We start from the raw sequence: 72,089 nt of genomic DNA on the forward strand, positions 1-72,089 counted from the left end.
CTTGTGTCTAACCGTAAATAAAAATATGCATGTAATCACATCCCAAAAAGTATACTTTGAAAAGTATATAAAAACGGGACTATAACTCACCTTAAATAGCAACTGAAGAAATCTCACAAACAAGCGAACATCAAGTAAGGTAAAGTGATCAAGAAAGATCACAACGCCGACCTATAAATAAAGCAGGTCGAAATAAATAACTAACTTAGGCCAAGTCTTAGTATGATAGCTATTGTACATGTTGCAACTAGGCATAGAACATTACTCAGCAAGCATCGGTTTGATTGGAACAGCATAAGGACCCACACTTACTATTTTTAGAAAGTTTCTATTTTTAGCAGGTTTCCATTTTTGGAAAGTTTTCTATTTTAGGAAAGTTTCTATTTTTGGAAAGTTTCTATTTTTGGAAAGTTTCCAAATTTAGAAAGTTCTATTTTTAGAAAGTTTTGAAGTTAGGAAAGTTTCCTTATTTAGAAAGTCAACAGAAGTCAACTGAAAGTCAAAGTCAACCGAAAGTCAACTCAAAAGTCAACTTTGGTCAAACATAGTCAACATTAATTTTAAAAGTGTAAGTTATAATAATAACATAGGTTATAATGTTATTTAAAGTCAAAAGTGTATAATAATGTCTTAACATAAGTTTAATTAAATAAAATGAATTATTAAAGTTAATATAAGTTGAAATGTTATAATTAGTATAACATAAGTATTTAATTAATTAATTAAATATTAATCATAATATAAATATTATTAATTTATAATAAATTTTAAATCATATCATAAATATTATTAATTAATAATGAATTATTAATCATATCATAAGTTTCTAATTAAAATTATTAAATCATAAGTATTTAATAATTAAATCATAATTAAATAATAATTAAGTCTTATAATAATTAAATAATTATTTAATATTTATTATAAGTCTTTTAATAATTTCTCAAAAAAAAATTTAATACTTATCATAAGTATTTTCCTTTAATAATAAAAGTATTATTAATCATAAGTTTAATTAAAATGTTAATTAAATCATAATTAATAATTAAATGATATAATAAATATTTATATCATAAGTTTTAAATAATAATAATTACTTCTTTTATCATAAGTAATTAATTAATAATGAAATCCATTAATTTTAACATAAGTTTAATCATTAACCATAAGTTTTAAGTTTAAAAGTTTATCGGGTCGTATCTTGAGCCCCGGATGTCGGTTTCGGGCAAGCCACATATGCAACTTCACCTACTCAAACCACCCGACACAATTATGAACTCAAGAACACTCCAAGAACAGTCCCTAGGTCGTGGATATCAGCCATGACAACATTTGGGAAATCAATTTTACTCAAAACAGTAATTCGGGCACAACGGGTGAACCGTGGCTCGGATTTAGGTGACCCGAACATGAAAATTCGTCTCACCATCAGTACTAACCAAATGACACACCCTAAAGACACCAAGGATGGTCAAAAAGTCGGACCTAACCTTGTTCATGCCAAGAACACCTTTCAATCTTTAACAAAAATCAAATTAAGCATATCTAGGGCTCCGGGAATCGAAACGACATGAATCCGGAGTCTAAAATTAATATCTTGATGAGAGGAACTCATTTATGTACTTTATATTAACATTCATATCAGTTACAAAGTCAGAAAACACGAATCAAGCTGCTGTCCAAAATTTACAAACCGAAATCATATGCAAACGAGTAATTCTACGCATCCAAACAACATTACAACAACTAATATACATCATACTAATAATATAAACTCAAAATACAGAAATATAAATAAAAATGAAAAGTTCTAGGGTTAGGGTTTATACCCTAATCGAGAATCAAAGAGTGTTATCGCGTAGAGAACGAAGAGAGGAACACGTTTATGTAAACCAATTCTTGATCCAAGCTCTAAAAATAATGAAGATGATGATGATGGTTGGTGTTGGCGACGGCTCAAAGGGAGAGGGGAGGGAGGAGTTGAGAGAAAATTAGGAGAATTAGGTTTTAGGGAATAAATCTAAAAATATGAAAAATAAAATGGAAAACAAAGTGTAAAGGGGATACCCCCCCCCCTTGGCTTCGGCCGAGTTTTGCATGGGGGTGGGCCCCATGAGTCCAATTTTGTTAAAAGTTAATTTCCTTGTGGCCCGAAATCCCGAACGAAGCCCGAAACGCGAAAACACGCTTACGCGATTAAAAATCCGGAAAGATAACAAACGCGCGACGAAAAATAAATATAAATACACCTATTAATAATATGATCATAAAATATCATATTTAAAATATTTAGGATTTAAAAATCCCGAAAGCTCGACCGTTGGTTTAAAAACCGAAAAGATTCGCCGGATAGAAATCCGCGAGACGTAGAAACGTATAAATTAAAATATGAATACATATATTCACATAACACATAATAATTATTATATATATATTATTACAAATAATAATATAGGTCATAGAAATGACGTGGCACACTAACAGTTAACGGTCGTTAACTAATTAACGGAAAAGATAACGGAAAAAGTAGGGTCGTGACACGTTCTCCAATGTTCTTAAGATTAGTGTGATGATTTCGGGTAACACTAGAGCTTCGACTATTTGTTTTACTCTTCGATGGCAAAGAAATTTGCGACTGATTGGTGGTACGAACCAAGTTTCTTCTCGAGTAGCCGCAGTTTATTTCTTACTCGTACAGTGGGAGCGTGCTTAGGATGAGAAGATGGGTTTACGAAATTCATAGCTATGAGGAGGTCAGTGTACCAGCGAGAAAGCGGAAAGTTGAAAGGGTAGTAGACTTTGAAGTTGTGACTGCGTTCTCACTGGAGCCTTGATGAAGAGTCTACGAGAGCGTTTGTTAGATTTTCAAATTGCTGGGAAGGAAAATAATAGATAGACGGTGAATCTGTACAAGGGTGATCATTGACAAAAGGGTTCAGGATTGGACATGTCTAGATTGATCAATGAGGCGGTGTTTGTCTCATGGAAATTCCTATAATTGAAGAGTCGCATACTTCAATTGGTCTTCTTATGTAAGTAGATGATCTTCGTGTTAGAAGGTGGTGGCGAAAGAAACCGAGATGGCCCAAGCTAGTAACTAAGAGATTGGATTATCACTCAGCGGTATTTTTTGGTGTCGAAATACTTTATTTGCTCGTGGGGTTAACGAGTGAAATGCGGCATGATTCGGGTGTCTCATCCGGCGGTATCAAAAGGAGTTATTAATCGGCTAATTTAGTGTTATTGTAGGTTTGTTTAAACATAGTTGACGGGTGCGATAGATTTTCTGTTGAAGATCGGTGTGGGGTTTGTTCAAAGTCTCAAAGTGGGAGATTGTTGAGTATGGAGACTTGAACAAGAATTAAACTCAAAGGAAAAGTGGGACAAGAGAATGTCACTCTTGGTGACATATTGTCACCATTGGTGAAGTGATATGGTGAAACGTGAGAATTAAAGTCGAGCATTTTTGAGCTGTTGGATTCTAGCATGTCACCAATGGTAACATTATGGTCACCAGATGTGAGATTTCAACTTTCCCAGCAAGTTAAGAACGTGTGATTCCTTATTTAAGTTTCACTATAAATATAACCCCCATGTAACCTGTACAATGTGCACGAAAATAATAAAGAAAAATCTCTAGTTTGCGCCTGTGGACCAAACCCTTCTCCGTGTTTAGAGTTGTGATATAACACGTTAAATCCTTGTCCTGTTTTATTCTTTTATTTATCTTTCTTATGCTTTAATTATTTGTTTATCGTTTGTGGGTTTGGTGATTGGTTTAAATCACTTGTCTTGTTGGGTCCATAATTCCTAACAATAAATTGTTTGTAGTGATTAACGAATACATCCGCAACCTCACCGCCTTCTACGAAAATTCCATCGCTATTCATGACTGCATTGATTCTTGCACGGTTTACCTTCGCCTTAATAGCATTATGGAAATATTTAGAATAATCATCACCAACCCTTAACCATTCAACCTTTGACTTCTGTTTCAACAATCTTTCCTCATCCCACAACGCATCATTATACTCCTTTAATAGTTTAATTTCGTACTCACGTACATCAAAAGATGAAGGGGTTATGTCCAGCTGCTTTTGAACCCTTTCAAGCTCATCTTTGAGATGCATAACATAGGAATGGAGGTTTCCCTTGTTCAACAACAATTTGCGAAGAGAGTTTTTAAGCAGTCTTAGTTTTTTGACTACTCGATACATAGTATGCCCACTGATCGGCACACTCCAACCATCAGCAAAACACTTTTGGAAGTGTTCATTATCGGTAATATAATGGATAAATCGAAACATTTTCGGTTTTGAACTAATCAAATCAGGCATCTTTATCACCACATAACTATGGTCGGATATTCGATAAGGCTGGAATATTGCATACGCATTCGCATACTCCATTAAAAATGCTTCATTCACCAAGACCCGGTCTATCTTCTTCAACATACCATTCATCTCAAGGGGACTTTGATTCCAAGTATAATTCAAACATGAGTAATCAAGGTCCACCACCTGAATATCATCAATACATCCCTTGAAATCTCTTATTGCAAACGTCATTCTTGATGACCCCGAAGTGGATTCATCAACAAAGAGCGACGCATTAAAATCCCTAAGAATCTACCATGGGTGGTTTCCACAAAACCCTTATGCATTTCAAGATCCTTTCAAAGCACACGACATTGAATGTATGAATTCGAAGCATAAATAAGTGACACAAACAACTGTTTATTATCCTGCACCGTGCGCACTGAACAATGAACAACCTGATCTGACAGGGCCACGACCATAAGATTAATAATGTTAGGATACCACCCAATGATAATTCGTGTACCTTTTTGGCACATATTGCTATTCGACGTCCAATTCCACCCTGAAAAAACTCTATCACACGTACGTTGCAACTTCCTCAAAGCTACACGTGACTCCAAAACTGCATATAAACATAGGTTATTACTCACAATTACATCGTGAACCTCATTATGTTTCGGGATGACGTTTAGACCCCGTATGTTCCATGTTGGAAAACTAATCATCGAAAACAGTTTTACTAGTTGTGCTTGCACCCTAAAAAGGTTATTCAAACCAATATAATCTTCCTCTTGGTCTATTTCAATGTCACTATCTTCATCGATCAAGTCCCTATCAATACTTTTATCTTTATCATTTAATTCATTTATATTTTTCAAAGAATCAAAAGGGATGCCAGTAGTTTGTATCCCACTCGTTTAAGCCCTCTGCACAATTGAATCAGCCTTTCCACTATTATCATTGCTCTCAGTCGGTTCCTTATTACTTTTATTTGTAGTCCTCTCTTTGTTTACTGCTCTATAAACAAATTTCTTCTTCTTTCCTACCTGAAACCCATCCCCTTTTTTGCTATTGTCTCCTTTAGAACCTCCTTTGTTTTATTTCCTGTTCACTTCTTTAAACCCATCATCCGTAGCAATAACTACATTTGTAATAGGGATAGTTTTAGGGCATTGTGCATCTTTATGTTCGAACACATTACACCCTTCACATCTAGGTGGTCGCTATTCATATTTTATTCTTACTTCATATTTTGTTGCCCCACTACCATCCATCGAAGGCGTAGCACCCACTAGAGACTCCTTTAACTCAACGTTAGCATACACTTCAATTTGTGCATGTGCGTAGTTTGGCCTACCCCATGACTCCATAAACATAGTGCTAGTGTATGAATCCAACATTAATGGCTTCCCAATCTTGGATGTTATTAAACTCAATCCATCATCCGTATATTCGGCTAACAAAACATCATGAATCTTAACGCATATAGGCACTTTGGTCAAATCTTCTTTGTTAGCGAGATACTAGAAGACCACTTATTAAAATTATTGGAACCGGATGAATAATCCATGGGACATTTTCTAACACACCATTCATACCTTGTTCTGAAGAAAATTTAAAGAAAAATAACCCTTTCGAGTTCATCATAATCTTTTCAATACCATATTTTCTTTAAACATTAAGCACGTAATTTTGAACGACGGGGTAAGCAATGCGTTTCCCAAGAAAATACCCGTATAAAGTGTGATTATACCTAGCTGATGCAGCTTCTACTAAAGCTACTAGAATGACCACATCAACCCTTTCTTCAACCTCGCTCTCTTGCTCTACAAATCTGAAATTCAGTTTTTGTTTAGATGACGCACCTCCGAACATCTCTTTAAAAGTTGGTTTAGGTACATCTTTCATAGTTTTAACCACAACAGGAGCCTTCTCCACATGCCCTTGATATTATGCGAGGTGTATATAAAATAGCTTTTAAATTTTAGCAGGAATACTATTAAATACAATACAATTTTATACAAGATATTTATTTATTTATAAAATGGATATACTTAAACTTTGCTACAACACTTATAGGCAGTGTACCTAATCGTACAGTAGTGTAGTTTTTAGTAAGTCCGGTTCGTTCCACAGGGAATCTTTTTCACAAAGCTTAACGCTATATTAGTTTAAATTTATAAAAATACAAATATATATATATATATATATATATATAAGTAATATTATTATTATAAAGGGGGTTTTTTACCGTTTAATGACCGGTTTGTCGATTTTAAAACTTTAGTCGCAGTTAAAACCAAATGTAAAATAATAAATAAATACAAGACTTAATTTAAAGCGTAAAGTAAATAACGATAATGAAATTACGAATAATAAAAGTGCGATAAAATAAACTTGCGATAATTAAAAAGTACGATAATTAAAAGTGCAATTAAATATAATAACAATAAATAAAAGTGCTATAATTAGAAGTGCAATTAAATATAAAATAAAGGAAATTAAATATGAAATAAAAGAATTATGCTTATTTAAACTTCCGTAATCATGATGTTTGACGTGTTGATTTTAGTTTTATGCCCATGGGCTAATTGTCCTTTGTCCTGGATTATTTAATATGTCCATACGGATTTTGTCCATAATAGTCCATCAGTCATAAATATAAAGAGCGAAAGCCTTCGTCAAATTATTCTTATTCCCGAAGTCAAATATTCCAACTAATTGGGGATTCGAATTGTAACAAGGTTTTAATACTTTGTTTAATGAATACACCAGGTTATCGACTGCGTGTAAACCAAGGTTTTACTACTTTGTTAACAATTACACCAATTACCCTTGAATGTAATTCACCCCTGTTTCAACAAGTCTATTAACTATTAATCCAGTTCCGTATCCGGTAAAATGAATAATTATTGGTATTTATAGATATCCCGTCCACCGTACCCAGTCAAGCGTATGTGGTTATATATAAATACGTCGAATTATAAGTTTGTATATTAAATTAACAAGGTATTGTTTAGTTAATATAAAACCCATTAATAGCTCATAGTCTAATTTCCATAAGTGTCGTTCTTTTATCCAAACCCCAATTATGGTACAAAGCTCAATTACCCAATTTTAGTAATTAGCCCAACATCATGATTACTTCGGTATTAAATAAGCATAATAATAACTTAGCTACGAGACATTAAATTAAAAAGGTTGAACATAACTTACAATGATTAAAAATAGCGTAGCGTTACACGGACAGAATTTCGACTTACACCCTTACAACATTCGCTAACATACCCTTATTATTAGGATTAAAATTAAAATTAAAATTAAAATATAAATTATAAATTATAAATATAAATATTACGTATATAGATAGAGAGATTGATGGATATTGGATGAAAAATTGATCAGAATTCGTTGGGCTTTATAGGGAGTTTCAGTTTTTGGGGCTCCGCGACACGCGGCCCATTCCTTCTTCAAACTCCGCGAGTCGCGGAGTTTGTAATTACAGCTCACTCCATTTTGGCTCTTTGTTTACCGACGGTTTATTATATAAATATAATATATATATAATTTATATAATTAATTATATATTATATTATATTTATATACATAGTTAACTTGTAATTTTTAGTCCGTTGCGTCGAGCGTTGAGAGTTGACTCTGGTCCCGGTTCCGGATTTTCGAACGTCCTTGCGTACAATTTAATATCTTGTACTTTGCGTTTTGAATCTTGTACTCTTGTAATTTCGAGACGTTTCTTATCAATAATTGGAACCTCTTTGATTGTCTTTTGTACTTTTGAGCTTTTTGGTCGTTTGCGTCTTCAATTCGTCGAATCTGTCTTTTGTCTTCACCTTTTATTATTTAAACGAATATCACTTGTAATAGAACAATTGCAACTAAAAGCTTGTCTTTCTTGAGGAATAATGCTATGAAATATATGTTCGTTTTTAGCATTATCAAATATTCCCACACTTGAGCTTGTCCTCAAGCAATATTGTCTTGAAATACTAGAATCACTTCTTTATTCTTCATACTTTGTACATCAGTGATTTCTATACGGCGGTATAAACAATGGTAGTAACGATATGGTTTACAGTCCCACATGACTATAAAAATTTAGATCCATTAAGGAAATTGGATCTTTATGAAAACATTTGATCTTTTGAAAATTAAATCTAGTTTTTACCCTAGATAAGTTTTCCGGAATAACCCTTCACCGGTGTTTGCAAAATATTTTTGTGTGTTTGGTGGGTTTCAGATTTGAAAATTTTAGCTCAAAACTTATGGTTTTGTGTCACCCACTTGCTAACCTTGTATTTGGAAAGCAACACGTCCAGTTTACTTGTCCCGTATATTACCTTTCGGTAAACTACCATCCGGTTGTAAAGGAAAGCGTTGAACAAGCAACTGTGAAGGCAATGTCCCCTGACATGCTTTTAATTATGGTCTATAACGTGTCAGACGCAATTACTATCCTTGGTAGGAGCAATAGTAAAGCTCACCCTTATAATTTGTAGGTTTGGCACAAGGTCCTGTCTTTGACCACTATGCAATCACCGTTCTTACGGTTGACACCCGATTTGGTTCAGGTGACCTAATGAATTCCAGGTGAATTCCTAGGATTTTACGTTCAATGGTAATGAATGCATTGAAAATGGGTTTTTAGAAAACAAATCGGTTTGTAATTTTGATCAAAATATTTTCTCGTTCAGGCTCGAGTTTAGATATCATTGAATTCCATGAGTTTGTAATTCTCAATCTTTAAGGTCAATCTCAAGGATTGAGTAATATCAGGCTTAAAAGCTGATTTTTGATCTTTTAAGGAGATTATCCTTTCTGGAGATCTGATTCATTAGTCTTATCCAGCTAATTTGCATGGTGCCCCCCCATTGTACGAGATAAATCCTTCTCATGGTTAGGATAAATCTGACCACTTGGCGACCCTGTTTAATGCTGAGGTCCGTGGATTTCCTGCTGATTTTAGTGATGACTTTTCTAGGTTTTTCGTCAACCTAGAGTTGGTCTGGACGACAACTTCCTGACCTAAATCAAGAAGCGCGTTTCTTTTTCGGAAGACTTTACTTCCTTTTAATGATGGAATTGATTCATCGTGTAGATCCATCTCTTCTTTTCTTTCATCAGGTAAAACAGTTTAGTTTAGTCCAAAGCAAAAATATTTTCAGTTATTTGTACAAAAATATGTGACATATGTTTTGAATAATTGAATAACTTGGAGAATTTTCCCACACATGGCTTTTATTTTCCTTTTTATTGTCCTCTATTCCATTTTAAATGAATTTTAACATTTTGGTTTGTTTATCAATTTATGTCCTTTCCGAGGTAACAATAATTTCGGTGTTAAAACCTAGTTTTATCATTCATAAATATGTATAAACATGATTTTGAGTTCAATTAATTAAAAATTTTGAAAATTTTTACTAGAATTGGGTAGTCAGTATATAAGACTAGGGCTGTTCTTTATTATCAGAGAGCACTAGATTCTAATACAACTACTACTTTACTAGTATTTCTAATGGTAACCAAGTGTATAAAGTAAAAATTTTAAAATCCGAAAGAATTTAACCCCTTCCCACACTTAAGATCTTGCAATGCCCTCATTTGCAAGAAATCAGTAACAATTTAAATTATTGAGGGTGATTTATGTGAAAATGATTAAATTTTACCAAAGTTTCCAAACATATTTGTGTTTGTTTGCTGAATGATAAATGGTGCACATCATTTGTTCATTCCGTCTTGTTGTTATTTCACATATATTTTGCATCTTGTCGTCAAAATTAGTTGCTTTTGCTGAGCTTAATTCCAGTCTTTGAAAATGCGTTGTTTTACCATGTTGTGTACATAAGATAAACTGCATACATATATACATATTTTTGAAGTTTGGTATATTACCCCACATTCAAAAATTATTAAAATCTAAGAATAAAAGTTAGAAAATTATAAAAACTATTACAATATTAAATAAGTATTAAACGTATCAACATTACAAATTACAAAATAAATAAAACTAAGTAGACTAGGGATGATACTGATACCAGTAGGGGTTCCATGCATAACCATAGGTGCTATAAAATGCTTCGGCTGGGTTATACGTAGGATACGGTGGTTGAATCTCTATAGACCAGGGAGGGAATATGGGCGATAGAGTAGGAATATAGTTTCTACCTATATGTTGGCAATAAGCTATGATTTGGTTTTGATGAACTTGCCAATCTTCAAATGCTCTATGTCTAGCATTTTCGTACTCCTGTGAAGCTATAAACCTTTGCATTTCTTGCATTTCATTTCCCCCTCCTACATTACCTTGCTGTTGGTTTCTCTTAACCTGTGGATGTCTACCATGGTATTGTACTGCGGCGTTATTTCGCCTCTTCAAAACTTTCGCACCATGGAATACATTTAAACCTATTGTATCGCGGGGTTCTGGTTCTTCGACTAATAATCCCCCCGACTTATATCCACACCGAGATATTCAGCAATCAAAGTAATAAATATACCACCTCTTATTATGCTATGCGGTCTCATCCCCCTAACCATAGCTGATAAATAATAACCCACACAATAAGGTATACTTACAGCGCTTTGTGGGTCTCGAATACACATATGGTAAAACAAATCCTGTTCATTTACCTTTTCCTTGTTCTTACCTCTTTGTGTAATCGAATTAGCTAAAAACCTATGAATTACTCTTAATTCAGCTCTATCTATATCCAAATAAGAGTAATTTCCCCCTTTGAATCGGTGATGACTTGTTATTTGACTCCATACACCATGTGTATCAAAATTTTCATCTATCTTTCTACCATTTAGTATCAACCCTCTACAATCGGCAGATGCTAACTCCTCAGGCGTATATATACGTAAAGCCTGAGCCATGTCTAGTAAAGACATGTGGCGCATCGAACCTCCTAACAAAAATCTAATAAAAGATCGATCGGTTAAACTAGCTACCCGATCATTTAATTCTATACTACACAACAATTCTTCACACCATACTTTATATACAGGTCTACGCATGGTGAATAAACGTACCCAGTCGTTAAAAGTAGAATTACCATACCTCTGTGCAAGTAATTCCCTAATTGGCCCGGCCAATTCTACAGCTTCTAATGGTCCCCATTCTATGACCCTAGGTACCTCAACAACTTTAGAATGAAGAGTATGCAAACCCCTTTGGTATTTTGGATAATCTATCCAAAGTCTGTCAAATCTCAGGTTCGGGTGCAAATCTTCCAAGTGCATATCAGAAAATGTCATGACTGGATGAGGTATATCTTGTTTGTAGTAGTTATCCACCTCCTGTTGTTCCGCATTCTCAGCAGGAGCATTGCGAGCTTGGGATGAAGATTCACCCCTTTCAGTCTGCAAAACACATCAAACACAATTTTTGTGCATCCAAATATGCATTAGTGTCAGCAAAATCATCAATCAAAATAATTACAATGACATGATCAATTTATATCAAACTTAAGCTCATTTTCATATTTTCATCAAATCTACACTTTTTCAATTAAGCATATACGAAAATGTTCGCCAAGTTCATAAGCATTCAACTCAAATAACATGTCAAAATAATCATTACTAGCAATTAAACAAGTTTCAAATGGCATTATCTCTCAAAAATCAAGTTCATGAATTTTAGACTTGAAAAAGTCCACTTTAATTCTCAAAATCATGTTTAGGCTCAAAGTTTGGATCATTTAACTACCTAAACATGTTACACTACTTAATTTAGCAACAATTCATGACAAAAATCGGCCATAACCTGTTTATATCAAAAAGCCCCAAATTGCTCAAGAACACAAACCCTAGATTACTCAAAATTTGAAGTTTAAGGCTTCTAATTATGTTAAATAGCATCAATCTAGGTTATACAAGCATAATACATAAACAATTTAAGCATAATTACATTAAAAAGCATCAAAATCAAATTGGGGAAAAAATTGCTCAAGAACACTAATTTTCGGATTAAATGGTGTTTAGGTGTAGAAATTTACCGGTTTTCTTGAGTAATTCCTTGATAGCATTCTTCTCAACATGATTTTAGTAAAAGATTTGATAATTAACGGTCAAAAATTGTGAATTTGGGGGTGTTTTTTCGGGTTTTTGCGGGTTTTATCGCAGTGTTTTCGTGGGTGTGGGTTGTGGACTGATCAGTTCTGCCCCTTTTATTTTTTTCGGTATTTTTGGAACTCCGCGAGTCGCGGTGTTTTTCCCTTTCAAACTCCGCGAGTCGCGGAGTTTGTAATTTTTTTTTTTTTTTTTTACACAAACCTTAACTTGTGAAACAAATATAAAATAAATTTAAAATTTTGTTTTCCTTTGTTTTAGGACGAGGTCGTTTCGGATCGATGTCCTAGTCCGTCCTTCGACAAAATTTTAAAATTTGTCTTTTTCAAGCGATTGTTTTAAAAGCTTAGATTTTTTTTTTTTTAGTTTTTTAATGTTTTTGGCATACTTTAATTCAATAAGATTAAAAATAATGATAATAAAAGTTCTCGTCCCTCCCTCGGGTAAAGCAATTTCGGTTCAACGACCTAGTCTTCAACTTACGACGAATTTTAAAAATCATATTTTTAACTTAATGAGATAAAGTAAATTTTTGTTTTTAAATTCACACAACGTAAATATAAAATTCAAAATTAATATTAAAAATTCACACCAAACTTAAAATTTGAAATGCATAAAATTAAAAATTCATATTTTAAAAATTAAATATTCACACCAAACTTAATTTAAAAATTCATATTATAAATTCACACCAAACTTATATTAATTTTTCAAATATTTACAATTTTAAATATATTGATTTTACAAAGTTTACAATATTAATTTAAGATTTATATATTAGTTTTAAAAACATGGTAAAAATAAAATTAAAAATATTTTTGGCTTTTTATCCCACTTTAATCAATCAAATATTATCAAAAATATGCGCCCCTCTTTTCGGTAAAGTAATTTCGGTTCCATGACCTAATTTAACTCATGACGAATTTTTGAAATTTTTTGGGTTGATTGATTAAAGATATTTATACCTTAAGAATAAACGTTAAATTTCGCAGTGATTTAATAAATTTTTGAATGATATCAATAATTTCGGTCGCCAAACCTAATTTTATTCAATACCAATTTAATACTTTATAGCGAACAAATTAGCGTTTATTATCAAAAGGTTAAAAATAAAAATAAAAAAATAAAAACTGTACAAAAATACCTGTGAAATAGATTTCTTAGTTATATGATCTATCCCATTCATAAGATAGTCGGTTTAATTGGTTTTCCATGGCTACATAGGCGTAACCTCGAGCATTCAGTGTTTTTTCTTCTAAACATATGAACGGTCCGTCTCTGCATAAAGTAACAAATTCGGTGTTTGAATAGGTTTGATTATTTGAACATTTACCTCCATGTGACTATTTTCCGCATTTGTGACATCTTTCTAGGTGTCGTGCTCTTCTTTTCGCTGCGGATTTTGATTTTCCTTTACCAAATTGTAACTTATTATCTTCGCATCTGGATTCTTTTCTAACTCCGTCCAATCTTTCTCTGATTACTGATACTATTTCACTCGGAAGTGTGTCATTATTACGTTTAGTGATCAAAGCGTGTAGCATTAGACCATGGTTTAGTTCACAGGCAGTCTTCATTTCCTAAAAAAATAAAAATTCAGAATGGGGGGAGAAGACTAGTTCTTTAGGGTCTGCTAGGGAAAGACCGTTCGGGTTCCATTTTCGAGAACTACACGAAAACAGACAATCTAACTCTAACAGAAATACATAAACCCCCTATACTTAGTTAGATGTGGTATCGAAATTGTGATTAACTTCATTGTCTTCTTCCATCGGACCATGTATGTAATGTTTAACTCTGTGACCATTAACTTTAAATTTAATCCCATTTGAATTTATTAATTCTATCGTTCCGTATGGGAAAACTCTTTTGACTATGAATGGTCCAGACCATCTTGATTTCAATTTTCCAGGAAATAGCTTGAATCGTGAATTGAAAAGAAGAACTATGTCTCCTTCTTTAAATTCTTTTGAACTTCTGATTCTTTTATCATGCCATTTCTTCGTTCTTTCTTTATAGATTAACGAATTTTCGTATGCTTCATGTCTTAATTCTTCTAATTCGTTTAGTTGACTTAATCGTAGACGTCCGGCTTCATGTAAATCAAGATTACATGTCTTCAAAGCCCAAAATGCTTTGTGTTCAATTTCTACTGGAAGATGACATGCTTTTCCATAAACAAGTCTAAAAGGTGTGGTTCCAATTGGAGTTTTGTAGGCTGTTCTAAAAGCCCAGAGTGCATCCTCCAATTTAATGGACCATTCCTTCAGATTTGATCCTACGGTTTTCTCTAGAATACGTTTTAAAGCTCGGTTGGTATTTTCAACTTGTCCAATTGTTTGTGGATGATATGCGGTGGAGATTTTATGAGTTACTCCATATCTTTTAAGAACTTTCTCAAGTTGATTATTACAGAAATGAGTACCCCGATCACTTATTAAAGCTTTCGGTGTTCCAAACCTTGCAAAAAGACGTTTTAAAAAGTTGACTACAACTCGTGCATCGTTAGTTGGGAGAGCTTGTGCTTCCGCCCATTTAGATACATAATCAATGGCTACGAGTATATATAGATTATTATGAGATTTTGGAAATGGACCCATAAAGTCAATACCCCAAATGTCAAATACTTCACATACTTGGATGACATTTTGTGGCATTTCATCACGTTGACTTATTTTTTCGGCCCTTTGACAGGCATCACAGGATTTGCAAAGAAGGTGAGCGTCTTTGTAAATTGTAGGCCAATAGAATCCAACATCATAAACTTTTCTTGCTGTTAGTTGAGGCCCATAATGCCCTCCTGTTGGTCCTGTGCGACAATGGTTTAAAATTTTACTAGCTTCATCTCCAAATACACATCGGCGTATTATTTCATCGGGACAACTTTTAAACAGATGTGGATCTTCCCAAAAATAGTGTTTTATATCACTGAAGAATTTCTTTCATTTTTGGTACGATAATCCTTTTTTCAAGGAATCCACAAACTAAGTAGTTTGCATAGTCTGCAGACCATGGAATTTCTTTATAATCTATCTTCAATAGATATTCATCAGGAAAGTTGTCTTGTATGGCCGATTCATTTAGAACTTCTAATTCGGGATTTTCAAGACGAGAAAGATGATCAGCGGCGAGATTTTCTGCTCCTCTTTTATCTCGGATTTCAATATCAAACTCTTGTAAGAGTAAGATCCAACAGATTAATCTTGGTTTAGCATCTTGTTTTGAAAATAGGTATCTAAGAGCAGAATGGTCGGTATAGACCACCGTTTTTGCTAGAACGAGATATGATCGAAATTTGTCAAAAGCAAAGACAATAGCAAGGAGTTCTTTTTCAGTAGTTGTATAGTTCGTTTGTGCTCCTTGTAACATCTTACTAGCATAATATATAGGTTGAAATCGTTTTTCAATCCTTTGTCCTAAAACGGATCCCATTGCAAAATCACTTGCATCGCACATTAGTTCAAATGGTAGATTCCAATTTGGTGTTATCATGATCGGCACATTAGTGAGTTTCTCTTTAAGAATATTAAAAGATTTGATACACTCATCTGAAAAGATGAATGGAGCATCATTTTCTAGGAGTTTATTCATAGGAGTGGCAATTTTAGAAAAATCTTTTATGAAACGTCGGTAAAAACCGGCATGCCCTAGAAAACTCCTAACTCCTCTAACATTGGTGGGATGTGAAAGTTTAGCAATTACATCTACTTTAGCTCTATCCACTTCAATTCCTTCTTTTGAAATTTTATGTCCAAGAACGATGCCCTCTTTAACCATGAAATGGCATTTCTCCCAATTAAGTACTAGATTTGATTGTTCGCATCTAATAAGCATTCGTTCAAGATTAGCTAGACATGTTTCAAATGTATCACCGAAGACTGAAAAGTCATCCATGAAAACTTCCATGCATTCTTCTATCATGTCATGAAAAATCGCCATCATACACCTTTGAAAGGTTGTAGGGGCGTTGCAAAGTCCAAATGGCATGCGTTTGTAAGCAAAAGTACAATAAGGGCACGTGAATGTGGTTTTCTCTTGGTCCTCGAGTGCTATTGGAATTTGAAAATATCCGGAAAATCCATCTAGAAAACAATAGTAACTATTTCCGGCTAATCTTTCCAACATTTGATCAATGAAAGGTAAGGGAAAGTGATCTTTTCTGGTGGCGTCATTTAATTTTCTATAATCAATACATACACGCCATCCTGTTACAGTCCTAGTAGGAATAAGCTCATTTTTCTCATTTGTAATGACAGTCATGCCAACCTTCTTAGGCACGCATTGAACTGGGCTTACCCATGGACTATCAGAAATTGGATAAATTAGACCTGCGTCTAGCAGTTTAATAATTTCTTTTTAACTACATCTTGCATATTAGGATTTAGTCTTCGTTGGCGTTGCACATACGTTTTATGACCTTCTTCCATAAGGATTTTATGTGTGCAATACGAAGGACTTATTCCTTTAATATCATGAATCTTCCATGCAAAGGCTGATTTATGAGCTTTCAACACAGAAATGAGTTGTGATTTCTCATTTTCAGTAAGAGAAGACGATATTATTACAGGTAATTCAGATTCACCATGTAAATAAGCGTATTCCAAATGGTTTGGAAGTGACTTTAACTCTAATTTCGGTGGTTCTTCTATCGATGATTTATATCGATATCTGTCTTCTTCTTTTAGCATTTGAATTTCTTCTGTTGTTGGTTCATATCCATTAGCTATAAGTGTAGCTAACATTTCAGCTTCATCAATTTGTTCTGTTCCTTCTCCTAAAGAACATTCTCCTGTTCCTTGTAATTCTGGAAATTCTTCTAATAATTCTGCATGTGCATCTATAGTTTGAATATAATAACATGTATCATCTGCAGATTGTGGTTGTTGCATTGCTCTATCAACTGAAAAGGTAACACTCTCATCCTCTATACTTAGGGTCAATTTCTTACCGAACACGTCTATCATTGCTTTAGCCGTGTTTAAGAATGGTCTTCCTAATATGAGAGGAACTTGAGAATCTTCTTCCATGTCCAGAACAACAAAATCTACTGGAAATACTAAAGTACCAACTTTAACTAGCATGTTCTCCATTATCCCTCTAGGATATTTTATTGATCTATCGGCTAGTTGTATGCTTATTCTGGTTGGTTTCAATTCTCCAAGGTCAAGTTTAGCGTATAGTGAATATGGCATTAGATTTATACTAGCACCTAAGTCTGCCAATGCTTCTTTTGAACTAAGACTACCCAGAAAACATGGAATTGTGAAACTTCCTGGATCAGATAGTTTTTCTGGTATCTTATTCAACAGCACTGCTGAACAATTAGCATTCATGGTAACAGCCGAGAGTTCTTCCATTTTCTTTCTATTTGAGATTAGATCTTTCAAGAATTTAGCATATCTAGGCATTCCTGAAATCACATCAATGAAAGGAAGATTTACATTTATCTGTTTAAACATATCCAAGAATTTGGATTGCTCGGCTTCAAGTTTCTCTTTCTTCATTTTACTCGGGTAAGGAAGTGGTGGTTGGTATGGTTTAACATAAGGTTTAGCCTTAACTGTGTTATCTTCATTAACCTTTTCAACTACCGGTTCTTTTTCCTTATCTTGATTAGGTTGTGGTTCTTGTGGAGTAGGAATAGCTTCATCAGAAGTTACAGGTATTTCAGGTGGTTTAAGTGTTGTACCACTTCTTGTGGTAATGGCTTTAGCAGTTTCATTCCGGGGGTTAGCATTTGTATCACTAGGTAGACTTTCCGGTTTTCTTTCACCTATTAACCTTGCTAGGTTACTTACTTCTTGTTCCAGATTTTGAATAGAAGCTTGTTGATTTCTAAATGCTTGAGCATTTTGTTCATTAGTTTGTTTCTGAGATGTGAAAAACTGCGTTTGAGTTTCAACTAGCTTCGTCATCATATCTTCTAAATTCGGCTTTTTATCATCGGTTTGTTGTGGTGGTTTGTTTTGAAAATTAGGTCTTTGCTGATTGTAATTATTATTGGATACTTGTTGATTGCTAGGACCTTGTTGGTTGTTGTATGAAATATTTCTGTTATAGTTCTGGTTTTGATTGTAAATAGGTCTTGGCGGTTGATAATTATTCTGATAATTATTTCCAGGCCTTTGGTTTATGTATGAAATGTTCTCTCTTTGTTCCATTGTTAGTTCAATACTGAGATAATCTTTTGTCAAATGTGGTCCTCCACACAACTCACAACTAATTCGTATTGAGTGAATATCTTTAGTCATCTTTTCCATTCGTCTCTCAACAGCATCTATCTTTGCGGAAATGGAATCTAAGTCATGGCTAGAATCGGCTCTAGCTGCTTTAGATGATCTAACGATATCTTTTTCTTGGTGCCACTCATGTGAGTGGGAAGCAGTGTTATCAATAATTTTGTAAGCATCAGTTTCGGTTTTCTTCATAATAGAACCACCAGCTGCTATATCTATGTCTTTCCTTGTAGTGATGTCGCATCCTTGGTAGAATATTTGTACTATTTGACAGGTGTCTAAACCATGTTGCGGACATCCTCTTAATAACTTTCCAAATCTTGTCCACGCCTCATATAGAGTTTCATTTGGCTTCTGTGTAAACGTAACAATTTCTGCTTGAAGTCTTACGGCTTTAGATGCCGGAAAGAATTGTTTAAGAAATTTTTCAACTAAAACATCCCATGTATCAATCGCCCTTTCAGGTAACGATTCCAACCAATCTTTGGCTTCTCCCTTTAAAGTCCAGGGAAATAACATGAGATATATCTGTTCATCCTCCACTTCTCGGATTTTAAATAGTGTGCAGATCCTATTAAAGGTACGAAGATGTTCATTTGGATCTTCCTTCGGCGCACCACTAAATTGGCATTGATTAGCCACCATGTGTAGAATTTGTCCTTTGATTTCATAATCTGGCGCATTAATGTCTGGATGAGTAATTGCGTGACCTTGGCCAGTGCGTTTAGCTCTCATTCGGTCTTTCATACTTAAAGGTTCCAGATTCTCCATAATTGAATTTGTTGAATCGGAATCACTAGAGGATTCTGATTTAATGGTTCGTTCCTCAACAATCTCTGTTTGAATGATTGGTGGTTCCGGAGGAAAATTTAATGGTTCAGGATCTACGAATCGTCCCTGAATATTCTCCGGATTCTCAATTGTGAGGTCGGGTTCAAAAAATGGATTATCGGAAATTTGAACTGGAGTACTTGGTCGACTGGATGACGATTCTAAAGAAAAATCAACGGCGGTAATATTTGCTAAATGTCTTGATCTAGTTACAGGTGGTGAACGTACAAAAGGTGGTGAACGTCTTGCTCGGTGCATTCACTGAATATCCTATTAGTTTTTTTTAAAAAGGAAAGAAAAATTATATAAGTTATCCAATTAATAGACTTTTCTGATTTTGCCCACGTTTCGAATAGCCAAAAGATGCAGCAGAGGGGCATGATTCGTTTGGTCTCAATATAATTGAGGACTGTTTGGCTCCAATAACCCGGTCCACGTACAAATCCAACTATTACTACGAACCAGAAAATTTTGATGTCTATCAATTTAACCACTTAAAATAAATTTTCGTAATTTTAAGAAATTTAGATAAGAAGTAGAATAAAAATCTATGTCCTAAAAACTAGAATAGCGAGAAATAAGAAAGAAAAAGAGCGCGTCGAAAAAGATCGAAAAAGAGAAGGGGTGAAAAATAAAAGGCGTCGAAAAATAAGAAAAAGAAAAAAAAATGACTTGTAAAACTTAAAAACACTCGACTAACCTAACCTTATTACCACAACTAACTTAAAATTATAATCGCAAATTGAGATTATTAATTGGAATGATAATTGATACATAGGTAAAAGTTGTCTAAAAATATTAAAGCTTACAGGAAAAACTAAATCCCAAATGGCAATAACTTAAAAAGAAACTAAAACTTAAAAAGGCGTCGCAAAATTCTAAAGTACCTAAATCTTAGTCTAAAGAAAAAGCACTTAAGAGATTTTACGGCAAAGCCTAAAAATCTAGAAGTAAAAATAACTATGGCAAAAACTAAGTTTAAAACTAAATACTAGCGAAGAATACAAATATTACGCTAAAACAATTAAAAAGAGACAAAATATAAACATATACTTAAAAACACTCGACTAACCTAACCTTATGTTCCATGTTGGAAAACTAATCATCGAAAACAGTTTTACTAGTTGTGCTTGCACCCTAAAAAGGTTATTCAAACCAATATAATCTTCCTCTTGGTCTATTTCAATGTCACTATCTTCATCGATCAAGTCCCTATCAATACTTTTATCTTTATCATTTAATTCATTTATATTTTTCAAAGAATCAAAAGGGATGCCAGTAGTTTGTATCCCACTCGTTTAAGCCCTCTGCACAATTGAATCAGCCTTTCCACTATTATCATTGCTCTCAGTCGGTTCCTTATTACTTTTATTTGTAGTCCTCTCTTTGTTTACTGCTCTATAAACAAATTTCTTCTTCTTTCCTACCTGAAACCCATCCCCTTTTTTGCTATTGTCTCCTTTAGAACCTCCTTTGTTTTATTTCCTGTTCACTTCTTTAAACCCATCATCCGTAGCAATAACTACATTTGTAATAGGGATAGTTTTAGGGCATTGTGCATCTTTATGTTCGAACACATTACACCCTTCACATCTAGGTGGTCGCTATTCATATTTTATTCTTACTTCATCTTTTGTTGCCCCACTACCATCCATCGAAGGCGTAGCACCCACTAGAGACTCCTTTAACTCAACGTTAGCATACACTTCAATTTGTGCATGTGCGTAGTTTGGCCTACCCCATGACTCCATAAACATAGTGCTAGTGTATGAATCCAACATTAATGGCTTCCCAATCTTGGATGTTATTAAACTCAATCCATCATCCGTATATTCGGCTAACAAAACATCATGAATCTTAACGCATATAGGCACTTTGGTCAAATCTTCTTTGTTAGCGAGATACTAGAAGACCACTTATTAAAATTATTGGAACCGGATGAATAATCCATGGGACATTTTCTAACACACCATTCATACCTTGTTCTAAAGAAAATTTAAAGAAAAATAACCCTTTCGAGTTCATCATAATCTTTTCAATACCATATTTTCTTTAAACATTAAGCACGTAATTTTGAACGACGGGGTAAGCAATGCGTTTCCCGAGAAAATACCCGTATAAAGTGTGATTATACCTAGCTGATGCAGCTTCTACTAAAGCTACTAGAATGACCACATCAACCCTTTCTTCAACCTCGCCCTCTTGCTCTACAAATCTGAAATTCAGTTTTTGTTTAGATGACGCACCTACGAACATCTCTTTAAAAGTTGGTTTAGGTACATCTTTCATAGTTTTAACCACAACAGGAGCCTTCTCCACATGCCCTTGATATTATGCGAGGTGTATATAAAATAGCTTTTAAATTTTAGCAGGAATACTATTAAATACAATACAATTTTATACAAGATATTTATTTATTTATAGAATGGATATACTTAAACCTTGCTACAACACTTATAGGCAGTGTACCTAATCGTACAGTAGTGTAGTTTTTAGTAAGTCCGGTTCGTTCCACAGGGAATCTTTTTCACAAAGCTTAACTTATAGGCAGTGTAGTTTTTAGTTTAAATTTATAAAAATACAAATATTTATATAAGTAATATTATTATTATAAAGGGGGGTTTTTACCGTTTAATGACCGGTTTGTCGATTTTAAAACTTTAGTCGCAGTTAAAACCAAATGTAAAATAATAAATAAATACAAGACTTAATTTAAAGCGTAAAGTAAATAACGATAATGAAATTGCGAATAATAAAAGTGCGATAAAATAAACTTGCGATAATTAAAAAGTACGATAATTAAAAGTGCAATTAAATATAATAACAATAAATAAAAGTGCTATAATTAGAAGTGCAATTAAATATAAAATAAAGGAAATTAAATATGAAATAAAAGAATTATGCTTATTTAAACTTCCGTAATCATGATGTTTGACGTGTTGATTTTAGTTTTATGCCCATGGGTTAATTGTCCTTTGTCCTGGATTATTTAATATGTCCATACGGATTTTGTCCATAATAGTCCATCAGTCATAAATATAAAGAGCGAAAGCCTTCGTCAAATTATTCTTATTCCCGAAGTCAAATATTCCAACTAATTGGGGATTCGAATTGTAACAAGGTTTTAATACTTTGTTTAATGAATACACCAGGTTATCGACTGCGTGTAAACCAAGATTTTACTACTTTGTTAACAATTACACCAATTACCCTTGAATGTAATTCACCCCTGTTTCAACAAGTCTATTAACTATTAATCCAGTTCCGTATCCGGTAAAATGAATAATTATTGGTATTTATAGATATCCCGCCCACCGTACCCAGTCAAGCGTATGTGGTTATATATAAATACGTCGAATTATAAGTTTGTATATTAAATTAACAAGGTATTGTTTAGTTAATATAAAACCCATTAATAGCCCATAGTCTAATTTCCATAAGTGTCGTTCTTTTATCCAAACCCCAATTATGGTACAAAGCTCAATTACCCAATTTTAGTAATTAGCCCAACATCATGATTACTTCGGTATTAAATAAGCATAATAATAACTTAGCTACGAGACATTAAATTAAAAAGGTTGAACATAACTTACAATGATTAAAAATAGCGTAGCGTTACACGGACAGAATTTCGACTTACACCCTTACAACATTCGCTAACATACCCTTATTATTAGGATTAAAATTAAAATTAAAATTAAAATATAAATTATAAATATAAATATTACGTATATAGATAGAGAGATTGATGGATATTGGATGAAAAATTGATCAGAATTCGTTGGGCTTTATAGGGAGTTTCAGTTTTTGGGGCTCCGCGACACGCGGCCCATTCCTTCTTCAAACTCCGCGAGTCGCGGAGTTTGTAATTACAGCTCACTCCATTTTGGCTCTTTGTTTACCGACGGTTTATTATATAAATATAATATATATATAATTTATATAATTAATTATATATTATATTATATTTATATACATAGTTAACTTGTAATTTTTAGTCCGTTGCGTCGAGCGTTGAGAGTTGACTCTGGTCCCGGTTCCGGATTTTCGAACGTCCTTGCGTACAATTTAATATCTTGTACTTTGCGTTTTGAATCTTGTACTCTTGTAATTTCGAGACGTTTCTTATCAATAATTGGAACCTCTTTGATTGTCTTTTGTACTTTTGAGCTTTTTGGTCGTTTGCGTCTTCAATTCGTCGAATCTGTCTTTTATCTTCACCTTTTATTATTTAAACGAATATCACTTGTAATAGAACAATTGCAACTAAAAGCTTGTCTTTCTTGAGGAATAATGCTATGAAATATATGTTCGTTTTTAGCATTATCAGCCCTCTTACATGTTTAGAAGATAAAGAAGGAAACTCTTCACGATCAAATTGATTCGTGTTTGCATTAAGATTAGGTTTACCTCGATCATCCGATGAGTCCTCTCTAGATGAATCGTCATGAACACTGATCTTATTGGACTCGTTCTCCCCACTTTGTTTACTCACATCTTCACCTATATTGGTAGCTGATACGTTATTGCTACCCTCATCTTGACCGCTATCATCTTCAAACCCTATTTTCTGATTACGCAACACATGTGGTACCGTCTGAACTTCTTTTTTCTTGTTTCCACCCAAATTCTTACCTATGAAATCTTTTTCGTTGTTTACGAGCTTTTGTTTCTAATTAATCGACGTTACGTTGCAGGAAAACTGTTAATAATCAACGAAAAATGAAGGAGAAATACGATACAACATGCGCCATTTATATCCAGAGTTACAGAGAGTTTTAGGGTTTTTAAACTTGTAGCTGTAATTAGGTAAAAAGATCAAAACAGTAGAAAACTTGGTTAACACGTTGAAACTACAATGCTTGTTTTCTCTCGATACAGAATCTTGTTATCGTACAAAAGGTAGACACCTTCTTCCGATAGATTCTTTAGCCACATTGGATTCAAAACTCTGATTGTCTCATGATCATTCTTGTCATCCTTTCCTAATACTATGACCGCTTCTTCAGATCGTTCATTGTAGTATCACCACTTACACCTCTTATGAAAATCCCGTGACATTGCAACTTTCTTCATAGTACTCAAAGGTTCATATTTGACGATCTTCAAAGGTTTTTGGGTGATAGGATTCTTCTTCTTCTTGTGGTAATACACCTCTGGATATTGCAGTGTAAAGAGATCCCGTTTGGTTCAGAGCTCTTATGCAGTCTCTTTTTAGAAGAATCTAGATAATCCTCAATTTATGATAGTATAACATCTTGAGTGTGGCAATTTGCATCAGCTCATAGTGCAGTGTCTTGAATACAAGAGGATGCTTGAAATGATCAACACCTCTTTCTTTCTTAACTGCATAGATGCTGAATTCGTAGATGTATGCCCAGGCCATAATCTCCCTTGTGAAGTTCTCGAATCCTTTATCTCGTAGTAACTCTTGAACTTTGGATCGACTTTCGACTTCTCAAAATTCTTTCTTATAGATATCGATCCATTTATATATGTTTTATTTTGAGATATCTACCTCACTTTGCTCGGTTTATGATTATCTTGGAGCTTATTTTATGTGCTATTGAGCTAAATGGTGAATTAAGGGCTAAGGAGTAGATTTGGTGTAAAATTGATCAAATCTTGGGCAAAATTGGCTAAGGAAATGGAAAAGTACAGAATCAGCATCAAAAGCGTCGCTCCTCATTCAAGAGCGCCACTCCTGTGAACCAAAAGCGCCGCACCAACTGAAAAAGCGACATTCTCATGCACATTTCAGCTCCATTTTCCTCCAGTGAGCAGAAGCGCCGTTCCTACAGTGAAAAGTGTCGCTCCTATTCAGCCAAAAGCGTCGTCCCTGTTTAGAGCTAAAAGCGGCATTCCTGATCAAAAGTGCCGCTCCTCATTAAAGCCAAAAGTGCCACTCCTGTCCAAAAGCGGCGCTCCTGTCGCTGTTTCAGCCCAGATTTTCAGCACTATAAAAGGAACAAGATTAGGTCATTTTTCATATGCATCTTTAGAGAGCAGCTGCTTAAGGTCCGAATATCACGTACAAAACCCTAATTTCATCATCCATTGGTGTTTAAGGGTGGATTCAAGGAAGCTAGCTCAAGATTCATCATTGTTTAGCTTTGTTCTTCATCTTCTTTACATTTTGGGTTGTAATCTTCATTTTACTTTTCATATTTTGCATTGATTACTTGTAATAACTTGAAGATGATGATGATTTACATTTCTATGCTTATTATTAGTTTAATTTAGCTATGATTGGCTAAATCTCTTGTGTTTGCTTATCTATGAATCTCTAATGCTAGTGTTTTCCCCAATTGAGTATTGTTGTTTGAATGAATTACATGATCATGTGTTGTTAAGTTAGCTAAAGATCCATTGCTATGAGTTTGTTTTAGGCTTGACTTTGATTACATATGTTGTATAGCTCTCTTAGTGATTTGAGAAGTGAATCAATATGTGCTTCAACACATTGGGTGATCTAGACAACTAGCTTAGGAATTGCAAGTGATTGTGTTCTTGATCTAGATTGGTTTTCAATTGGCCTGTAGTCAACATAGTAATGCCGATTATCTTAAGTGATTTTGATAGTTGGTGGTTTTAAGTGATTTCAACCCAAGCTCAATCTCAATGACCAAATCATGCTTAACTCGATCTTAGGATATAAAGCTTATGTGAATTCATGGAGTATCATTTGATTTTATGTTTAGTAGTGATGCTAAATATTTAATAGTTCAACAACTAATGAGATAGAAAAATAGGAAAAATGGGGCAAGCCAAGCATAGAGAGGATTAAATAAGTGAACACGTCTTAGTTAATTTGTTTTAAGTCTTAATACTTCACTACTTGTTTCTTGTTGCTAGTTAATTGATAAATTTAGGTTTGTTTAATTGTGCAAGTTTTAGTTGTTAGTTGATATCAAACAAATCCTAGGACAATTGATAGTTTCAAATATCCGACTTACACCGTTTCCCTTGGGACGAACTTGATAAGAATACTTACATTAAAGTGCTATAATAACCGGGTTCTAAGTGCTCGTTAGTTGTGTGTGCTTGATTGTAGTGTTTGAATCAAATATAAATTTAGAGGGTAAAAGATGTATATCACACGAACGCATCACACTTTCTTGGCGCCGCTGCCGGGGATGCGGTTAGCCTAGTTGGTTATTTGGTTTAAACTTTTAATTGTTCGATCCTTTCGTAGGGAAGTTACTTTTCGCTTTTTATATTATTATTTTCGTTTGGAAAACCGCTTATGTTTGTGTTGTGATTGAAGGATAGGTACCTTTGGTGTATGAAAATAAGGTCTCACAAGGATCAAGAGTTCACACATCCATTCTCCGATTCGGAAAGACACGTGCATGGGGTTTATAATCGTAGAGAAGAAAGGGTATCAAGAAAGAATTTTGAAGCTTTGCCATTTTGTTTAAAAGAGATGGATCCAAACGGTAATCCGATTCACGATGAAGAGGGTAATCCTAATGGTCCTCCGGTTAATCAAGAATTATTGAATGATCCAAACGACACACCAATGTGGAACGCTAGATTAGTTGCACCAACAATGATAGCACCGGCTATTACAAAACCACCAATTGAAGTGGAGAATTGGAAGTTCAAGGGTAATTTTTTCACGTTGATCAAGGATACATACTTTCATGGGTTGATAGATGAGAATCCGTTCATACATATTCAACACTTTAATGATCTTTGTGATATTTACAAAACCAAAAACGTCACCGATGACGCTTTTAAGCTAAGGGCATTCCCCTTCACACTTCAAGGAGACGCAAAAGCTTGGATGCGAAGTTTACCATCCGATTCCATAAGGTCTTTTCAAGAATTAACAAACGAGTTTATCAATCATTTCTTTCCACTGTCAAAAGTAGAGTGACTTAGAATGAAGATTAATGGGTTCACACAACGGGGTGATGAGAGTTTGTATGATGCATGGGTTTGATTCAAGAAGCTACTAAGAGCTTGCCCACCGCATGGTTTGACGAAGAAGGAGTATATCAACACATTCTATCGGGGTTGTAATACTTTTACGAAGCAATATCTTGATTCTTCATCCGGTGGGGTATTTATGTACAAATCACCAAATGCGGCCGAAATTATGTTAGAAGACATCTCGGTCAACACGTATGAACGGGCGCCTTCACCGCGAGATTTGACAAGGAAAAGTGTAGTACAAGTCGAGAGTGATAATGGGCAAGTGACGCTTGCAAGCTTGAACAATCAATTTCAAACATTTGGGAAAGAATTGAAGAAGATTCAACAAACGGTAGTTGCAATGCAAGTAGGTTGTCAACGATGCGAGGGTCCACATCTCACGAAGAATTGTCCTCAAATTACTCAATGCAATCATGTTGATCTAGATGATATTCCCATGAATTCAGATGCTCATGTGAACTACGTGAGTAATCAAAACTACCAACGGGGAGGAACATCTAACCAAAGCTACTACAATCCTAATAAAAAACAAGTATCATTCAACAATCAAACCAATACACCACCTGGATTCACAAACTAAAATCGAAATCAAGGCTACAACAACTATAACCAAAATCGAAACATAATTTCCTATACCAAAACCAACAACCTTATAACAACCAACCATACAACAATAAGCCAATTCAAATTATCAAAACAACCAAGGTTATAGTCAATCACAAAATAACCAAGGTTACAATCAGCAGCCTCAACAAAACAATCAACAATCCTAACCTTCGAAGATCTTAGAAGAAATCATGCAAAACTACATCAAGAAGGTAGAATTAACCGAAGCTTTTCTAATGAAAGAGAATGAATTCATAAAGCAACAAATCCAAAATCAACAAGCCTCATTCCAAAACCTTGAGAGTGTCGTTGGACGACTTTCAAATCAAGTTGCCGAAAGACCACAAGGAACTATACCTTCAAACACTCAAGTTAACCCGATTAACAATTACAACAATAATCAACACAATCAAAACCAACAACACAACAACTCAAGAGTGATTCATATCGAAAGTACCAACCAAAACCCTAATAACCCAAACCAAAATGAAAATGTCAATGCCATAACCACTCGAAGCGGTTTAACCACTCAAGGTATCGAAGATCCTCAACCACAACTCTTTATAACCCATGAACCACTACCAAGTTTATTGAAGAGGATACCGGGGTTAGTAAGGAAAAGGGTAAAGAAAAGGTCAACTCAATCGAGGGTACGGGTAATGATGAATCGGGTAAGAAAAAGGGTGATGACTCTTCAAAGATTACGAGACCGGTGCCATATCAAAAAGCTTTAAAGAAGGAAAAGTTGGCGGCTCAGTACAAAAAGTTTCAAGAAATGATGAAAAACGTCTCGGTTAACTTACCTATCACCGATGTGCTTAAAGGAATGTCGAATTACAGTCGGTTCATCAAGGAGCTAATATCTCAAAGGGGTAAATACCATGACGAAACATCTTTCTTTATCGAAGAGGAGTGCAACAAGATTCTTGCATCAAGCCCAAGGATTCCTAAGAAGTTAGGAGATCCGGGAAAATTTGTTTTCCCTTGTAAGTTTTGGTGAATCGGAAGTCTTCAATGCACTAGCCGACTTGGATGCAAGCATTAACCTAATGCCCCATTTAATTTACGAGAGGCTTGGTCTTGGACCTCTTAAACCAACTTGAATTAGGATAAGATTGGCCAACCATTCATTTGATACCGCTATTGGCATCGCCGATGACATCTTGGTTAGCATTGACACCTTGGTATTCCCGGTCGATTTTGTTATCATAGAGATGAAGTAGGATCTTCAAGTCCCCCTCATCTTAGGTAGACCATATTTGGCGACCGCCGACACCATCATCTTAGTACAACGTAACCAACTTAATATTGGAGTTGGTGAAGAGCTTATGGCCATCAATATTCGGGAAGCTATGAAGCAACCGAGTAACACTGATGATGATGAGTGCTATGCCTTTGACCATATTGACCTTTATGTGCATGATGAACTTGAAAAACTTTTAAAGGTTGATACTTCGGAGTTCGACCAAACTTGTGATAATGAGATTGTGGATTTAGAGGCTGATTTTAAGGAATTAATGAATGTTAATGTTAATGATTTTGAATGTAAAGATGAGACCATTCGGGAAGAGTCATTTGAGTCTATCCCTCATGAAGATAGATTCTGAATCAAGTCTTCATGGGAGGAGCCTCCAACTCTAGAGCTTAAAGAACTCCCCGAACATCTTGAATATGTATATCTTAAGGAAGAAAACCAACTTCCGGTGATTATTTCTTCGAAACTCACCCAAGACTAAAAGACCTGACTTGTCTCATTACTTAAGTCTCACCATAAGGCCATAGCATGGAAGACCACGGATATCCTGGGGATCAATCCATCATATTGCACGTACAAAATCCTCATGGAGGAGAACTACAAACCGGTTGTCCAACGGCAACGAAGACTTAACCCAAACATGAAAGAGGTTGTCAAAAAGGAAGTGATCAAACTTTTGGACGCAGGGCTTATTTATCCAATATCCGACTCGCCATGGGTGAGTCCCGTCCAAGTGGTGCCCAAAAAGGGTGGGACCACGGTGATCTTAAACGACCAAAATGAGCTTGTCCCAACCCGAACCATCACGGGATGGTGCGTATGCATTGACTATAGACATTTAAATGACACAACACGAAAAAACCATTTTCCACTCCCTTACATCGATCAAATGATCGAACGTTTGAGCGGGAGAGAATTCTATTGCTTTCTTGACGGGTTTTCGGGATACTTTCAAATCCCAATAGACCCCGAGGATCAATAAAAGAAGACCTTTACATGTCCCTATGGTACATTTGCGTATCGAAGGATGCCTTTTGGGCTATGCAATGCCCCGGGGACATTCCAACGATGTATGCTTGCTATTTTCTCAGACATGGTTGAGGATACTATGGAGGTTTTCATGGATGATTTTTCGGTATTCGGAGATTCATTCGACCATTGTCTTAAAAATCTTGATAAAATGTTAATACGTTGTGAAAATGCAAATTTGGTTCTTAATTGGGAAAAATGTCACTTAATGGTTAACGAGGTGATAGTTTTGGGACATAAAATTTCTAAGGCGGGAATTGAGGTTGACAAGGCTAAAATTAGTGTGATAAATGACTTACCTAGACCATCGGATGTAAAAGCAATCCGAAGTTTTCTTAGGCATGCAGGGTTTTATAGACGATTCATAAAAGATTTTTCAAAAATCGCCCGCTCTATGACCAAATTGTTAGAAAAGGACCAACCTTTCTTGTTTGATGATGAATGCATCGAGGCATTCAATTTGTTGAAGGAAAAGTTAGTTAACCCACTATTCTTATCTCTCCTGATTGGGACAAAGACTTTGAGTTGATGTGGGATGCGAGCGATTACGCACTAGGTGCGGTTCTTGGTCAAAGAGTTGACCAACACTTTAGGCCGATTTACTATGCAAGAAAAACCCTAAATGGGGACCAACTGAACTACACCACTACCGAGAAAGAGCTTCTTGCAGTAGTATTCGCTTTTGATAAGTTTCTATCTTATCTTGTACTTTCAAAGACAACCATCTACACGGATCACACCGCGCTAAAGTACCTTTTTCAAAAGCAAGATGCAAAGCATCGTTTGATTCGTTGAGTGCTACTTTTTCAAGAGTTTGATATAGAAATAAAGGATAAAAAGGGAGCCAAAAATGTGGCGACCGATCATTTGTCAAGGTTAGACAATCCGGCACTCCAACCTTTAGATGAGACCAAAATTCGGGACACATTACCGGATGAACATTTAATGAGAATTGACCTAGTTGATGAAATCCCATGGTTTGCCGACTATGCAAACTACTTAGCGTCAAATGTTTTACGAAAAGGTTTGTCCTACCAACAAAAGAAAAAGTTTTTCAACGATTTACGATATTATTTTTGGGATGACCCACACTTGTTCCGCATTGGGACGGATCAAGTGATTAGGAGATGAGTTTATGGGCAAGAGGCCTGCGATATTTTAAGACGTTGTCATAGTGGGCCAACGAGAGGCCACTTTGGTCTGAATCACACCGCGAAAAAGGTGTTCGATTCGGGGTTTTATTGGCCCACTATCTTCAAGGATGCACACGATTTAGTTTAGCGATGTGATTCATGCCAAAGGTCAGGATCCATCTCCAAGAGGGATGAGATGCCTCAAACCGGCATTCAAATATGCGAGGTGTTTGCCGTATGGGGTTTAGATTTCATGGGACCATTCCCGAACTCGAATAAGTGTGTTTATATTTTGGTGGCGGTAGATTATGTCTTGAAATGGGCCGAGGCTAAAGCCTTGCCAACAAATGATGCGAGAGAAGTTGTTAAGTTTTTAAAAGGGTTGTTTGCTAGGTTTGGTGTGCCAAAAGCATTGATTTCGGATCGAGGGACACATTTTGCTAATAGTCTTATGGAGGGAGTCATAGAAAAATATGGTGTAAACCATTGTTTTTTGACCCCTTACCATCCCCAAACTAGCGGTCAAGTTGAGAATACTAATCGGGCCTTAAAAAGGATTTTGGAGAAGACAGTTAGTAATAACCGTAAGATTTGTTCAACCAAACTAGATGAAGCATTGTGGGCATTTTGAACCACTTACAAGACACCCATAGGAACTACACCTTTTCGTCTAGTGTATGAGAAGGCACGTCATATTCCGGTTGAGGTTGAACACAAGGCATTTTGGGCAATTAAGGAGATAAACCTAGACCTAGAAAGAGCTAAGGAAAAACGGGTGACACAATTGCATGAATTAGAGGAGCTTAGGTTAGAGGCATATGATAACTCTTTAGTATACAAAGAGAAAACTAAGCGTTGGCACGATGCCCGGCTCAAAGGTCCCAAAGAATTTAATCCCAACGATAAGGTCTTAGTTTATAACTCCCGCTTTAAGTTCTCACCCGGTAAGTTGAAATCTAGATGGACGGGTCCGTACATTGTTAAGAAAGCTTATCCTACAGGTTATGTGGAGTTATATGGGAATGGGAACACTTTCAAGGTTAATGGTCATATATTGAAGTTTTATAGAGATGACATCAATGCTATTGAGCTTGATGACATCAAGCTCTACCCGAAATGACACCTTTGCGCTAAAACGGGTCAAGTGATAGACCCGTGATCAAAACAATCACGCTTGTGTATATTTGTTCATTTAGGATTGTATTTCATATAGACTTGTATGACATTATGTTTCTATAGGTTGCATTCGCATATATTTGCATTTCATGCATTTGGGTAAACTGGAAAACGTCAAAAATAGCTTTTGAATGAGTTGAAATGAATTTTGAAACTGCAAAACTGCTTCAGGTGCAAAAGCGGCGCTTTTGTCCTTGGACGGCGCTTCTGGTCTTCTAAGAGCGACGCTTCTACTTCAATAGCGACGCTTTAACCAGTGATTTAGGATCAAAATGGACAGTAGCCAAAAGTGGTGCTTTTGTTTTCTCAAAAGCGGCGCTTTGATTCGAAAGCGGCGCTTTTGATGCTGCAGGAACGATGCTCCTAGTTCAGGTGCGGCGCTCCTGTACTTGAGCTGTCAACTTTTAAATACGACTCAAACACTTCATTTTCTCCACCCACTTCATTTATTCTCTCATATTGCTACCAAATCACAGCTACTTTGGCCCCCTGCATCAAATTGACATCTTTTGTGGAGATTTCTTGAATTTTTAATCATCATCTAACATGAGTAAAGTAAGATTCATGCTTCATCATCACTTTTCTTCAATTAATTGCATGTTTCTTGCTATGTTCTTGTTTCTTCTTATTTCTAGATCTATAAGAAATTGATGATGAATCCTTGTTATTATCATGATTCCTAACATGATTTGCTTGCTTGATTTTGAAAATTTACACTTTGAATTTTTAGGGTTCTTCCTAATTTGGGGGTTTTTTCAAAGATGATATTTAATTGAGAATGTAATGATGCAATTGGTCTTTTATGCTTCTATGTTATGTCTAGATAAAAAAGAAACCAACTTTCATGATTGTATGTGATTAACTTGAATTTAAGATTCTTAATTCTTTGACTTTTGACTAAGTTTGACCAATTGGGGTGTATTTGCAATTGAACCTTACTTGTTAATTATTATGCTTGTTGATTTGGCTAATTGCTATACTAAAATACATGCTCCTAGTTTTAAGCTTGATTTGACTTTTGACATTGACTAGAGTTAACTTTTTGCAATTAGGCCATGTTACTTATGATTGAATGTTGTGAAGCCTTATCCTGAATTTAAATGTAGGGGGCACATTCCCCCACCATTGTTTGTATGCGATATATTTGATGGTTGCTAATGTCATGAAAACATTTTTGGCACGTATTGTTTGTTGAGTCTATTGCAGGGAACTACTTCAAAAGGAGAGGTAAGTTTTACATCCACCGATGTTCATGAGTGGTTGTAAGTGATTTTAATGGATGAAACAACTCAAGATTAAGTGATTAGTAGGCTTCACATACCAGTGTGCCTAGCAAGGTACATCTATTGGACTGAGATCGAATTGGCGGGGTTAGGTCATCAAATTCGGGAAACATTCACGGTTGAGCAGGATAATCAAGTTATGCGCCCATGAGAGATGCTCCTTTACATGAAGGAGAGTGTTTATCCATTGCTAACCCATGAGTTCTTAGCAATTCTTAGGGTTGATTTCAAGGTCGCCTCTCCATGGATCCGCAACTACCTCAGGTTCAGGCTAGGGGGTGCAAAATGGCAAATGAGCATGGCCCAATTCATAGCATGCCTAGGTCTCTACACATATTCTGATCCAGATTCAACCTTTTCATACTTGGCAAAATTTGAAACCTACAACCCAAATGAGTTTGATCCCAAGCAATCATGGAGTGAATTTAGTCATGTCAAACCAATCCCCGATAATCTGGTCCCAAGTGTGCTAAAAAGCCCCATACTTAGGTGCATCCAAAGGTTCATCGCTCACTCGGTCTTCCACCGAACGGTGGATGTTGATAAGATGACAATGTTTGATATTTGGTTGATTCATGCTATCCACAAGAAGAAGCACATTCACATTCCCAACCTTATCGCAAGTTATCTAATTGACGCAAGTGGTGAGAAGTCGGGATTCCCAAGTGTTGGTGGCCATTACGTGACCCGCATCGCAAAGTTCTTAAAGGTGAATTTCAATTAATCGGAGGAGGTACCCATGCTGTGGTTGGGCTATCATGAGTGCATTGGGAGGGGCGTGTAGATGTCAAGCTGACACTCAACGGGAATTTGGTAATAAATTTTCATCATGGTTTGTGAACAATTTATCTTTTGAATTGGCATGTAACTTAACTAAAATTTGGTGCTTGTGTGTGTGAAACTTTGAATGGTCGATTCGGTGTGAGGTAGTAGACTTATATTGCTACTCTCACACATGAACATCTTTATGATTGTAATAATTTGACATGGGCGTGTGTTGGATATTCTTGTGGTTGTTTGTATGTTCGTGCTTGTTGTGGTTCTTAGTGACAGGATACACTTTATTGATGATTGATCCAAGCCTGGCATTAAGTTCAGGCGTCAAGCTCATCGACTTGCATTCCATTGGTGATTAAGTTTCTCGAATGGTAACAACAAAGATCGTTTGATCTTCGCCGGTTTTTACTTTCTTCCCTCTCATCTTTTCTATTTCAAAATGTCCCTCATTTTCACTTATTCTACCGCTTTAATGCAATGAGGGCATTTCATACGCTAAATGTAGGGGGGAGAGTTAAAATTTCGGGCCATTTTGAAGCTATTTCGAGTAAACGTATCACATGCATTATAAAGTTCAAAGCTCGCGTTGTCGAACAATTTTTGGAACAAGTTTTTAACCATTACATTAATTCATATCATAAACACCTAAAATGGTTAAAACTTGTAAAAAATTTCAAATTTTTTGGGGGAAAAGTAAAGTCTTTTCCAAGTTTTTCAAACTTAAGGAAGTAAAGTCTTCCCGGTTTCAAAAAATTCGGTGGTTAAAGTCCACCCTCTTATGTTTCAAAATAAACTTGAATGATTAATTCACTTGGTGTAGGAGACTTTCTAATCTACACTATTTTACATTTAGCTATGCTAAGTGCCGTGGGAAGAGGAGCCTTGAGCTTCACAAAGTGATATCCTTTTTAGGATCATTGGCTTCATGCTAGTGTTGCTAGACAACACAACCCATAGCTAAAAGCTATGGCACCCTTGCGCATGCAATTAACAGAAAGGTAGTAACTACTTCATACCTTTTCTTAAAATAAGCATAAAAGCTTGTTATGTGGGAAGTAGATAAGCATCATCTCATTTAGGAAGTAAAGTCTTCCAAAATTGGAAGTAAAGTCTTTCAAGTTATGTTTGTTCCAAGCTTGGGAGTAAAGCCTCCCAAGTCAAGCTCGATTATTTGAAATGAAGTTAACGTCTTCCTAGTGCTTCAAAAATTTGGAATTGGCGGACTCTCTTATTTAGCCACGTGGGGACCTAATTCCACGAACTTTCGTCAATGCTTTCGCCCTACTATGAGAGAAACCATAGAGTTGTGATAGAAAGCTTGATGAGTGCCGATTACCCCGTGCTCGGGTAACCAAATAAAGGTGGGATACCTAGTCCCTTACCTTTGGCACACCCACCTTAACCCTATACTTGGAATTGACGGTTATCAATTGGAATTAACGACATATATTTGGAATTGACGATCATTCTTGGAATTGATGAAAATAGGTGTTTTGGGCGCATGGAGGTGGAAGAGGGATAGCCATTGCGGGTTGATGAGGTGAGCATTCTTTTTGGAAGCGTATTCTTTACATGATGCATTTCATGATTAGTGGTGATGTGTGCAATTTTCATGGCCCTTATTCATTTCGGGGTGCATTTTACATATTTTGAGTACACTTTGAGTTTGTTCTAGTAGGCTTATATTTGATATGATCAATTTGTTTGATGAGTTTATGGCTATCCCGTGAATCCTGCATATTTGGTCAAGGTTAATGAGCTCAAGTTCGAGTTTATAATGATTTGATACTTTATGATTGGTGTTTGATGACCTTCTCGTAGATGAATTTGACTTTAACCGGGGGCATGATTGGTTCGTGTAGACTTAGGCTTGAATTATGTTTATGTTAGTGTTTGAGGATTGAAGATTTGAAGATATTATTTGGAGCTTGAGTTAAGCTTGTGTTAGTAGAAGAAGAGGATGATTGTGCTTAGTCCTAGCAAGTGCAAGTTTTTGAAGAACACTATAGCCACCTAGTGCATATTCATGAAAGGTATCATTTTGAGCTTAACCTACTTGTGCTTTGACATTGTTCACTTATTTGTTCTCTATCTTCAAAGCTTGTTTCGTCAATTGTTTGTTTGAGGACAAGCAAAGATTCAAATGTAGGGGGTTTGATATCGCTCCATTTATATATTGTTTATCTCGCGATATCCACCTCACTTTGCTTGTTTATAACTATCTTGGAGCCTATTTTATGTGCTATTGAGCTAAATGGTAAATTAAGGGCTAAGGAGTGGATTTGGTGTAAAATTGACCAAATCTTGGGCAAAATTGGCTAAGGAATGGAAAAGTGCAGAATCAACATCAAAAGCGTCGCTCCTCATTCAAGAGCGCCGCTCCTGTGAATCAAAAGCGCCGCACCAACTGAAAAAGCGACGTTCTCATGCACATTTCAGCTCCATTTTCCTCCAGTGAGTAGAAGTGTCGTTCCTACAGTGAAAAGCGTCGCTCCTATTCAGCCAAAAGCGTCGCTCCTCAACAAAAGCGTCGTCCCTGTTTAGAGCTAAAAGCGGCATTCCTGATTAAAAGCGTCGCTCCTCATTAAAGCCAAAAGCACCGCTCCTGTCCAAAAGCGGCGCTCATGTCGCTGTTTCAGCCCATATTTTCAGCACTATAAAAGGAACGAGATTAGGTCATTTTTCATATGCATCTTTAGAGAGCAGCTGCTTAAGGTCCGAATTTCACATACAAAACCCTAATTTCATCATCCATTGGTGTTTAAGGGTGGATTCAAGGAAGCTAGCTCAAGATTCATCATTGTTTAGCTTAGATCTTCATCTTCTTTACATTTTGGGTTGTAATCTTCACTTTACTTTTCATATTTTGCATTGATTACTTGTAATAACTTGAAGATGATGATGATTTACATTTCTATGCTTATTATTAGTTTAATTTAGCTATGATTGGCTAAATCTCTTGTGTTTTCTTATCTATGAATCTCTAATGCTAGTGTTTGCCCCAAATCAATTGATTATTGTTGTTTTAATGAATTACATGATCATGTGTTGTTAAGTTAGCTAAAGATCCATTGCTATGAGTTTGTTTTAGGCTTGACTTTGATTACATATGTTGTGTAGCTCTCTTAGTGATTTGAGAAGTGAATCAATATGTGCTTCAACACCTTGGGTGATCTAGACAACTAGCTTAGGAATTACAAGTGATTGTGTTCTTGATCTAGATTGGTTTTCAATTGGCCTCTAGTCAACATAGTAATGCCGATTATCTTAAGTGATTTCGATATTTGGGGGTTTTAAGTGATTTTAACCCAAGCTCAATCTCAATGACCAAATCATGCTTAACTCGATCTTAGGATATAAAGCTTATGTGAATTCGTGGAGTATCATTTGATTTGAGGTTTAGTATTGATGCTAAATATTTAATAGTTCAACAACTAATGAGATAGCAAAATAGGCGAAATGGGGCAAGCCAAGCATAGAGAGGATTAGATAAGTGAACACGTCTTAGTTAATTTGTTTTAAGTTTAATAATTCACTACTTGTTTCTTGTTGCTAGTTAATTGATAAATTTAGGTTTGTTTAATTGTGCAAGTTTTAGTTGTTAGTTGATATCAATCGAAACCCCCCCCCCCCCACACACACACACACACAAATCAAACAAATCCTAGGACAATTGATAGTTTCAAATATCCGACTTACTCCGTTTTCCTTGGGAAGAACTTGATAAGAATACTTACATTAAAGTGCTATAATAACCGAGTTCTAAGTGCTCGTTAGTTGTGTGTGCTTGATTGTAGTGTTTGAATCAAATATAAATTTAGAGGGTAAAAGATGTATATCACACGAACGCATCACTTATCCTAACATGCGCCAACAATTCCTGGCATATTTCCTCAAGGTCTTCCTCATTCACAGTTGAGCTTTCACCTTTTTCAGCTCGAGCTAAATCCTTTTCGAAAACCTTATATTTATAAGTTCGAAAACCTTCAATTATATTATTTTTAGCTATTCTTCCATAGTTTTAAAACATCACATCTTATAGTAGAATGACTTACACTGTAATATCGTGGTTGTAGTTGATTCCAAATTACAAACCTTGTAAAATCTTCCCGAATGGCTTCAGGATTATATATAAAAACCAAACCATCCCGAACAAGTGTAGGTTGTGTCGGGTCTTGTTCGGTTCTTTACTACTCCGACCAAGATGTTTTCTTAACGAAATGTTACTCGAAATACCTAGGAACTTACCATATTGTGTACAACGAGCTCTTTCTTGATAATCAATCATTATACACAATTCGAATTTAGACCAAACGTCTCCTCATCGGCTCGTATTCTTAATGTGGTGAACATCGTTGTTGGTGTAATGTCGTGAAGATGTTCCAACGGAAGCGAAAGCTTGTAAATTATCCATTAGGATTAGTAAGTAGAGTTTATAGAGTAATTATAGTGTAACTAGAGAGTAATTAGAGAGTTTAGAGAGATATCTGAGAGTGTTTGTTGGTGTGTTTTCAACCAAACTAGTACCATCTATTTATACTACACTTGCGGGGGGTAAAATGGTCGAAACACACTAAAATCAAATAAAAAACGTTCAAAAACATGAAAAACAACTATTTTTTGTATATTCGAACATATCCAAAAATCCGGATCGGATTTGGTTTTTTTATCCGGATAAAATACGATTGTTCTATTTTTATCCAGGAAAATATTCGGTCTCTAACGGTCATGCCTATCTCTATATGTAACTAAATTGTATATACCTAGTAACGAATCATGTTTATGATTAAATCATGACTAATATGTAAAAAGAAGTTGTATTTTTCGGATGTCAGTGTTATGGCCGTTCAATACTCGCAACGCATCACGGGCCACCAAACTAGTTCTTTAATAAATTACGTAAAATTTTGAGTTAAGAACTTGTACAAAAAAATTTTGGACGACGCTATTAAATTCACTGAAGGGGGCCATTAGCCACCTACCCAATCATATTCAAGAAGACACATGTATTACTCACTTTCTACACCCATTTCGAGAAAACCTCAGGATATTGTATTTAAGAAAAATCTCAGAGGGAACCTTGCTAAATATGGACATAACCCACCATTTGCAAGAAACCCCTAGAGAATTGATGGGCATCGAAGTACAAATAAAAAATGACTTAATTACCTTAAAGTAGTTAGGGTAAAAAATGTTCGTTCCACGAGAGGTTGTTAAAAGCAAGCAATTCTTAGAGTGGTTTGATGATTGTAAGCTAAATTAAAACTAATTAAAAGATGTTCAATTAAAAAGACTTTAACTTTGAAAGGTTTAAGCAAAAACTAAAACAAGTAATTAAACGTGATTGATTATGATCAATAAGTAAATCGTTTTATTCCTTTCAAATCTCAATTGGTACAATTCATTTAAACAAGTATTAAGCTTTATCAAGTTTTCATCTAACTCGTATAGACATGAGTTCTTCAATTTATCATAAACATCTTCTTGGGCACTATCATGTAAATTTTATAACTTGTCTTTATCCCTAACTAAATTAATACTCGTACCAATTTGATTTAGATCAAATTATCAACTTACAATAATAAGTCTTACGATAATTACATTGATAAATTTGCATTAAAAGATAACTTGAATAATTCAATTATTCAATATTCATAAATTCAAAGACTTTATCAATACAAATCATGAATCACAATAATACTTGAATAAAATCTTAAATATACAATTTTTCAATGGAAATAATAAATAAAAAACTTGGCCGAGCATGTTAGTGATGATGAACATGATGAATGAATGATGATGCATGAAGAACAAGCCTTGAATACTTGAAAAGAGGTGTGTTTTGATGTTGGAGTTAATGTTTGTAGCTCAAAAACTGAAAAATTGTGTATTTAGGAGTTAATGTTTGTAAATTATAGTTGTATGGCCGTAATCTACTGCCCATGCTGTTTTCTGCCATTTTTCTTCGTTTTAACTATTTTTCTTGCATTCGTCTTCAAACTTCAACTTTAACAAAATCTCTAAAATAATATCATTTTCTTCTCAAATCTCTTACAATAAACATCACTTCGCCACAAAAGATCATGTAAAATATGAACGGATCAAGAATTTAAGCAATTGCACAGCAAATTACATTATGAAATCTCCAATTTGAAGCTCGAATTCAAGACATCTTAAACACCAAAAAAAAAAAAAACAAAAAAAGGATATAACCACTATTAAATATAACCACTCAATTAATTGGTGATCGTTAGAACTTCTACAATATTAATTTTTAATATTTAATTTTTTTTTTTTTTTGAAAGCAAGATAAATTATTATTAATTAAAATGGAGTTACAAGGCCCTATACATATCTATACACTGATGATACGGAATTACAAAAAGGAGGCTATAAGTCGCGGGTAACCAACAAATACCATTAAAACTAAAGAGGGAATAAGAACTTGAAAAGAGACAAGCCGGACTAGAGAGGGCAACAGTGACGATCTAGCGCCAACAAAGCTACACAAACTAGCCCGATTAATCAGACCCTCAATAGAAGAAAAGGAATCCGTGGATTACCCGAAGTGTTAGTAGAAAATTAGCCAATCCCAACACGGTGGGGAGAACCTGCAACGAAGAAGGAAGGATTTATATTTAAATATATGATTTTTAATATTTAATTTATATTAATTAATTAAAAGGTTTTGTGGATATATGTGAGTAGCCATATAATAAAGCTAGTTAGATACTATTTGAAATCATATATTTATCAAACTTTCTACAAGAATCATTAAAAACTTTATATATTATATTTTGTTTATTTTATTTGCAACATTTTCCACTTTTGATCCAACTTTCTTTATATTGCCTTCTCAGTCGCTTCGACGAGGACAAGTTCATATTTGAGTTGGCAACATTTGCTTTAGTAATCCACTAATAAAGTGCCATTTTATAGTGAACAAACATTAGTTTTATTGATCTGTCTACTTACTTTAATGTTGATATTTTTTACAGTGAACAAACATTAGTTAACTAGAATATCGAACCAAGTTTTGTAGCAGGGCCGGTCTCGAGAATTTAAGGGCCCAAAACGAGGTGAAAAAAGGCCCCTAAACCATAACGAATAATATAAACTATTTAAAAAAAAGACCCTTTCGGTCTTGCTAGAATGCTAGTAGACTTTAATTTCTTTTTATTCAGAGCCATTGATTGTTGTTTTTGAGACAATTGTACTTTGTTTTCGTTGCTTTAGTTGTGTTTCTCTAATTCCTTTGTTTATTAAATCAACAATTATGTCCGTATACACAAAATTTGGGCTCCTGAAAATCATGGGCCCTAAACGGTTGATCACCTTGCTCCCCCTCCGTGCCTCCCTTTTTTGTAGTATGTACTTTGATCATGGAGCTTGGGCACTTTAAAATTGTCATATTCTTTTGCAAGAGACATGGTCAACTAAGAACTTCAAACCAAGGGGCTTATGACCTAGCGGGGTCAAGAAAACCAATTAACCTTGATATTGTGAGTTCGAGTCTCGTCAACAACAAAAAGATTATGTGTTTGCTGTTTAAAAAAACTAAGAACTTCAAAGTTGAAGACTATAAGTGGGAAATTAATATATTTTAACCAAATTAAACCACCTCTAGATGAAAAAAAAAAAAAAAAAAAAAAAAAACTCGTAGCCGATGGAGAAATCTGAAATCCGATATTTTTTAGTCTGGTTCGGGCTGGGTAACTGGGTCTAAGGCTAGGTATGGGGATGATTTTTAATTATTCGCGGGTTCGGGGATGGTTTTAGACACAACCCGATTACCCGACCCATAGACTCGAAAAAGGCTTGAGTCCATATATACTCGACCCGAAACCTGATAACTCGATCCGTAAACCCAATTACTCGGCTCATATACCCGATTATAATGTATACCCAAAAAAAGTCGAATACCCGTTACAAAACCTGTTAACCCGATAGTTTGTAAGTAAATAGGAATCCAAAAACCCGTGGAGAAACTCGTTTACCCGCTAGTTAGTAACTAAATGGTGACCCGACTAGTCCAAATTTGAGAATGATTAGTCTAATCGGATTCAGATCTAAAATTAACTAAACATGGATCTTCCTTACAATTAAGCAAAGAAAACACGAAACGAAAGCAATGGGAGATGATCATACGCGAATTGGTGATCAGATCTTGCTTAAACTTGCAAGATGATGAAAAAAATTGATGAATATGATTATGGTGATGATTTACAGCCATGTGACACCAAATGGATGAAGAAGAGAGATTAAAACAACAATAGAGGCTAGGTTTAGGTTTAAATGTGGGGTAACTAAATCACAAAGGGCCTAAGGGGGAGGTGATGGAGATGACCGGCCAAAGGGGAAGCCCAAGGGGGTTTTAAAAGTGAAAATGTTGCAACCCATTTAAATATGGACGTCTGGACTTTTGAATCACTTGATTTCGAGTCTGTATGAGCGAGATATGCTAAAAACAATGAAACTGATAATAAACATATTGTGTATGAACGAATATTTATTCGTGAATTTTTTTCTTTTTTGAAAAGCAAGAAAATATTATTATTAATAATGAATAACCGGAATTACATTGACCTATACACAACTATACAATTGATACTCGGAGATAAAAAAATATAAGTAATGGATTTAAATCGAAGATAAGCCTATAAAGACCATTTATCAGTATGAGGATACAGAACTTGAGAAAAACTCAAGCCAGAGGGATGATGAAAAACAATGCCGATCAAGCGGTAACAAAGTTAACAAACAAACCCTCGCTTAATCAAACCCACATAAGAATAAATAGAATTCACAGGATATCTAGTTGTCAAGGAGTTGAGGATTAGCCGACTCCGACGCGCCGATGAGGGGCCTCGACATAAGAAGATGGATTGACCAACCATTGATGCCAATCAATTTGTTTCTTTTTCCTACATCTTTTGGAAATCCAACTAAAACTTTGGGCTTGAATTTCAGAGATGATTGTAGCGGGAGACCATTCTTTTTTGGAGAAGACTTTCAAGAATCTATGTTTCCATATTGTATAGCTTACGATCCACTTGGTTGCTTGCCATGTAGAAGATCCAAAATTATTGCAAGTGAAGTTTTGATTGTTGATGATGGCATCATCGATATTGGAGATTGATGTATTGTTTTGGTTCCACCATTTTAATACAAGTTTCCATTTAAGAGCTGTTTTGGGGCAAAGAACGAGTGCATGATCTGTGGTTTCATATCTAACTCGTAAAGTGGGCATAGCGTGGTGTCCAGATCGATGCCTCTTTTATCAAGTTCAACCCTAACCGGAATCTTTTTTTGAATGACCCACCATGCGAAAATGTGAACCTTTTGTGGTGTAAATTTGTTGCGGGGGATCGACAGATTAGTTGCGTGAGCTCCTAGTTTAAGATTATTTATTAATTGAGCAAGTGATTTGGAGGTAAAACATCCGAAAGAGTCGAGATTGCATTTCCAAGAATCGGGTTGATCGGTAAGTGAAACTGGTGAAATTATGCTGTTAAGCTCCCGGAGTTCGTTTTGGGCTCTTCCTCTAGGTGGTCTAGCCCAACACCAATTACCAACTGACGATGAATTAACATGTGTGATTCTGTCCGCAACAAGAGCATCTTTATTGGACTCAAGCATATAAAGTCTATGAAATGTAGTGCTGAGACGATCGGAACCACACCACATATCTTCCCAAAACCTAATAGTGTCACCTTTTCCAAAATTTTTGGATATAGATGTGGAGAAAGACGTGCATGTGCTATCCGCGATTTTACCTGCTTTTATAATTTCTTTCCAAATCGTGCGTCCTGAAATGTTCTTGCAAGAAATGTTAGTATCACACCCCCAGTTAGGGCCTGGGCGAAATGTGACTTAATACCAAACAAACCAACATATTATAATAAACGAGAACAATACTAAATCATAAAATCAAACTTTATTGAGAGTACGCAGCGGAAAATGAAATGTCGTTACAAAGGAATAAAGTAAATGTTTAAATGCAATAGTAATAAATGCGATATCTCTTGATCATATGTCCAAGTAGCATCACATAAGCAGTAGATAAATAACTTGATCAAACAGCACCTGAGACAAAACATGCTAAAGTGTCAACCAAAAAGGCTGAGTGAAGTTCATAGGTTTAACAAATACGTTTGACCGTTGTTTTAGACCACAAGATTTAGTTTGTAAAGTTGATCTCCCGCAGGATCAAAAAGTTATGCCAAGGCGTGATATTTAGACTAAACGTTCAAGTTTGCCCCAATGACAAGTTGTGTATGTCCTTGTCGGTTTAATTTCATTATTAAGTAATACAAAGACTTAGTCAAATGTATCGAGGATTACTCCCGATAGGCCTACCCCCAATAATTAAGCATGCAATCAACGAGCAATTAAAAATATCACTGTAGGGACTTAGTCGGACATAGCCGGGTATAGCATAGTTTTAGCAGTTGGTACTTGTGTCTAAAGTGTAAAATGTAAAAACAGCATGTGTCTCACCCCAATAAAAGTAAGTAAGTTTGCTAGCAATAAAGAGTGGGGCTATGAGTTCACCTTAGTAAGTAGAGAGAGATGACGATTATTCCTTAGAATAGAAAGTTGGAACGAACAGAAAGTCAACCTATTAACATTCAAGAGTAGTAAGTGTTTTTGCCCATGTTTAAGTATGACAGTGTTTTAAGTATAGTTCGTTTTCCTTTTCTAGTAAATTTCTATTTTTAGAAAGTTTCCACTTTTAGTAGGTTCCTTATTTTAGTAAGTTTCTATAACTAGAAAGTTTCTACTTTTAAGAGTGTTTTCCATTTTAGGATACTTGCCATATTAGATAAGCTTCCAATCACCCCTTTCCCTTCGAATGGCCATTTCAGGTCTAGGGGATTGAGCTATAGGACCCTTTAAATCGGAAAATCCAAACCCTTCCGCCTAGAGTTTCGTAGAAACCATTCGTCAAGAAAGTTCAAAGATCTATACATCTCTAATACATATCCCAAAATGTTTTTATGTGTTATAATATAAGTGGTAGGTTATAGGTGTTAGTAATTGTAATAGTGTATACATGTTAATTAATAGTATAAGTAGTATTAGGGTTTCATTAATTAGGGTTAGTTAATTAAAGTAGTATTTAATAACTAGGGTTTAGTAATTAATGTCCTAGGGTTTAATAAATTAGGGTTTAGTAAATTAGAGTTTTATTTAATGTAGTAATGATTAGGTAATGATTAAGGTTTTAATAATTAAAGTGGTATTAAATAATTAGGGTTAGGTTTAATGAATTAGGGTTTTAAGTAATTAGGGTTATATATATATATATATATATATATATATATATATATATATATATATATATATATATATATATATATATATATATATATATATATATATATATATATATATATATATATATATATATGTAATTCGTATATATGTATATATATATATATATATATATATATATATATATATATATAAAATATTTTTTACATGTATATATATGTATATGTCGATATATATGTATATGTATATATATTTATTTTGTTTCCTAAATTAACCATAAACAGATCTTTCATGTAATAACCTAGGGTTTAAAGATCAAAGTTTCCTTTTTCCTTTTTTTTCTTATTGGTCGACATACATACATACAAATATATATTATTATTATTTTCATGTATATATAGATCTAGGTGTGTTTATGTATATATTTATGAATAAACAAGTTTATAACATGAATTAAAGATCAAAGATTATGTAAACAAGTTAGGGTTTATGTTATACCTTTGAAGATTTAAGATGATTAACAAAGAAGTGATGAACACGATGAAGATTGAAGATCAAAGCCTTGAAAAACTTGAAGAACTCCTTGAAGATTCTTGAAGAACACGAAGAACACGAAGAACACTTGAAGATCACCTTGAAGATTGATGATGATTTCGATGGGTGGTGGTGGTGATTTCAGTTTTGAGAGCCGAAATAGGGAGAGAGGGAGAGAGATTTAGAAGAGAGAATTGTTGTTGTGATTTGGTACATTGAAAAGGTTTAGGTTAGGCCTCTATTTATAGGAGTATTAGGATTATTCTAGAGTTAGGGTTTAATAAGGAATTACTTAGGGAACAAGTTAGCTTGAAGAGGGGGGTTAGGGTTGTTGGTTTGGGCCGAAAATTAGAGGGGTAGAAGGGTAATTTTGCCCTTCCAAAATCGGCTAGGGTTTTATTAGGGTTAGGGTTTAACTTTTTCACTTAAGTCCTTGTATTTTAGATTAGTTCAAATGATTCCTTAATTATCCAAGTTTAATTATTTTAAGTACACAAGTTTTAAAGTTATTTATTTATTCACAAAAGTTAATAAGTCCTTTATTATTTTTTTTTATCTTTTATTAACTTGTCGTTTACAAAGTTAATCATTATATTTTATAATTCTTAATGCTTAATAATTATGGATTAAATTTTAATTATTAAGTTTAATTATATTATTGGGCATTTAATAAGGAAAAGTATAGAATGGAAAAATGAGAAATATAGAATGGAAAAATGAGGGTCGTTATAGTACCTCCCCGTTATTGAAAACTTCGTCCCGAAGTTTTTAGGTAGATTCCTCGTTTGCATCAGCAGTTGAGAAGAGATGGGGATATTTTCGTTTCATGTGGTCTTTGCATTCCCAGGTATATTCGGGGCCTTTACGGGAATTCCAATGGACTTTAACGATAGGTATGTTGCTTTTACGCGTTTGCTTGACCTCTCCTTCCATAATTTCTATATGTTCTTCAACGAAGTGCATTTGTTCATCAATGCGAACATCATCCAGAGTAATAACAAGTGTGTCATCAGCAAGACACCGTTTAAGATTTGAGACATGAAACACATCATGTACTTGACTGAGTTCGGTTGGTAGTTTTAATCGGTACGCCACGGGACCGACTCTTTGAGTGACTGTGAAAGGCCCAACATATCGTGGACTGAGTTTGCTTCATTTACCAAAACGGACAACACCTTTCCAAGGGGATACTTTCAACATGACTTTATCTCCAACTTGGAATTCTATATCCTTTTGTTTCTTGTCGGCATAGCTCTTTTGTCAGCTACGAGCAGTTTCTAATCGTTGCCTAATCTGAACGATCTTTTTGGTAGTTTTGTGAATGATTTCAGGACCAGTTAAATGTCTATCCTCGAGTTTGTCCCAACACAAAGGAGATCTACACTTCCGTCCATATAAAGCTTCAAAAGGTGCAGCTTTAATGCTGGAGTGATAACTGTTATTGTAAGAAAATTCAACCAAAGGTAGATGTCTATCCCATCCTTTGCCGAAATCGATTGCACAAGCACGTAGCATATCTTCCATGGTTTGGATAGTTCGTTCACTTTGACCATCAGTTTGCGGATGATATGCTGTACTCATGTCGAGTTGAGTTCCAAGAGCAGATTGTAAAGTTTTCCAGAATCTAGAAACAAATCGACTGTCGTGATCAGAAATAATCGAGATAGGAACACCATGACATGAGACAATTTCTTTAATATAAAGTTGTGATAATCGCTCCATCTTGTCGATTTCCTTGATCGGTATGAAATGCACAGATTTATTAAGGCGATCAACTACGGCCAACATAGTATCGTTACCGTTTGCAGTCTTAGGTAACTTAGTAACGAAGTCCATAGTGATACATTCCCACTTCCACTGCGGAATATCGGGTTGTGTCAACAGACCAGAAGGCTTTTGATGTTCGGCCTTGACCTTCAAACAAGTGAGACACTTACTAACATAAGTAGCAATGTCGGCTTTCATGTTAGGCCACCAGTAGAATTCCTTCACACCGTGATACATCTTACTGGAACCGGGATGAATAAAATACCTAGTCTTACGAGCTTCATCCAAGACTAGTTCACGGAGATTACCAAAACGAGGAACCCAAATTCTGTTGCCAAAGTACCATGTACCATTAGCTTTCACTTGAAGTTGGTTCTCAAAACCGATAGGTCCTTCACCTTCGATAAGTGTCGGTTTAATAGCTTCCAATTGAGCTTCACAGATTCGTGATATAAGATTTGATTTGATCTTCAGGTTTAGAGCACGAACACGTTTAACATCGTCTTTCCGACTAAGGGCATCGGCAACTACATTTGCCTTGCCGGGATGATATTTCAGCTCACAGTGATAATCGTTCAATAACTCGAGCCATCGTATTTGCCTCATGTTCAGCTGTTTTTGATCAAAGATGTGTCGAAGACTTTTATGATCAGTGTACACCGTAAACTTAGTACCATATAGATAATGTCTCCATATCTTTAATGCAAATACCACGGTACCTAACTCAAGGTCATGTGTGGTATAGTTCTCTTCATGTTTCTTTAACTGCCTAGATGCGTAGGTAATAACCTTTTCTCGTTACATTAAAACACAACCAAAGCGTTGCTTCGAAGCATCGCAGTAAACAACAAAGTCATCAGTACCTTCGGGTAAAGATAGAATCGGGGCTGTGGTCAATTTCTCCTTTAGAATCTTGAAAGCAGATTCCTGTTCTTCGGACCACTCAAACTTCTTTCCTTTTTGAGTTAGCTTTGTAAGAGGTTTAGCAAGTAGGGAAAAATCTTTTATAAACCTTCGATAGTAACCGGCAAGTCCTAAAAATTGACAAATATGCTTCGCAGTCTTTGGTATCTCCCAGTTCTGAATAGCAGTAATCTTAGCTGGATTGACATGTATTCCGTCTCTATCGACAACATGTCCAAGGAATTGTACGGTTTTGAGCCAAAACTCGCAATTAAAAAATTTAGCATAGAGTTGTTCCTTTCTTAAGAGTTCAAGAATCATGCGCAAATGTTGCTCATGTTCTTCCTCACTCTCGGAGTAGATCAAGATGTCATCAATGAAAACAATGAGGAATTTATCGAGATAGGGTTTGCAAACACAGTTCATAAGATCCATGAACATAGGAGGTGCGTTGGTCAAACCAAAAGGCATGACACAAAACTCATAGTGTCCATAGCGAGTACGAAAAGCAGTCTTAGGAATATCGGATTCCTTGACTTGGAGTTGGTGATAACCAGATCTCAAATCAATCTTTGAATAGACGCTTGACCCTTGGAGTTGGTCGAATAAATCATTAATACGCGGCAACGGATAACGGTTCTTGATAGTAAGCTTGTTAAGTTCGCGATAATCAATGCACATCCTTAACGTACCATCCTTCTTCTTAACAAAAAAAATAGGAGCTCCCCATGGGGACGAGCTTGGACGAATAAAACCTTTATCCAATAGCCCTTGGAGCTAGTTGGATAATTCCTTCATCTTGGAGGGTGCTAAACGATACGGAGCTTTAGCAATAGGAGCAGCACCGGAAGTTAAATCAATTTGAAATTCAACTTGTCGAGGAGGTGGAAGACTAGGAAGATCTTCGGGAAACACATCGAAAAAGTCTTTAACCACTGGTACATCTTCAATACGCTTCTCTTTCGATTCAATCATCTTAACGTGGGCTAGAATAGCGGGATAACCTTTCATAAGGTATTTGCGGGTTTTAATACAGGAGATAATGTTGAGATTAGAACCACTCTTTTCACCTTGGATGATAAGAGTCTCTCCATTTCCCAATGGAATTTGGACAGTTTTATCGTAACACATGATAGCAGCATGTAATGGACGTAACCAATCCATTCCAACTACGACGTCAAAACTTCCGAGCTCGAGCGGCAAAAGGTCTATCTTAAATTTTTTATCGGCTAAGATTAGGTTGCAGTTTTTATAGATTTTATCGACTTGCATGACCTTTCCATTGGCTACTTCTACTAATCGTTTAGTTTCTAAGGGTTGAGGCTTTTCAGTAAATAGGGTACAAAAATCACTAGACACATAACTTCGGTCGGCATCAGTATCGAATAAAATAGTTGCATAACAATTATTGACAAGATACGTACCCGTGATGACCTCATCCTCATCTCGGGCTTCAGCAACAGTGATAACAAACGCACGACCCTTTGCATCAGTAGCATTAGCTCTAGTAGCGGGATTATCCTTTTTCTTAGGACAATTTGGACTAATGTGTCCCTTCTCTCCACAAGTATAGCAAGTTGGAGGAGCTTTAGCAGGAACAATAGCCTTATCCTTTGGAGGAGTCTTACATGTCTTAGCAACATGTCCCACTTTCTTACACAATGCACAAACAGCAGTACACTGCCTCGGGTGATGCCTCTCACAACGAATACAGAAAGGATAGGAACCCTTATAATTCAACTTTGTACCATCCATAGGCTTCTTACTAACATTCTGAGTCGAACCTTGAGATGGCTCAAACTTCCTCTTACCATCATTACCCTTAGTTTCATCCTGCTTATTAGCTGACGCTCTCCTTCTCTTGGCTAACATCAGATTTTGTGCCATGAGAATCACAGCATCAAGAGTAACCTTCTCGGCAGCAATAACATTCCCTTGAACATCCTCGGGAAGTCCTTCAACATACCTTTCAATTCTTATAGCTTCGGTAGGAAACATTTCTGGACATAGAGTAGAAAGCTCAAGATAACTGTTGGTGTAGCTTTCAATATCCGTACCCGTCACCTTGAGTTCCCAGAACTCAGCTTCAAGTTTCTGAACTTGACTTCGAGGGCAGAATTTGTTAACCATCATGCTTTTGAGTTCGTCCCATGGAATTGCATTAGCATTATCAATTCCTACGGACTTGGCATGAGCAGACCACCAAGTTAAAGCATTGCCACCCAATGAGCTAGTGGCATACTTTACTCGATCGTTATCACAACAGTTGCAAATACGGAAAATGGACTCCATCTTCTTGAACCAATGAACTAGTTCGATAGCTTCTTCATTTCCCTTAAATGCGGGAGGATGACAGTTTGAAAAATACTTGTAGGAACAAGGTTTCGGTTGAGGATTAACTTTATTAGCTTGATTGTTGCCTTGTGCGGCAGTGAGTAGTTGTTGGAATTTCTCGGTAGTCAATACGATATTGTTAACAGTAGGTGCAGCTGGACGAACCATGATGTCGCTACATAAGTGAACATAAGTCGGATAAGTTAACAAATTATAGGGTTGAGCAATTACAAGTAGGAATAAGATAAAGTATTGATATCACATGATATATATAAAACACTTTATATTATTAAGGAACGAGGCATTAAATAAGCCTTTTTAATACACGATTCGGAAATAGCAATAGTTTAAGGCATAGCCTTTACATAGATGGAAAAATAGGAAAGATAACTAAAGAATATTAAGATTGAAATAGTCTTCATATTTCTTCTTCTCGTCCTCAAACTGCTTCATCACTTTCTCCATGTTATCCTTCACAAGTTTTTCTAGCATTTCGGTTTGAGAATCGAGGGATTCTTTAATAATTTCCTTCAAGATTTTGTTTTCTTTTTCTAGGTTGTTTAGACGCACTTCTATTCGAGCAACATGACGTCTACTAAACTCCCTATTCTTTTCACAACTACTCTGAAGGTTGATGATATCAGACTTCACCCTTACGTGTTCCATGTAATTACAAAATAATGGACTGGTAGCGGGTTCCGGTTGCTTCCTCTTTATAGTTGAGTTTTCAGATGATTCTTCAATAGGCTCTTCTTCAGGTTCGTAATTTGAGAAGTCACTGTCGTAGTTAGGGATGTTTTGAAGAGCATCCCATTCAGGAGTACTCATCGGTTTATGTTCCAATGAGTGAAAAGAGCTAGAGTCAGCAGAATCAGCAGGGCTGTCTCCTTCACTTTCAGATCCTTGAGTTGGGTGAAATTTAGGAGAAGCAGGTAGAGTATCCGAACTATAGTTTGGTGAGCAAGGACTACCAAAGCCATAAGGTGGACTTTGGACTGATTTTTCAGTGGAAGACCTTTTAGTATCTTCTTCGGTTGGCTTAATGAGAGTTGGTTTATTAATGCTTGAGCTTGACATCCTATCATTAGGAAAGAGACTTTGATTAGAATCTTTGAGTCAAGTGTAGTAAAGCATAAGTGTTAAGATTATAAGGCAATCCTAAGTGCTTTAAAGTCTAAGGCAGGAAAGGTTATAGTTTCCTAGATTGCTAAGGCACCCAAGCTAACAAGTAAGGCACACATAAAGATGCAATCCTGGTTCTCTATAACAGCCTGGTTTGCTCTGATACCAATCTATCACACCTCCAGTTAGGGCCTGGGCGAAATGTGACTTAATACCAAACAAATCAACATATTATAATAAACGAGAACAATACTAAATGATAAAATCAAACTTTATTGAGAGTACGCAGCGGAAAATGAAATGTCGTTACAAAGGAATAAAGTAAATGTTTAAATGCAATAGTAATAAATGTGATATCTCTTGATCCTATGTCCAAATAGCATCACATAAGCAGTAGATAAATAACTTGATCAAACAGCACCTGAGACAAAACATTCTAAAGTGTCAACCAAAAAGGTTGAGTGAAGTTCATAGGTTTAACAAATAAGTTTGACCGTTGTTTTAGACCACAAGATTTAGTTTGTAAAGTTGATCTCCCGCAGGATCAAAAAGTTATGCCAAGGTGTGATATTTAGACTAAACGTTCAAATTTGCCCCAATGACAAGTTGTGTCTGTCCTTGTCGGTTTAATTTTATTATTAAGTAATACAAAGACTTAGTCAAATGTATCGGGGACGTTACTCCCAATAGGCCTACCCTCAATAATTAACCATGCAATCAACGAGCAATTAAAAATATCACTGTAGGGACTTAGTCGGACATAGCCGGGTATAGCATAGTTTTAGCAGTTGGTACTTGTGTCTAAAGTGTAAAATGTAAAAACAGCATGTGTCTCACCCCAATAAAAGTAAGTAAGTTTGCTAGCAATAAAGAGTGGGGCTATGAGTTCACCTTAGTAAGCAAAGAGAGATGACGATTATTCCTTGGAATAGAAAGTTGGAACGAACAGAAAGTCAACCTATTGACATTTAAGAGTAGTAAGTGTTTTTGCCCATGTTTAAGTAAATGTTTAAGTATGACAGTGTTTTAAGTATAGTTCGTTTTCCTTTTCTAGTAAATTTCTATTTTTAGAAAGTTTCCACTTTTAGTAGGTTCCTTATTTTAGTAAGTTTCTATAACTAGAAAGTTTCTACTTTTAAGAGTGTTTTCCATTTTAGGATACTTGCCGTATTAGATAAGCTTCCAATCACCCCTTTCCCTTCGAATGGCCATTTCAGGTCTAGGGGCTTGAGCTATAGGACCCTTTAAATCGGAAAATCCAAACCCTTCCGCCTAGAGTTTCGTAGAAACCATTCGTCAAGAAAGTTCGAAGATCTATACATCTCTAATACATATCCCAAAATGTTTTTATGTGTTATAATATAAGTAGTAGGTTATAGGTGTTAGTAATAGTAATAGTGTATACATGTTAATTAATAGTATAAGTAGTATTATGGTTTCATTAATTAGGGTTAGTTAATTAAAGTAGTATTTAATAACTAGTGTTTAGTAATTAATGTCCTAGGGTTTAATAAATTAGGGTTTAGTAAATTAGGGTTTTATTTAATGTAGTAATGATTAGGTAATTATTAGCGTTTTAATAATTAAAGTGGTATTAAATAATTAGGGTTAGGTTTAATGAATTAGGGTTTTAAGTAATTGGGATTTTATATATATATATATATATATATATATATATATATATATATATATATATATATATATATATATATATATATATATATATATATATATATGTAATTCGTATATATGTATATATATATAAAAAAATATTTTTTACATGTATATATATGTATATGTCAATATATATGTATATGTATATATATTTATTTTGTTTCCTGAATTAACCTTAAATAAATCTTTCATGTAATAACCTAGGGTTTAAAGATCAAAGTTTCCTTTTTCCTATTTTTTTTCTTCTTGGTCGACATACATACAAATATATATATATTTTTTTTCATGTATATATAGATCTAGGTGTGTTTATGCATATATTTATGAATAAACAAGTTTATAACATGAATTAAAGATCAAAGATTATGTAAACAAGTTAGGGTTTATGTTATACCTTTGAAGATTCAAGATGATTAACAAAGAAGTGATGAACACGATGAAGATTGAAGATCAAAGCCTTGAAAAACTTGAAGAACTCCTTAAAGATTCTTGAAGAACACGAAAAACGCGAAGAACACTTGAAGATCACCTTGAAGATTGATGATGATTTCGATGGGTGGTGGTGGAGATTTCGGTTTTGAGAGCAGAAATAGGGATAGAGGGAGAGAGATTTAGGATAGAGAATTGTTGTTGTGATTTGGTACATTGAAAAGATTTAGGTTAGGCCTCTATTTATAGGAGTGTTAGGATTATTCTAGAGTTAGGGTTTAATAAGGAATTACTTTAGGGAACAAGTTAGCTTGAAGAGGGGGTTATGGTTGTTGGTTTGGGCCGAAAATTAGAGGGGTAGAAGGGTAATTTTTCCCTTCCAAAATCGGTTAGGGTTTTATTAGGGTTAGGGTTTAACTTTTTCACTTAAGTCCTTGTATTTTAGATTAGTTCAAATGATTCCTTAATTATCCAAGTTTAATTATTTTAAGTACACAAGTTTTAAAGTTATTTATTTATTCACAAAAGTTAATAAGTCCTTTATTATTATTTTTTTATCTTTTATTAACTTGTCATTTACAAAGTTAATCATTATATTTTATAATTCTTAACGCTTAATAATTATTGATTAAAGTTTAATTATTAAGTTTAATTATATTGTTGGGCATTTAATAAGGAAAAGTATAGAATGGAAAAATGGGAAATACAGAATGGAAAAATGAGGGTCGTTATAGTTAGTGTCAAGCCCCCCCCCCCTCCCCCCCGCGTAAATACTCGAGATAATTTTAACCCAAGAGCGTCTTTTTCATTTTTAAATCTCCACCACCATTTACATAGTAGGGAGATATTTTTAGCAAAAAGTGAGCCAACATTTAACCCGCACTTGTCATAAGAAAGTAATATTTGGTCCCATTTAATCCGGTTGATTTTATTTTCATTTAAGGATCCTCCCCTGAAAAATTTGATTCAAGTAGATTAAGGATGGAGGCTGGTGCATGGAATAAGGAGAAGTAATAGAGGGGAATACTACTTAATATAGATTTGGTTAATGTTAAGCGTCCACCGAAGGAGATGGATTTAGCAGTCCAATCAGATAATCTTTTGTCAAATTTTTCGGCGATTGGTTGCCATGAGGAAGAGTGAGATGTGGGAACTCCAATGGGGAGGCCAAGATAGGTGAAAGGAGTGATGCCGGGGGAGCAGTTAATATAATTAACCATATGATCCGTCTCGTGAGATGATGTACCTATGCCAGCGAGCTTACTTTTTTAAAATTTACTTTAAGTCCCCAAATTTTCTCAAAACATTTTGGGAGTTTGGAGATATATTTAGCATATATATATATATATATATATATATATATATATATATATATATATATATATATATATATATATATATATATATATATATATATATATATATATATATATATATATATATATATATATATATATATTACTCCATTCGCCAAAAAAAATAGTGTCATCTGCGTTCTAGAGGTATGTGATTGTGATATTATCATTACGTACTTTGAGGCCGCGAAGTTGCCCGTTGGCCAATGCCCTTTTGGCAAGAATGTTGAGCCCTTCAGCGATGATGATGAAGAGGAAATGTCATACCCCCAAATAGGGCCGGGGTAAATATGACTTCACAATATCACAACACCAGTATATATAAGTGATAACGACTTTAAATGAGACGTTTTAATAAAACAAAATTTGATTTGCAATGGAAACGTAATAACGTTTTACATAATGAAATTCATATGTAAATAACAAATGATAAGTTCTAATATGTGGACTCCAATGCATCAGCTAGCTAAGCATCATAGGGCAGCACATAAGCTAATCTTCACCTGAGACAAACATGCTTAAAATGTCAACACAATGGTTGAGTGAACATCATAGGTTTATATAATCAATAAAGTTTCAGACCACAAGATTTAGTTATAAAGTTTTATCAGTTCGTTAGTAGTGTTGAGGTGTATGATATCGAGACTAAACAAAGTTACCCTATGACACCTTGAACTGCCAGTGTCATTGAAATCATTATTATGCACCCCCTTGACGATCACGCCAATGGGTAGAGACATCACTCTCAATAGGCCTACTCACAATAACTAAGTTTGCGTTTCAAAGTAGCAATTAACGATATCATGGCAGGGATTTAGCATGAAACAAAGCATGTCATAGCACAGTTTGAACTAATCAAGTTTGAGTACTTGTGTCTAATCGTAAAATAGTTTAAAAGCAAGCATGTGTCTCACCCCAAAGTTTATAAAACAGTTAAGAAATAGTAAAAAGAGGGGCTATGAAGTTCACCTTAGTAGCAAGTAAGTTATTCCACACAAGTAGTATGAACGGAGTATGTAATCGGAGATCTTAACCTAGAGATATAATCTTTGATTAGTTAATGTCTAACAGTCATAAAGTTTGTTTATTAATATAGCAACTATATTAACAGTGACGGTTTTCGAGAAAAGTTCCTTATTTTCAAAGGTTTCTGTTTTCGGAAACCTACTATTTATGGAAAGCTTCCACTTATAGTAAGTTTCTAGTTTTAGTATGTTCGGGTTGTAATTCTTTCCAAAGAAGTTGTACAACTTTGCCCAAACCTCGTTGCTATTAGATAAGTCACTCTGATGATCTGTTGTTACCGGGTGCCCATGACTCTTGACCAGAATCTAAGTCTTGGCATTCGAGATCCACAATCGGTTCCCATAAGGCAACAAGGACCACCCTAGGTCGTAAGTAGCGGTGAGTTTCATATAAATCGTACGTTATCTCTTAATTATAACCTTCACGTTAAAGGTGTAAACACACAACGAATTATTAATGTACTTAATGATTAGATATGATAATATAACTTAGTGTAATTAAGGTGTTACCATATAGATAAGTTTACAAGTTATAGTAATAATATTATTATTCTAATTACTTCTAATTACCATTAAATAAATACCTAAATTACTTCAAAAATAATAGGGTTTTATTAATCAAACATTATCCATAAATGTCTAAATAATTAATTAAATATCTAAAAATCATATACATAATTTTTATAGACTTAGTTAATTATATAGATCAGTAGAAAAATTTAAGAAAACATTTTTATTATATGTTTGTATTTATTTTTGTTTTTACCCTTAATTTGTTCACAAAACAAGTTTAATTCTATATAATTACTAAATAAACTCAAATAAATATATTTTTATTTTTTACAGACTTCTTTAATTTAAAAAACTCATAAAAATTATATATAATTTTTTGTTATTATTATATATATTTATTACGAATTATACCCTTATTTCATGATTAATTAATAAATAATTCGTATTAAATTATAACTAATATTCCAAAAATCATTATATTTATTTTTATATGATATATTACTGTTATAAATAATTTCTATGAAAATATTACTGATATTAATATTTAATACAATTTAAATTCATTTTATACATTAAAACCATATAATAATTCCATTAATTATCGAATAATTATATATAATGATATAATAATTAATTTTTCTCATCCATTAATTTTTATAAGTGTAATAACCTTTTTGAAAATTATCATAACCAATTTTAAGTATTTAAAACAAATTAAAACGATTTAATCGTATATATCTATATCAATAATGTTAATAATTGTATAAAAATCGTTTCTTTGCTTTTTAACTTCATACTTACATATAATACTTCATCATACATACTTATATACATATATTAAATACATAGATACATATATAGACTATGCATGCATACATGCATACGTGAATATATATATATATATATATATATATATATATATATATATATATATATATATATATATATATATATATATATATATATATATATATATATATATATATATATATATATATATATATATATATATATATAGTTTTTTTATAAGATTGAAACTAACGAAAGTATGAACAAGATTAGATCTAGGGGTACCTTAGGGTTGTTAAGATCAAGATTATGTGAAGGTTGAATATGGGGATCGAGCAGAATAGCAGCAGCAGCAAATTGAACCAAGAAGGTGGCTGAAATGTCCCGTTCTTATTGATTAAAAACGTTCCATATTAATTGATTTCGTTGCGAGGTTTTGACCTCTATATGAGACGTTTTTCAAAGACTGCATTCATTTTAAAACAAACCATAACCTTTATTTCATCAATAAAGGTTTAAAAAGCTTTACGTAGATTATCAAATATTGATAATCTAAAATATTCTGTTTACACGCGACCATTACATAATGGTTTACAATACAAATATGTTACAACGAAATAAGTTTCTTGAATGCAGTTTTTACACAATATCATACAAGCATGGACTCCAAATCTCGTCCTTATTTAAGTATGCGACAGCGGAAGCTCTTAATAATCACCTGAGAATAAACATGCTTAAAACGTCAACAAAAATGTTGGTGAGTTATAGGTTTAACCTATATATATCAAATCGTAACAATAGACCACAAGATTTCATATTTTAATACACATCCCATACATAGAGATAAAAATCATTCATATGGTGAACACCTGGTAACCGACATTAACAAGATGCATATATAAGAATATCCCCATCATTCCGGGACACCCTTCGGATATGATATAAATTTCGAAGTACTAAAGCATCCGGTACTTTGGATGGGGTTTGTTAGGCCCAATAGATCTATCTTTAGGATTCGCGTCAATTAGGGTGTATGTTCCCTAATTCTTAGATTACCAGACTTAATAAAAAGGGGCATATTCGATTTCGATAATTCAACCATAGAATGTAGTTTCACGTACTTGTTTCTATTTTGTAAATCATTTAAAAACCTGCATGTATTCTCATCCCAAAAATATTAGATTTTAAAAGTGGGACTATAACTCACTTTCACAGATTTTTACTTCGTCGGGAAGTAAGACTTGGCCACTGGTTGATTCACGAACCTATAATAATATATACATATATATCAAAGTATGTTCAAAATATATTTACAACAATTTTAATATATTTTGATGTTTTAAGTTTATTAAGTCAGCTGTCCTCGTTAGTAACCTACAACTAGTTGTCCACAGTTAGATGTACATAAATAAATCGATAAATATTATCTTGAATCAATCCACGACCCAGTGTATACGTATCTCAGTATTGATCACAACTCAAACTATATATATTTTGGAATCAACCTCAACCCTGTATAGCTAACTCCAACATTCACATATAGAGTGTCTATGGTTGTTCCGAAATATATATAGATGTGTCGACATGATAGGTCGAAACATTGTATACGTGTCTATGGTATCTCAATATTACATAATATACAATACAAGTTGATTAAGTTATGGTTGGAATAGATTTGTTACCAATTTTCACGTAGCTAAAATGAGAAAAATTATCCAATCTTGTTTTACCCATAACTTCTTCATTTTAAATCCGTTTTGAGTGAATCAAATTGCTATAGTTTCATATTGAACTCTATTTTATGAATCTAAACAGAAAAAGTGTAGGTTTATGGCCGGAAAAATAAGTTACAAGTCGTTTTTGTAAAGGTAGTCATTTCAGTCGAAAGAACGACGTCTAGATGACCATTTTAGAAAACATACTTCCACTTTGAGTTTAACCATAATTTTTGGATATAGTTTCATGTTCATAATAAAAATAATTTTCTCAGAATAACAACTTTTAAATCAAAGTTTATCATAGTTTTTAATTAACTAACCCAAAACAGCCCGCGGTGTTACTACGACGGCGTAAATCCGGTTTTACGGTGTTTTTCGTGTTTCCAGGTTTTAAATCATTAAGTTAGCATATCATATAGATATAGAACATGTGTTTAGTTGATTTTAAAAGTCAAGTTAAAAGGATTAACTTTTATTTGCGAACAAGTTTAGAATTAACTAAACTATGTTCTAGTGATTACAAGTTTAAACCTTCGAATAAGATAGCTTTATATGTATGAATCGAATGATGTTATGAACATCATTACTACCTTAAGTTCCTTGGATAAACCTACTGGAAAAGAGAAAAATGGATCTAGCTTCAACGGATCCTTGGATGGCTCGAAGTTCTTGAAGCAGAATCATGACACGAAAACAAGTTCAAGTAAGATCATCACTTGAAATAAGATTGTTATAGTTATAGAAATTGAACCAAAGTGTGAATATGATTATTACCTTGTATTAGAATGATAACCTACTGTAAGAAACAAAGATTTCTTGATGTTGGATGATCACCTTACAAGATTGAAAGTGAGCTAGCAAACTTGAAAGTATTCTTGATTTTATGTAACTAGAACTTGTAGAATTTATGAAGAACACTTAGAACTTGAAGATAGAACTTGAGAGAGATCAATTAGATGAAGAAAATTGAAGAATGAAAGTGTTTGTAGGTGTTTTTGGTCGTTGGTGTATGGATTAGATATAAAGGATATGTAATTTTGTTTTCATGTAAATAAGTCATGAATGATTACTCATATTTTTGTAATTTTATGAGATATTTCATGCTAGTTGCCAAATGATGGTTCCCACATGTGTTAGGTGACTCACATGGGCTGCTAAGAGCTGATCATTGGATTGTATATACCAATAGTACATACATCTAAAAGCTGTGTATTGTACGAGTACGAATACGGGTGCATACGAGTAGAATTGTTGATGAAACTGAATGAGGATGTAATTGTAAGCATTTTTGTTAAGTAGAAGTATTTTGATAAGTGTCTTGAAGTCTTTCAAAAGTGTATGAATACATATTAAAACACTACATGTATATACATTTTAACTGAGTCGTTAAGTCATCGTTAGTCGTTACATGTAAATGTTGTTTTGAAACCTTTAGGTTAACGATCTTGTTGAATGTTGTTAACCCATTGTTTATTATAACAAACGAGATGTTATATTGTTATATTATCATGATATTATGATATATAATATATCTTAGTATGATATATATACAGTTAAATGTCGTTACAACGATAATCGTTACATATATGTCTCGTTTCGAAATCATTAAATTAGTAGTCTTATTTTTACATATGTATTTCATTGTTAATACACTTAATAATATATTTACTTATCATTTAACATAATTAACCAAGTGTATCAATATCTTAATATGATTCAAATGTACCTAGTAAGACGTTGTTATAACGATAATCGTTATATATATCGTTTTCGAGTTTCTTAAATTAATAGTCTCATTTCTATGTATATAACTCATTGTTAAAATACCTAATGAGATACATACTTATAATAAAATCATGTTAACTATATATATAACCATATATATGTCATCGTATAGTTTTTACAAGTTTTAACGTTCGTGAATCACCGGTCAACTTGGGTGGTCAATTGTCTATATGAAACCTATTTCAATTAATCAAGTCTTAACAAGTTTGATTGCTTAACATGTTGGAAACACTTAATCATGTAAATAACTATTTCATTTAATATATATATATAAACATGGAAAAGTTCGGGTCACTACAGTACCTACCTGTTAAATAAATTTCGTCCCGAAATTTTAAGCTGTTGAAAGTGTTGACGAATCTTCTAGAAATAGATGCGGGTATTTCTTCTTCATCTGATCTTCACGCTCCCAGGTGAACTCGGGTCCTCTACGAGCATTCCATCGAACCTTAACAATTGGTATCTTGTTTTGCTTAAGTCTTTTAACCTCACGATCCATTATTTCGACGGGTTCTTCGATGAATTGAAGTTTTTCGTTGATTTGGATTTCATCTAACGGAATAGTGAGATCTTCTTTAGCAAAACATTTCTTCAAATTCGAGACGTGGAAAGTGTTATGTACAGCCGCGAGTTGTTGAGGTAACTCAAGTCGGTAAGCTACTGGTCCGACACGATCAATAATCTTGAATGGTCCAATATACCTTGGATTTAATTTCCCTCGTTTACCAAATCGAACAACGCCTTTCCAAGGTGCAACTTTAAGCATGACCATCTCTCCAATTTCAAATTCTATATCTTTTCTTTTAATGTCAGCGTAGCTCTTTTGTCGACTTTGGGCGGTTTTCAATCGTTGTTGAATTTGGATGATCTTCTCGGTAGTTTCTTGTATAATCTCCGGACCCGTAATCTGTCTATCCCCCACTTCACTCCAACAAATCAGAGACCTGAACTTTCTACCATAAAGTGCTTCAAACGGCGCCATCTCAATGCTTGAATGGTAGCTGTTGTTGTAGGAAAATTCTGCTAATGGTAGATGTCGATCCCAACTGTTTCTGAAATCAATAACACATGCTCGTAGCATGTCTTCAAGCATTTGTATCGTCCTTTCACTCTGCCCATCAGTTTGTGGATGATAGGCAGTACTCATGTCTAGACGAGTTCCTAATGCTTGCTGTAATGTCTGCCAGATTCTTGAAATAAATCTGCCATCCCTATCAGAGATAATAGAGATTGGTATTCCATGTCTGGAGACGACTTCCTTCAAATACAGTCGTGCTAACTTCTCCATCTTGTCATCTTCTCTTATTGGTAGGAAGTGTGCTGATTTGGTGAGACGATCAACTATTATCCAAATAGTATCAAAACCACTTGCAGTCCTTCGCAATTTAGTGATGAAATCCATGGTAATGTTTTCCCATTTCTATTCCGGGATTTCGGGTTGTTGAAGTAGACCTGATGGTTTCTGATGCCCAGCTTTGACCTTAGAACACGTCAAACATTCTCCTACATATTTAGCAACATCAGCTTTCATACCCGGCCACCAAAAATGTTTCTTGAGATCCTTGTACATCTTCCCCGTTCCAGGATGTATTGAGTATCTGGTTTTATGAGCTTCTCTAAGTACCATTTCTCTCATATCTCCAAATTTTGGTACCCAAATCCTTTCAGCCCTATACCGGGTTCCGTCTTCCCGAATATTAAGATGCTTCTCCGATCCTTTGGGTATTTCATCCTTTAAATTTCCCTCTTTTAAAACTCCTTGTTGCGCCTCCTTTATTTGAGTAGTAAGGTTATTATGAATCATTATATTCATAGATTTTACTCGAATGGGTTCTCTGTCCTTCCTGCACAAGGCATCGGCTACCACATTTGCCTTCCCCGGGTGGTAACGAATCTCAAAGTCGTAATCATTCAATAATTCAATCCACCTACGCTGCCTCATATTCAGTTGTTTCTGATTAAATATGTGTTGAAGACTTTTGTGGTCGGTATATATAATACTTTTGACCCCATATAACTAGTGCCTCCAAGTCTTTAATGCAAAAACAACCGCGCCTAATTCCAAATCATGCGTCGTATAATTTTGTTCGTGAATCTTCAATTGTCTAGACGCATAAGCAATCACCTTCGTTCGTTGCATTAATACACAACCGAGACCTTGCTTTGATGCGTCACAATAAATCACAAAATCATCATTCCCTTCAGGCAATGACAATATAGGTGCCGTAGTTACCTTTTTCTTCAATAATTGAAACGCTTTCTCTTGTTCATCATTCCATTCAAATTTCTTCCCTTTATGCGTTAATGCAGTCAAGGGTTTTGCTATTTTGGAAAAGTCTTGGATGAACCTTCTGTAGTAACCAGCTAGTCCTAAAAACTGGCGTATGTGTTTCAGAGTTTTCGGGGTTTCCCACTTTTCAACAGTTTCTATCTTTGCCGGATCCACCTTAATACCTTCTTTGTTCACTATGTCACCGAGGAATTGAACTTCTTCCAACCAAAATGCACACTTTGAAAACTTAGCGTACAATTCTTCCTTCCTCAATACTTCTAACACCTTTCTCAAATGTTCACCGTGTTCTTGGTCATTCTTTGAGTAAATAAGTATGTCATCAATGAAAACAATGACAAACTTGTCAAGGTATGTGATAATGCTAAAAACGAACATATATTTCATAGCATTATTCCTCAAGAAAGACAAGCTTTTAGTTGCAATTGTTCTATTTACAAGTGATATTCGTTTAAATAATAAAAGGTGAAGACAAAAGACAGATTCGACGAATTGAAGACGCAAACGACCAAAAAGCTTAAAATTACAAAAGACAATCAAAAAGGTTCCAATTATTGATAAGAAACGTCTCGAAATTACAAGAGTACAAGATTCTAAACGCAAAGTACAAGATATTAAATTGTACGCAAGGACGTTCGAAAATCCGGAACCGGGACCAGAGTCAACTCTTAACGCTCGACGCAACGGACTAAAAATTACAAGTTAACTATGTATATAAATATAATATAATATATAATTAATTATATTAATTATATATATATTATATTTATAAATAAAAACCGTCGGCAGAGAAAGACTCCAAGGGACTGAGCTGTAATTTCATTCTCCGCGACTCGCGGAGATTGAAGGCAAAATTGGCCGCGAGTCGCGGAGCCCCAAAATGAAAAACTGCCTATAAAGCCAACCGAATTCTGATCGCAAATATCCATCTTTTTCTTCTTCTCCTCATACGTAAAATATATATATATATATTTATAATTTATATTTTAATTTTAATTATAATTCTAATAATAAGGGTATGTTAGCGAATGTTGTAAGGGTGTAAGTCGAAATTCTGTCCGTGTAACGCTACACTATTTTTAATCATTGTAAGTTATGTTCAACCTTTTTACATTAATGTCTCGTAGCTAAGTTATTATTATGCTTATTTAATCCAAAGTAATCATGATGTTGGGCTAATTACTAAAATTGGGTAATTGGGCTTTGTACCATAATTGGGGTTTGGATAAAAGAACGACACTTGTGAAAATTAGACTATGGGCTATTAATGGGCTTTATATTTGTTTAACTAAATGAAAGTTTGTTAATGTTAATATAAAGATTTACAATTGGGCGTCCCTATAAATTACCATATACACTCGATCGGACACGATGGGCGGAGTATTTATATGTACGAATAATCGTTCATTTAACCGGACACGGGAATGGATTAATAGCCACTAGAATAATTAAAACAGGGGTGAAATTACATTCAAGGGTAATTGGTGTAATTGTTAACAAAGTAGTAAAACCTTGGTTTACACGCAGTCGATAACCTGGTGTATTCATTAAACAAAGTATTAAAACCTTGTTACAATTCGAATCCCCAATTAGTTGGAATATTTAACTTCGGGTATAAGAATAATTTGATGAGGACACTCGCACTTTATATTTATGACTGATGGACTGTTATGGACAAAAACCAGACGGACATATTAAATAATCCAGGACAAAGGACAATTAACCCATGGGCATAAAACTAAAATCAACACGTCGAACATCATGATTACGGAAGTTTAAATAAGCATAAATTCTTTTATTTCATATTTAATTTCCTTTATTTTATATTTAATTACACTTCTAATTATCGCACTTTTATTTATTGTTAATTAATCGCACTTTTAATTATCGTACTTTTTAATTATCGCAATTTTATCGCACTTTTATTATTCGCAATTTCATTATCGTTATTTACTTTACGCTTTAAATTAAGTCTTTTATTTATTTAATATTTTACATTAGGTTTTAACTGCGACTAAAGTTTTAAAATCGACAAACCGGTCATTAAACGGTAAAAACCCCCCTTTATAATAAAATTACTTAGATATATGTTTGTATTTTTATAAAAGTAAATTAATATAGCGTTAAGCTTTGTTTAAAGATTTCCCTGTGGAACGAACCGGACTTACTAAAAACTACACTACTGTACGATTAGGTACACTGCCTATAAGTGTTGTAGCAAGGTTTAAGTATATCCATTCTATAAATAAATAAATATCTTGTGTAAAATTGTATCGTATTTAATAGTTTTTCCTAGTAAAATATAAACTATTTCGTATACCTTAGCTTTGACATCAAGTATTTTTGGCGCCGCTGCCGGGGAACTTCTCTTAAACGCCGGAAGCGCAACGCTAATATAAAAAAAAAAAAAAATTTAGTTTACTTCTATTAAAAGTCGCTTTTATAAAAATACGTTTTTAAATATTCGAAAATATAAAAAGAAAAACAAAAATATAAGTATTTTTAAGATTTTGTTAAATATTTAAGTTTTATAAAGTTTCTTTATTTTTATTTTATAAAAACATAAGTTTTATTTAAGTATTTTGTTTTTATTTAAAAATATATAAAAAAAATATATATATATATAAATCTAGTTTTAAGATTTTTATTTATAAAATTATAAAGTGATTCTATTTTTATTAAAGTTTTAAATATAAGTTTTATTTATACACATAATTTTTTTTTTAAACAGAAAAAATTAAAAACAGAAAATAAAATAAATAAATAAATAAAGAAAAACGCGTTGAAGATAAAACCTGTCAGTTGAAATTCTGAACCCCGCGACTCGCGGGGTTTGATGTTTTAAATACCGCGACTCGCGGAGACACTCTGACACGCGACAGCACCCTAATTCAGCATTAATTACGGGGTATTTAATAATTATTAATATTATTAACCCTAATTATTATTATTATTATAATTAATTTTATTTTAACTTTTACTTTTTATTTAATTTATGTATTTAGTTTTAATTAGTTTTATTAAATTGTAAAATTAGTAGTTTTATTAAATAAATAATATAAAAATAATATTTTTATAAAAATTGTAATTTTTACAACTTTTTGTATATTTTTATAGTTTGTCCCTTTTTAATCGTTGTAGCATAACTTTTGTATTTTTAGCTCATATTTAGTTTTAAACTTAGTTTTTGCCATAATTATTTTTACTCCTAGATTTTTAGGCTTTGCCGTAGAATTCCTTAAGTGCTTTTTCTTTAGACTAAGATTTAGGGACTTTAGAATTTTGCGACACCTTTTTAAGTTTTAGTTTCTTTTTAAGTTATTTCCATTTGAGATTTAGTTTTTCCTGTAAGCTTTAATATTTTTAGACGACTTTTACCTATGTATCAATTATCATTCCAATTAGTAATTTCAATTTGCGATTATAATTTTAAGTTAGTTGTAGTAATAAGGTTAGGTTAGTCAAGTATTTTTAAGTTTTTATAAGTTTCTTTTATTTTTCCGTCACCTTTTATTTTTCAACCATTTTTTCTTTTTTGACCTTTTTCGACGAACTCTTTTTCTTTCTTATTTCTCGCTATTCTAGTTTTAGGACATAGATTTTTATTCTACTTCTTATCTAAATTTCTTAAAATTACGAAAATTTATTTTAAGTGGTTAAATTAATAGACATCAAAATTTTCTGGTTCGTAGTAATAGTTGGATTTGTACGTGGACCGGGTTATTGGAGCCAAACAGTCCTCAATTATATTGAGACCAAACGAATCCTGCCCCTCTGCTGCATCTTTTGGCTATTCGAAACGTGGGCAAAATCAGAAAAGTCTATTGATTGGATAACTTATTATAATTTTTCTTTCCTTTTTAAAACTAATAGGATATTCAGTGAATGCACCGAGCAAGACGATCACCACCTTTTGTACGTTCACCACCTGTAACTAGATCAAGACATTTAGCAAATATAACCGCCGTTGATTTTTCTTTAGAATCGTCATCCAGTAGACCAAGTACTTCAGTTCAAATTTCCGATAATCCATTTTTTGAACCCGACCTCACAATTGAGAATCCGGAAAATATTCAGGAACGGTTCGTAGATCCTGAACCATTAAACTTTCCTCCAGAGCCACCAATCATTCAAACAGAGATTGTTGAGGAACGAACCATTAAATCAGAATCATCTAGTGATACCGATTCAACAAATTCAATTATGGAGAATCTGGAACCTCTAAGTATGGAAGACCGAATGAGAGCTAAACGCACTGGCCAAGGTCACGCAATTACTCATCCAGACATTAATGCACCAGATTATGAAATCAAAGGACAAATTCTACACATGGTGACTAATCAATGCCAATTTAGTGGTGCGCCTAAGGAAGATCCAAATGAACATCTACGTACCTTTAATAGGATCTGCACACTATTTAAAATCCGAGAAGTGGAGGATGAACAGATATATCTCATGTTATTTCCCTGGACTTTAAAGGGAGAAGCCAAAGATTGGTTGGAATCGTTACCTGAAGGGGCGATCGATACATGAGACGTTTTAGTTGACAAATTTCTTAAACAATTCTTTCCTGCATCTAAAGCCGTAAGACTTCAAGCAGAAATTGTTACGTTCACACAGAAACCAAATGAAACTCTATATGAGGCGTGGACAAGATATGGAAAGTTATTAAGAGGATGTCCGCAACATGGTTTAGACACCTGTCAAATAGTACAAATATTCTACCAAGGATGCGACATCACTACAAGAAAAGACATAGATATAGCAGCTGGTGGTTCTATTATGAAGAAAACCGAAACTGATGCTTACAAAATTATTGATAATACTGCTTCCCACTCACATGAGTGGCACCAAGAAAAAGATATCATTAGATCATCTAAAGCAGCTAGAGCCGATTCTAGCCATGACTTAGATTCCATTTTCGCAAAGATAGATGCTGTGGAGAGACGAATGGAAAAGATGACTAAAGATATTCACTCAATACGAATTAGTTGTGAGCAGTGTGGAGGACCACATTTGACAAAAGATTGTCTCAGTATTGAATTAACAATGGAACAAAGAGAGAATATTTCATACATAAACCAAAGGCCTGGAAATAATTATCAGAATAATTATCAACCGCCAAGACCGATTTACAATCAAAACCAGAATTATAACCGAAATATTCCATACAACAACCAACAAGGTCCTACCAATCAACAAGTATCTAATAACAATTACAATCAGCAAAGACCTAATTTTCAAAACAAACCACCACAACAAACCGATGATAAAAAAACCGAATTTAGAAGATATGATGACAAAGCTAGTTGAAACTCAAACGCAATTTTTCACATCTCAGAAACAAACCAATGAACAAAATGCTCAAGCATTTAGAAATCAACAAGCTTCTATTCAAAATCTGGAATAAGAAGTAAGTAACCTAGCAAGGTTAATAGGTGAAAGAAAACCGGGAAGTCTACCTAGTGATACAAATGCTAACCCCCGGAATGAAACAGCTAAAGCCATTACCACAAGAAGTGGTACAACACTTAAACCACCTGAAATACCTGTAACTTCTGATAAAGCTATTCCTACTCCACAAGAACCACAACCTGATCAAGATAAGGAAAAAGAACCGGTAGTTGAAAAGATTAATGAAGATAACACAGCTAAGGCTAAACCTTATGTTAAACCATATCAACCACCACTTCCTTATCCGAGTAAAATGAAGAAAGAAAAACTTGAAGCCGAGCAATCCAAATTCTTGGATATGTTTAAACAGATAAATGTAAATCTTCCTTTCATTGATGTGATTTCAGGAATGCCTAGATATGCTAAATTCTTGAAAGATCTAATCTCAAATAGAAAGAAAATGGAAGAACTCTCGGCTGTTACTATGAATGCTAATTGTTCAGCAGTGCTGTTGAATAAGATACCAGAAAAACTATCTAATCCAGGAAGTTTCACAATTCCATGTTTTCTGGGTAGTCTTAGTTCAATAGAAGCATTGGCAGACTTAGGTGCTAGTATAAATCTAATGCCGTATTCACTATACACTAAACTAGACCTTGGAGAATTAAAACCAACAAGAATAAGCATACAACTAGCCGATAGATCAATAAAATATCCTAGAGGGATAATGGAGAACATGCTAGTTAAAGTTGGTACTTTAGTATTTCCAGTAGATTTTGTTGTTCTGGACATGGAAGAAGATTCTCAAGTTCCTCTCATATTAGGAAGACCATTCTTAAACACGGCTAAAGCAATGATAGACGTGTTCGGTAAGAAACTGACCCTAAGTATAGAGGATGAGAGTGTTACCTTTTCAGTTGATAGAGCAATGCAACAACCACAATCTGCAGATGATACATGTTATTATATTCAAACTATAGATGCACATGCAGAATTATTAGAAGAATTTCCAGAATTACAAGGAACAGGAGAATGTTCTTTAGGAGAAGGTAATGAACCAATTGATGAAGCTGAAATGTTAGCTACACTTATAGCTAATGGATATGAACCAACAACAGAAGAAATCCAAATGCTAAAAGAAGAAGACAGATATCGATATAAATCATCAATAGAAGAACCTCCGAAATTAGAGTTAAAGCCACTTCCAAACCATTTGGAATACGCTTATTTACATGGTGAATCTGAATTACCTGTAATAATATCGTCTTCTCTTACTGAAAATGAGAAATCACAACTCATTTCTGTGTTGAAAGCTCATAAACCAGCCATTGCATGGAAGATTCATGATATTAAAGGAATAAGTCCTTCGTATTGCACACATAAAATCCTTATGGAAGAAGGTCATAAAACGTATGTGCAACGCCAACGAAGACTAAATCCTAATATGCAAGATGTAGTTAAGAAAGAGATTATTAAACTGCTAGATGCAGGTTTAATTTATCCAATCTCTGATAGTCCATGGGTAAGCCCAGTTCAATGCGTGCCTAAGAAGGGTGGCATGACTGTCATTACAAATGAGAAAAATGAGCTTATTCCTACTAGGACTGTAACAGGATGGCGTGTGTGTATTGATTATAGAAAATTAAATGACGCCACCAGAAAAGATCACTTTCCCTTACCTTTCATTGATCAAATGTTGGAAAGATTAGCCGGAAATAGTTACTATTGTTTTCTAGATGGATTTTCCGGATATTTTCAAATTCCAATAGCACCCGAGGACCAAGAGAAAACCACATTCACGTGCCATTATGGTACTTTTGCTTACAAACGCATGCCATTTGGACTTTGTAACGCCCCTGCAACCTTTCAAAGGTGTATGATGGCGATTTTTCATGACATGATAGAAGAATGCATGGAAGTTTTCATGGATGACTTTTCAGTCTTCGGTGATACATTTAAATCATGTCTAGTTAATCTGGAACGAATGCTAATTAGATGCGAACAATCAAATCTAGTACTTAATTGGGAGAAATGCCATTTCATGGTTAAAGAAGGCATCGTTCTTGGACATAAAATTTCAAAAGAAGGAATTGAAGTGGATAGAGCTAAAGTAGATGTAATTGCTAAACTTCCACATCCCACCAATGTTAGAGGAGTTAGGAGTTTTCTAGGGCATGCCGGTTTTTACCGACGTTTCATAAAAGATTTTTCTAAAATTGCCACTCCTATGAATAAACTCCTAGAAAAGGATGCGCCATTCATCTTTTCAGATGAGTGTATCAAATCTTTTAATATTCTTAAAGAGAAACTCACTAATGCACCGATCATGATAACGCCAAATTGGAATCTACCATTTGAACTCATGTGCGATGCAAGTGATTTTGCAATGGGAGCCGTTTTAGGACAAAGGATTGAAAAACGATTTCAACCTATATATTATGCTAGTAAGACGTTACAAGGAGCACAAACGAACTATACAACTACTGAAAAAGAACTCCTTGCTATT

The 72,089-nt window shown here is 34.4% G+C and overlaps 1 protein-coding gene and 1 non-coding gene across 2 annotated transcripts; both read right to left on the reverse strand.

Moving 5' to 3' along the window:
* Positions 1-3,743: 3,743 nt before the first annotated feature.
* LOC139870480 (uncharacterized) lies at positions 3,744-4,568 on the reverse strand. Its single transcript, XM_071858277.1, has one exon. It carries the CDS (start codon positions 4,566-4,568, stop codon positions 3,744-3,746), a length of 825 nt encoding a protein of 274 aa, XP_071714378.1.
* Positions 4,569-27,353: 22,785 nt separating this feature from the next.
* LOC139873843 (small nucleolar RNA R71) lies at positions 27,354-27,460 on the reverse strand. The gene has a single exon (XR_011767557.1). It is a non-coding gene; the product is annotated as a small nucleolar RNA R71 (small nucleolar RNA).
* Positions 27,461-72,089: the final 44,629 nt, after the last annotated feature.

Source organism: Rutidosis leptorrhynchoides, chromosome 10 (assembly GCF_046630445.1).
Source record: "Rutidosis leptorrhynchoides isolate AG116_Rl617_1_P2 chromosome 10, CSIRO_AGI_Rlap_v1, whole genome shotgun sequence".
NCBI classification, from domain to species: Eukaryota; Viridiplantae; Streptophyta; class Magnoliopsida; order Asterales; family Asteraceae; genus Rutidosis; species Rutidosis leptorrhynchoides.

Coding starts and splice junctions, on each gene's coding strand:
- LOC139870480 (XM_071858277.1), bottom strand. CDS start 4,568: ATGACGTTTGCAATAAGAGATTTCAAGGGATGTATTGATGATATTCAG.